The sequence below is a fragment of the Botryllus schlosseri genome, chromosome 10 (genome assembly GCF_051294905.1).
Source record: "Botryllus schlosseri isolate E-star chromosome 10, Bs_hap1, whole genome shotgun sequence".
Classification (NCBI taxonomy): domain Eukaryota; kingdom Metazoa; phylum Chordata; class Ascidiacea; order Stolidobranchia; family Styelidae; genus Botryllus; species Botryllus schlosseri.
Window position 1 is genome coordinate 12,699,388 of NC_137245.1, and position 60,948 is coordinate 12,760,335.

At 39.9% G+C, this 60,948-nt stretch overlaps 2 protein-coding genes across 4 annotated transcripts; one reads left to right on the top strand and one right to left on the bottom strand.

Moving 5' to 3' along the window:
- The first annotated feature begins 26,580 nt into the window (after positions 1-26,580).
- LOC145448216 (UDP-xylose and UDP-N-acetylglucosamine transporter-like) lies at positions 26,581-30,948 on the top strand. The gene is made up of 6 exons (XM_080326575.1): positions 26,581-26,733; positions 26,800-26,913; positions 27,409-27,511; positions 27,571-27,690; positions 28,397-28,564; positions 30,143-30,948. The coding sequence occupies exons 1-6, from the start codon at positions 26,636-26,638 to the stop codon at positions 30,629-30,631; spliced, it is 1,092 nt and encodes a 363-aa protein (XP_080182701.1). The 5' UTR covers positions 26,581-26,635; the 3' UTR covers positions 30,632-30,948.
- Positions 30,949-31,656: 708 nt separating this feature from the next.
- Positions 31,657-59,988, bottom strand: LOC145448208 (phosphatidylinositol 4-phosphate 3-kinase C2 domain-containing subunit alpha-like). 3 transcript variants are annotated; one of them, XM_080326560.1, is made up of 32 exons: positions 59,534-59,985; positions 58,608-59,129; positions 57,588-57,755; positions 55,246-55,310; positions 52,483-52,747; positions 51,663-51,783; positions 49,978-50,089; positions 49,496-49,563; positions 48,860-48,929; positions 48,638-48,788; positions 46,994-47,145; positions 46,446-46,567; positions 46,268-46,390; positions 45,880-46,035; positions 44,956-45,150; positions 44,134-44,262; positions 42,242-42,397; positions 41,992-42,180; positions 40,575-40,712; positions 40,057-40,204; positions 39,900-39,992; positions 39,146-39,275; positions 38,951-39,087; positions 38,454-38,623; positions 37,764-37,920; positions 37,391-37,500; positions 36,459-36,666; positions 35,480-35,604; positions 34,766-34,883; positions 34,533-34,706; positions 32,999-33,124; positions 31,657-32,107 (listed from the first exon to the last, which is right to left on the bottom strand). In XM_080326560.1, exons 1-32 carry the CDS (start codon positions 59,646-59,648, stop codon positions 31,931-31,933), a joined length of 4,890 nt encoding a protein of 1,629 aa, XP_080182686.1. In that variant the 5' UTR covers positions 59,649-59,985; the 3' UTR covers positions 31,657-31,930. The 3 variants fall into 3 exon arrangements, 2 of the variants coding, with proteins under 2 accessions (XP_080182686.1, XP_080182687.1); XM_080326561.1 differs by having other exon boundaries at positions 57,588-57,752; positions 58,614-59,129; positions 59,534-59,984; XR_013917830.1 differs by lacking the exons at positions 31,657-32,107; positions 32,999-33,124; positions 34,533-34,706 and having other exon boundaries at positions 36,466-36,666; positions 59,534-59,988.
- Positions 59,989-60,948: the final 960 nt, after the last annotated feature.

Below are 60,948 nucleotides of genomic sequence, written 5' to 3' on the forward strand. Positions count from 1 at the left end.
ATGGGAAAAAACATTGTATATCAACAATCGTATCACAAAATATGACGTCACCAGCATGAAATTTCGTGAATGAGAGAGCGTTCAATGTACTATTTTTAGGTGGTACACGAACTCCTTTTGTTGACAGAGTTTTGGTTGGTGTATTTTGTAGGGATGGCGTGAACGTGAGGTTCACGTTCGCGTTCTGTGTGTGAACCTCGGAAGTTTAGAGGTTCACGTTCACAAACGAGCCTTGGTAGGTTCTGCACACTGTGAACCTTTTTCCTATATTACAATTTTCACTTCATTATAACATCTTAGTTTGAAATTTATTGCAATTTACCTGCGGGCCACTCTATGCACGGCGCTGGCAGCATAAAAAATCAACACTAAACTAGCATGCACCTTGACAATCTCAAAAATGCTACCTGCTTTGTTACAAAAGTTCGAAATATCTAGCTTTCTGTTTGAGAATATTTATTGACTGCTGTGAGCTTGACCCGCAATCACACAACATCAAGAGCGAAATAAGCTGCATGTAGGTAGTCAGCGAATGATGCTCATTCAACCAATCAATGAAATTGGTATCATCGTCTGATGTAAAAAAATCTAGCAAGTGTACGGGTTCCATCTCGATTTCATATGTTTATTGTATCATAAAAACCAAATACGTGCGATTGGGGTGTTGGCTACTGTTGTATAACTTGTTAATGGGGTAAAACCCACACTACACTCTATACAATATCAACGTAGCAACACTCAGACGCCGAATACATTGTCCGGTCTGGCCTAAACCGTTATGGTGTAAGCATATATTCCCTTGCAAGTCCTCGTCGAAGTTGTTGGCAAAGCGACGGAAGATATTAATTTTATGGGATTATTATATCATTTGATTGCCCAAGTTGATACATTTGACGTCGTTTAAAAAGTCAGTATGTACTTCAGCTTTGTGGCAATATGTAGCCCCATGTCGTCGCTAGGTATTGTGTACATCACTTTACTGAAATGAACCATAGAGCTCCCAAAGCGTCCAGCAACACATCACTTTACTGAAATGAACCATAGAGCTCCCAAAGCGTCCAGCAACACATCTTATTGTCAAAGGCATAGCATGTGAAACTAAAAGGGAAACGGCAGTTGAACAACTAAACAAATATGGATTCGGAAAGGTTGTCAATCAGACAAGAGTATTTTACAAGAATACTAACTGGTACAATGGCTACACAAACATCTGGATGGAAGATTTCAGTAAAGAAGATATGCCAGAAAGTTTGTTTATTGATGGATTGAGATGCTGGATCCAGACTGCTGCAGATGCATATCAAAAGCGATGCTACAACTGCAAGAGGATGGGTCATATGGTCAGAGATTGCCAATCCGAAAAATTGAAATGCGCGAAATGTAGTCGGCTCGGCCATAGTACAGATGAATGCAAAGCAAAACGTAGCAAAAGACAAAGCGAACACGAGGCTGAAATCGAAAATGCTGAGGGAGTCAATGATCAAACCGCAGATAAAATCATAATGAGAGAAAACTCAAACGAACCCCATACTGACGAGAGAATAGCCGACGAAGCGAAGGAATCGAAGAAAATAACAACAGAGAAACCAGCTGACCTGAATACGAGTCAGAATGAGGACACGAACAGAAATCAAACAGCGTCGAATAGCCCAGTGATGACGAAATCTTACAAGTCACCGGACGCTGCTTTCGAGAATGAAGACACAACACAAGAACATTCCGTGCAACCTCAGGCCAACGAGGAAAAACGCGAATCAGGCAAATCAAATGAAACGCACACGGTCCAAAAGCTACTCATTAAAAAACAGCCTAATGCCAACAAAGGACCAAAATCGAGCGCCAGCTGTGATAGGGCGACGAAACCACGAAGCGGAAACAGAGTAACGACAAGAAACGACACAAGCAACCAAGCGACAATAATAAAACCGAATATAAATGGGATTAAAAAAGACAACAAACAAAAGAAGACAATCAAAAACCCGCAAGACTCCCAAAACAGAATCAATGGCGAACCTATTGAAGCTAGCATCCATTAACGTAAATGGACTATCAAATAGACTACCGGATTTGGAACAATATATACGGACATCGAATTTGGATATATTATTGATTCAGGAAACGCATAGGATCGATAATGTGGATATACGTAACTGGGCAGCTGATATCGGATTTATTATCTACTTCAACACAAAGAACGAAGTGAGACAATATTCTGGTACCGCAATAATGATAAAGGAACATCACGCAGGTAAAATTTTACGCCAATATAGCATGATCGAAAACCGTGCCCAATGCCTCTGCATTCAAATTGACACTTGTCCTATTGCTATAATCAATATTTACGCCCCATCTGGACAATCCGCAGATGCCAGAAAGTTACGTGACGATTTTTTAATCAAACTAGAGTCAGCAATCCATGACATTGAAGTCCCGATTATTATGGGTGGTGATTTCAACCTAATTATTGACAAAAAAGACACTCGAAATAAACAGAACCTCCATTTTAGAAGCGCCGAGAGACATTTTGAAAAGCTAACTAACGACGCGGAACTGATTGACGTGTTTAGAAGTAAACATCCTAGTGCCGAGGTATTCACCTACGTCACTGGAAAAAACGCGAGGAGAATAGATCGATTCTACGCAACTCATGAACTCATGGACCATGTCCAGAATACAGGACATGAAAATAACCTCGTTGCTGACCACATTAGTCCGACAATATTACTTGCAATAGAGTCAAGCACTGTATGGGGACGTAAAAAATGGAAGTGTAATAATGATCTCTTGCGAGATGACGTGTACCGAGATATAATATCTAATCTTATAAGCATAGAGGAAAATAACATCCAACACTGCCACGGAATTCAACAATGGTGGGACAGACTAAAAGATAGAATTGCCAACGTAAGTAAGAGATATGAAATCGACAAATATAAATCCTCAGACCCCCAGATCACGTATCAGAGGGTAAGAGGAAAATTGCGCATGTTAACCAAACTTGACCAATGCAAAGGGGAACCTAGCACGATGAGACAATTTTGGCAACAGTTGAAGATCAGACGACGCAAGGCAGAGCTCAAAGAGCTCCAGCTCAGAGATGGAACGGTAACGAATGACCGTAATATTATCGCTAACCAGATTGAACAATTTTACACAAAATTGTGGACCAGACACGATGGTATTATTCCGTCAGATCAAGACGAATATCTATCATCGTACCACCACGAAGGCATGCACGAGAGAGACAATGAACAAATATCGGTAATACAATCTAGCGAAATATTACAAATACTGAAAACAATGAACAGCGAAAGGTCACCGGGCTTCGACGGCCTAACTGTGGAATTCTACCTCGCTATGTGGCAAAGCATTGGTACGAGATTAACAGAAATCATAAACAACGCCCTAATATTCGGAAACATACCGCGTAGCTGGAAACGCGCTAAAATTATCTTGATTCACAAGGGAAAAGATAAAAAGAATTTAGCGAACTGGCGACCCATTTCGCTGCTAAACACGGACTACAAAGTAATGGCGAAAATTCTCAACAACAGACTGGTTGAGGATATTTCGAGCCACATCAACAAGACACAGAAAGCGGGAATTCCCGGGAGACAAATGGACACAATACATCACAACGTGAGTGCAATTGTTAATTATCACCAAGAAAAACCCTTGGAAGGCTACATAATGACTGTAGACGCAAGGAAGGCCTTTGATAAGGTCGACCACCAAATGCTTTTCAAAGTGCTTGATAAATTGCCCGTCTCGGGAGAAACGCGTAACGTGATCAAAGCCCTATATGATAATCCAATTGCGACCCTAGAAGTTAACGGCCTCGAAACAGCCAATGTATATTGTACAAGGGGCATTAGACAAGGATGTCCTTTGAGTATGACACTATACGCGATTAGCGGGGACCCGCTAGCCAATAAATTATGTACAAATGAAAACATCAAAGGTATCCGAATCGGCGGAATCGAGCATAAATTGGACCAGTTTGCAGATGATGTCACACTGTATCTAAGAACAACTGACTCTATTACCACAGTCCTTAACGAATATCAAAGTTTGCATAGAGTGACAGGGCAAGATATCAACACAGACAAGACGGAAATCCTACCACTGAACGAGAAATCGTTCAACAGACTACAAAAGACTTCGCATGCACATATGCTAAAGCCAGTAATTAAGATACTGGGCTTATACCACGGTGAAAGCGAACTGCAAATGAACTTTGACAGACTCTGGCATGGAGTTGAAAAGAGCGTAAGGCATATTAAATCAAAAAGGCTTTCCTGGATTGGTAAAATAACGGCCATTAGGGCATACATAATTAGCAAAATAACGTATACATATGCTAACAAGCAGATTCCAGACGACAAGCTCAAGCAATTTGAACGCCTTGTCTTCGGCCTACTGTGGAGCCCTGAAAAACTCGAGCAAAAAGGCAGAATGAAACTGATCAAACCCAAGCCAGAAGGAGGGATAGACATGCCAGATATTGAATCCGCCACACATGCAAAGAGAGCAAAAAGGCTACAACAACTAAGCCGACTTGAGAGCCCGATCGATATCTGGCACGCTGAAGCAATATACAATTTGACAACGAAGGTGAGAGATATAAATTGCAATTTATACAACAACCTCTACCCTCACAGAAATACCTTGACGAGGGAATGGAGGAAGGAAAAGGAAATTTTTGACGTAATCAAAAGCCAATCACAAGAGGTACAAGAACTAAGCCAGAAAGAAATGTACCAGATCCTTGTTAAAAAGAAGACACAACAAGCAGGAAACCGAATGTCGGACTGGAAACAGATATGGCTATACCAACCCAATATCAAAGATCACATTGACAACAAGCAACGCGAGATCTCGTATCGCATCAACACTGAGAGCTACTTTACAGGCTCCAGAAAAACCAACGCGGGATGGATACGAAGAAAAGACGCCTACTTGAAAAACAAATGCAAATTCTGCCAACATGCAGAAGATACTATGCGCCATACCTTCGCCGAATGTGCAACTTACAAAAAACTGTTCTCTCTTGTAATACAGGATCTCGAGAACGACCTGCAAACGACTATCGACGCTACACCCGACGAGATAATGCGCAACGTATACGACGGACCGCAAGCTCCGATCATAATAAAAGCCTTTATGAACGTGAAAACCCTTGTGTGGGAATGGAAAAATGCACTCGACATCCAAAATGAATACGCCCAAAATATTGACCAACGCATCAATGATATAAGAAGTAAAATATACCGAAAAATTTAAGTGAGCCCAATGAACGCACCGATAAAACGAGATAAATTGTATCGTATTTATAGACCCAGAAAACCCGACCAATCCACCCACAACATATCCCAACCACTCTAAACTCCCATCCAATCCCACTCTACCCCACCCCCCTAAACCCTTCCCCAGCCCATCTAACCCCCCCCCCCCCACCTCCCAAACCCCACCACCACTCCGCACCGAATACCTAGCACCCAACCCAATCCACAAACGCAAACGAGCGCCAGATACCGGCGGCTCCTACTACGATCATGACTACAAATTTACATCGACTACAGCGAGATGAGATGAACCGAGCGGCTACGACCTCGACTACAAATCCAAATTCGGCGACGGCTGAGACGAGATGACCCGATGAAAGGGAAAGATTTTCTTTATGAAATTATTGATATTTTATGTACATACTTGAATAAAAATCACTCAAAAGGAATTAGCAATATGACGTCACGTGACGTGATGCGGTTCACGTTCGCGTTCACACAGAACCTTTCAAAAAGGTTCACGTTCACACGAACCTGAACCTTTCAGAGGTTCACACCATCCCTAGTATTTTGATAAAAGTCGACTCCAAGGCACACAGATGGAATTGTGAACGGCCTCGCCCAACGATTCGAAATCGGTCGTCTCGATAATTATTCGTAAATGTATAAGCAAATTCCCTATGAAGCGTATGCTCGCTACTCCCGCTTTTTACTGGATGATAATCGCTATGCAAGCGCACCTACGCTTTATCATACCATTTCCAATAGTGAATAACGCCAACATCTATAGCTAATATAAACCTACCGCGAATTCTACTATTATCGTGTCACGAATTAATAAGGCAGAGCTACACTATATCATTTATCACCTATTTTAAAATTCGCTATGCTATTGCGTTGAAGCTAAATCTACCATTTCAGATCATGAATAACGCCGACATCACATCTATACTCGACGCGAGCATTCAAGCCTAGATCGATGCACATGCACAACCAGACATGGGGTGATTACTTCATGAATGTAATCGATTGCGATTACGATTACTTCTGAATCACGGGATTACGATTACGATTACAGCAAAATCCGGAAGTAGTCGATTACGATAACGATTATATTGGATAGTAATCACGATTACTCACGATTACATATATTAAGCTTGTTAGAACTGATCTTGGAAGATATATTGAAGACAATATAAGGTTGCGATGAAAACGCCCAATGAGATGACAATTTTCCTTATAAATGATACGTCATTTGGTTGTTACGTCGTAATGTACCCATTGCCCAACTTTTTTTTTTTCCTTGACAATTGAAAATATAAGTTAAATATAGCTCTTTCGACGAAATGGCCTTCCGTCCACTGTCATGAACAGGCGAAAAATATTTTTAACCAGGACTACATCGTTATGCAGAATTTTTCGGTCGGCGGTCATCATCATCGGAACACCCATTCCGTATCAATTATATATATCTACTTGTTATAACTATCGAGCCAACGACGATTTTGAAGGTTCCAGCCACTCCACATCGTATATGTTGACTATATTAGGTGAAAATCGTCCGTAGGCTCATACTACATGATTTTCAAAAGTATTTACACAATTATCGTGTCATAATACATCGTTTGACAAAAAGCATAACTTTTTTAAAGGCATTTGTTTAAAACACCGTTTGTTTTAAATGCAACCCTAATAGTACTACTAACCAATGTGCCCCATTTAAAGGTTGCACAGTGCACACCCCTGCAGTAAAGCATTCTAGCGATCCCCGACAGCGTTTTCCAGGGAGAAACCACTGTCGGACAAATCTCATCATAAATTTAAACCAATTTTTAGAATACAAAGGTCCACATATTTGCATGAGCAAGTCAGTCTTCACTATTAACGACTTTTCTGCGTGTTGTTATTAGTGGTATTCATGGTGTTCATGGTCATTTAGACCAGGGCAATATTCTTCATTCTGCGTGTGTCGCTGTTTGGCCAGTATCCAATAGTGACCGTGGATATGCACAAACAAAGCACAGGAAATATCGCGAAGCACGATTTTTTTGTCGCGACCCAAAATTATACGCCTTGCGACTCATACTTTAAGAACCCTGGCATCTAGCTAGAGTCAGAGCAAAAAATATAAACTTCCACATAGAAATTTTCTGTTACATCAAGCTTTGGGCATACTTTCAAAATCTTTTCCTACTACTATGCCTAAAAAGTGTAAAATTCAAGTTTTCGCTACTGTTACTGAATCGGTATAACGTGGGAGAATCTTATCGCACATAATAGAAACCATTATAGTACACTCTAAAGCGAAAGCATTGCCCAACTTTATAAGGGGAGATTAATATCACCTAACGATTTTCATTCTTGCCAGGCTCTTAACTACCGCACTCCAATCTCTCCAATGGGGTGGGGAGCGAACTCGAAAGGGACTCAAAAGTATTTTGTTAATCAACATAAAGTATTTTCGATCCCCCCCCCCCCCACCTAAGAAAAAAAGCATGCATAATTTATAGGAATAGGCATTTCGGTCCCGATCATTACCGCGCCACGAGACACCAAAATACACATGCAATTTCGGCCGATATGGGACTCCACTAAGTGTACCACCAAAGAAAGAACCTGACCGAAACATTGCGTATGTGCCCATCGTCAATAGCAGCGCCGGGTGGACGTGACGTATGGTCATGTCCTTCCAATCTGATACCTACAATACAAATGCCACCCGAGGCACCAACGGGGGAATGAAGACATGACAATTTGTGTGTGCGTCTCACGAAAGTTTTTCTTTTAGTCTGCTACGTTTGGGCAACTATACAATATCTTTTAATGATATAACGGGCGGGATGTCACGAATTACCAACACAATAAAGTAACAACACACCAGAAGTTATAATTATGAATTACGTGACCCCAGCTCTACCGGTAAGTCTGACCATCGGGGCTGTGAGAGGATTAAAAATAAATTGTACCATTATGCAACTACCAATATTATTGACGAAATTCAGTCATCAACATGAAAACAGACCACCCTATGGGGATGTAGGACTAACATATGGAGTGTGGGACGAATAGCTGTTTGGTCCTGATTCTAGCCACAACCCACGCTAACATGATGTAAAAGTGTATTGCTATGGCAGCAGGTCCAAATTTTGAGTAAAGAATTGCAAAATAACAACTGGCGCCGTTTCAAGTAGAGTCATATGAGAATACGATAAAGTGATGTAAAATTCTGTCTTCCACTTAATACGGATAGGCTATCGTTTGCTGCTGTTACGGCAAACGGCAAAGAACGGATCGGTTATGATATATATCAGCAGTTGATTTTAATGCTTCAGTTCAGCTTATCAGAGATGAGCATGGATTAGGATTAGGTTTTGAAAAAACAGGATTTGTGAAATTTTGTCGGATTTGGATTGGATTTGGATTAGACATTTTTTTCAGAACGGAATAGGATTTGGATTGGATTTACCTATTTTCTGGGAGATTGAAATGTCGTGTGGCGAATGGCGACAAACTTTATTCAGATCAGTTATTAATGTAATTATGGTTACTAAGTTATCTTGAATCAAGTGAATCGTTGGTTGTGAAAGAAAATTTTCGAATCCCTCCACTGCATAAATTAGTATTTTTTCTGAATTTCCAGTTGGAATCGGATTAGGATTGGACATGAACTTGAATATGAAAAAGTTATGGATTAGGATTTGGATTTGGATTTGAAGGTTCGGATTTGGATTGGATTAGGACATAGAAATTTCAAGTCCGCTCATCCCAGCAGCTTATCAATAAAATTTCATCACTTCAAAACACCACAAGACTGCGATTCTATGAAAAGATAGGAAAGTGTCGAAACGACTTGGTGACGTTTTTGAGGTCAGACACACACCCTTCGTTGTGGAAATCGTAATGTTATGTTTCATTTGACGAGTACAAAATTTCAAATCTTTTTCCGGTGTAGGCCTACGTACCTATGCCTACTGTTCACCAAGCAGCAACGGTCAATTGCATTTAACTACGCATAACCAACCATCAATACAGGCTTTACTATTTGCAACTGGCAGAGTGGTGATTATTATCCTGCTGCGAGATAGTGACGTTCCGAGGGTATTGATTACCAGATATAGAGTAGCCTATACCGGTTGTTCTTACAATCACACTACAATGTTCATCGAATATCTATTTACTATGTGTGGATATAGTATACCTCTTACGCAATCATTAGCAAACTAATACTTCTGACGTAATAATGAGCAGTGGCGTTTCAAAATCAGACGTTTTGCTATAGGGTTACCATCGACATGGACCAAAAAATAAGGACAGTCGAAAAATTAGAATATCATCAAAAAAGCGTTTTTGTACATACTTTACATTTATACGAACCGTGGCATGTCACATTCCATACTTTTTGCCAGAAACCATCAGCTCCAGCAACTCCTTGTTATTAAATAATGCTTCATGGATCTCACGACAGCAAAGGTCTAGATTTATCTTTACTTGTAACTGGAATTCGACTGCCATTTCACAAAGTCTGTCCCTTTCCTTGGTCCACCTCGCCGTTTTGAATTCGAAGCACCTTTTTGCGGGCCGCTCAGAATAGCGCCGCGGGCCGCACTTTGCCCAGGTCTAATCTAATCGTATAGGCCTATAGCAAGAATGCGTTATGATAGCGGCGGTATTGAGTGGCTCGCCTCGCGACAACTGTTTTCTGATTATATCGGCGACGTCTCAGACGAGGTCGCGTGGATTCGCCTAATTACTAGGACGTTTGCGTATTTTGTACGAGGTGGCCGCCACCTCGTAAATATAGTGACGAGGTGGTACGCGTAACCTCACAAGTTGGCGCCTATGCTGCTCTTCACTGCTAAAATGGCGTCCGCTGCGACAGCTTGGTAGGCTACAGCTGAAACTGCTATACCACTCACTCCCCTAGCTATCTCACCACTTAGAAGTCTAATCCTGTGATATGTACGCCACGGGAGATCCGTTCATTTATGATGTCATAAAATCGCGATGCAAAAGCATAACTTTAGAATATTATGCAAAACAGATATCAGAGGAAAGCGATCGAAGTTCTGTAGTTGTTGAAAACAAGACAAAATAAGGACGCAAGTCGAAAATAAGGACATTTCTTAGAATTAAGGACAGTTAAGTTTTCTAAGACCTGGCCATTCAAAATAAGGACAAATCTTAGAAATAAGGACGGTATGGCAACCCGGCTATCACTAACCTTTTCCTTGTTCACGAATGTTCAGTTTATGTCATAATCCTTGTACCAATAAAAAGTAATCGTTCTTTCACACAGAAATCGATTGGATATGTGAAGTAGTCGATTACTTCGGAATTTTTTCTAATGTAATCGATTGCGATTACGATTGCTTGAAAAGGCTGTGATCGTCGTAATCGATTGCAGTTACTAATCGCGATTACCCCATGTCCGTGCACAGCTACTCTATATCTTGCCTACATTAAAGAATTGCTTGCGCTGAGGTATAACGTATCATTTCAAATAGCTAATAACGTAATAATCTAAGCTGCGATGGCGGGGCTATAATGTTAGGAGGGATCATAGCCGAAGCCACTCTTCTAACTGTAGCATGGATTGCGCATGTAAATGTATATGCATATGCAAATTCCCTGTAAGCTCTCCACTTCCGCCTTTTACTCGATGACCATAGTACTTACATGATATTGGATAGTGCATATACACTATGGCATATAAAACTTGGGCACTTTCGGATAGTACATATGCCCCGTAGGATAGAACTTAGACACTATTTAGATCAGTGATTCCCAACCGCGGCTCCGAGGGCCGCATGCGGCCCCCAGCTAGCCTTCTTGCGGCCCGTCAAATATATTGAGAAATCGATTTATGAAAAAAAATTATATTTATGAAATACTCTTGTTTGACTTAGAGTCTGAAGTTTTCAATTAGGATTGCAGGAAAGTTGTGAGTAGACTGATAAGATTACGTCACTGCTGTTTCAATGCAATGTGCCCTAACTTTCCAGTTGAACGAGCAGTACCTATAGATATAGGTATAGATATAGGTATTGACAGTACCGTAACTGCCGCACCCCAAGTTCCCCAATGGGTGGGGGAAGCGAGCTCGAAGAGGGCCAAAAATTATTTAGTGAATTAGCATAAATTATAGAGTATTTTATGAAATTTTATGCGACTTTTTCAAAAGTTTTTTCGCGCTGGCCGCGATTTCAAGTTTCTAACTACCTTTATTATTGGGCACTCTTCCGCCAAGATTAAATACGCAAGATTTATAGAAGTGGGCATATCGGCGTTGGCCATTACCGCGCCCCGATGCAGGAATACATATAAAGTTTTAGGCCATGTAACATGCGACTCCAAGAAGTGTGCCAGAACGATCGGCAGCGAGAAAGCCTTGGCCGAAAAGGACTGCCCTTAGGCTGAGCGAAAACTTCGTTATATATATACAAAATACATATAGGTATAATGACTGACGCCGAATGTTCCTGTCTTGACAATCTGAAACTCACGACACAAATAGGCCACCAGAATTATATGAAGAAGATGAATTATATGCCAGTGAAGAACTACCAATTTGAAATAGTTTGCATCTTTTGGGCGATTCTATATTTTTGACATAGCAGATTGAAGGTCAAGAAATAAGATTATGTAAAGAAGTCGTACTAACGGTTCCGCCCGTCCGAAGATATTTAATTATTATTTACGGGCCCTACAACTTCCAAGGCACCTCACTCATCCCTACCGGTAAATCTGATTACGTGAGCGGAGACGACAAGTAATTGATAGCAATATATATGTAATTCCCGATCTTATTGACCTATTTTATTTTGAATCATCGAAAATTTTCGCGCTTCACGCTGGCTCACTAAACAGTGATCCTGATTTCGTGGCAGAAGCGAACAACGGGATGGGGGGGGGTCGGTTTATCACCCTATTGGGTCCAAGAGCAACGTTTTGGGGGGCCTGACGAAGTGCTGTTACGGCCCTGGGTAGTGATAAGTAATTTATGGATAGATGTGCAACAAGTGACTCACGATTGAATACGCCGAGATGCGTACTGCTTAGCCGGCAAAAAGCAGCATAATTGGTAGTCCTATTGCTCGCGACCCAAGCGTCGGAATAAGTTGATATGTCGGTGTTTATCGAAAGCAAGTGTCGCACTCTTTCCAAAAATATGAATAGAAATCGCTCCGGGGCAATAAAACTAGTCCGAAATAGCCATCAGAGGTTGATTGTTCTGAATAACGGGAACGCGGCAACACAATGGCCAATGGCGTCAAGCGAATTATTGGAACAATGGCAATTTTCATATTTTTGTGACTATTTTGGGTTCCTTTCATTGCCCTGGTATTCGTGCGGCCCCGACCGTACTCTGAAATTCTAAATTTGGCCCTGCCACCGAAAAAGGTTGGGAACCACTGATTTAGATCGATGTTCGCCTGCGAATTCCCTATAGTGGATGAGCATTACTCATGTCATATACCCGATGACATGAATTGCAAGTTGTAGCGAGCATCTGACTATACTACTTCCGGCGTTATAGCGATTTTACAAGTCCCATCGAGGCTTTATCATACCATTTCTAATAGTGAATAATGCTAACATCTATAGCATTTGTCGGGAACCTATGGCTCGCGAGCCATATATGGCTCTTTTGGGTGTAAGATATGGCTCTTTGCCAAATATTTATTTTTGTATTGGATTGATCAATATTGCACTGACTTGTTGGTAAATTTTCATCACGGCCAAAATACTTATTCTCGTGGCAGTATAAACATGTCTTGAGAGGTAAAGGCAATGTCGTCTTCAGGTTTGGGGGCTCAGAGCCCCTCTTTTTAAAATCTTCAAATTTAAGTTACTTGTCACGCCGGCGGCCCATATCACTCGCGAATTTTATACACCCGACTCGAAATCTTCAATTATGCGATACGTTGATTTATCAAAGAGCATAGGAGACCCGGCACCGCCCATTTCAAAACGCAGATTTCAAATACGCATTGTCTTCCTGATCTACGTCGCGAAATGAACTGTGGTGAATGTGACAATTACAAACTCGAATTACATACAATGTCATAGCTATCCACGTTCTTGATCGGTAAGTAGAGCTCTGTGTAGTACCGGCGATAAAATGTAGGCGTGTAGCGCAACGTTATGTTACCGCCGAGAAGTCGATAAGTATTTAGATTTTCGTAATCAGTGTGACACTCACATTCGATTATTATCAGTTATAATAAATTCTAAGCTACTTATGAATTGCGTTATCAAGGGTGAGGCTTGGTCCGTCTGTTCTATACCTCTCGTTTCGACATTTATTTCCGAACAATAAATACCAGATTTTACAGAGAAAATATGGCGTACACGAGGAATCCCATGTAGTGGGTTCGAATGAGTGCTACCATGACGTCATGAATTTTCAATTGTGACGTAACAGTTGATTGGCATATATGGCTCTTTGGGAGTTGAGATGGAAAAAATAGGGCCAATATGGCCCTTCGGACAAAAAAGGTTCCCGACCACTGATCTATAGCGAATATAAACCTACCGCGATTTCTATGCTTATAATGTTGCGAATTAATTAGGCAGAGCTACTCTATATCATTAATCACCTATTAATCATAATCGCCATGCTACTGCGCTAAGGTTTTAGCTAAATCTTACCATTTCAGATCATGAATAACACCGAGATCACATCTATACCGAAACTAGCATTCAAGACTAGATTGAAGCACACTGCACAATGTACAGCTACGCTATATCATGCCTATATTGCAGAGTCGCTAGTGTGCTGAAGCGATCTGTTCAAGTCAGCGGTGGTGAGCATAATACGCTTTATAAGTGTACTGCCCAGCGTCCATCAGACGAATACCGATGATCAAAACAGTACGAATTTCGAGCGTATCAATAAACCAGATTGAGATTGAGTATCAATAAATAAAACAGACACGGTGCGATGAGAGAGCTAAAAGTAGCTATTAATAATATATAACAATACCATATCAGTAAATGCTTTCACAATCGAAGATGGTAAATGCCGTAAAATAAGCGTCTGCGGGCCGTGTGTTGAAAACCCCTGTCGTAGCATTTGAAATAGTGAATAAGAATGTGATCGCATAGCTAAGAACGTAATAATGTAAGCTGCGATTGCTGGGGCTAGGAACGATTGACGCCGAAGTCGGTTAACTGTAGCCTAGATTGCGCAAATGTGCATGTAAATGTATATGTGAATTCGCTATTCAACGTATGCTCTCTACTTCCGCATTTTATTCGATAGTAATTATATGCTATTGGATAGTGCATATACACTATATCAGGGGACGGCAAACCCCGGCACGCGTGAGATGATTTTTCATGGCCCGCCAAATCATTTGACGAACACGACATCTTATAACCAACCATGTTTGTTGCAAAACACGTCACATAAGTTTTCAAAATGGAAAGAGCTATAATTATTTGATAAATCAACAAAGTCTTTTGGGTAAGATATTAGTTATCTTGAACATTTTAACGCGCTCCGCGCGATTTACCATGACGTAATTACTTGATTTTGAGAAACCCACAAAAGTATATATACGGCAACCTAAAATCGTATGAAACCGTTTGGATGCTTTAGTTTAGGAGAGTGTACTGTGCAGCCTGTGGGACCGCGAACATTTTATATAAACCAGCATTTTGGCGCTGGGCATTTTCTCCATAGGATACCCAGCACGTTTCGGGCAAAATGCGACTGCTGCGTGCGCTGTATGTGTTGCCAAACTGATTGGCGGCGAAAAAACTTCAAAATATAATAACCACTACAAGTTGGCCAAAACGTTCGACATTGATATGTCAACTGTACATAAGCCGAAATCAGGGATATATATGGAGTTCTATAATTCCCTGGCTGAAATGACCGGCGCGAATAGTCCAGCGCCCACAGCTTGAGCCGCACGTCTCAAATGAGATTCACACAAATAATGAGCCCCGTGTCGATATGCGAATTTGAGATTGTGTTCGTCTGACGAAAGGATATATTGCTTTAGGTTCGTTTCATACATGTAAGCGATTCTAATATAACTGGAGCAACGACAATCATTACCGGTATACAGCAATCTTTGGAGCTTTGCAGACAAATCAAGTGTCAGACCAACTAATGACATCAAACCGACTTGCATGATATAGGGGCTGGGAATTTTTTTAATCATCAGGACATCTCATCATAACATCTTTGATGGGCCTGTCACATATTGGCTATGGTCAGGACCGTAACTGGCGCACCCCAAACCCCCAATTATGGGGGGGGGGCGAGCTCGAAGGGGGTCGGAAATTATTTCTTGAATTAGCATAAATTATAGAGTATTTTTTTTTAATTGAGGCAAATTTAAAAAAATTCGCGCTAGGCGCGATTCAACGTTTCCAAATATCTTGGTTGTTGGGTACTCTTCCACCAAGAATAAATACGAATGATTTATAGAAATGGGCGTGTCGGCGTCACCCTACCGCGCCACGACGTACCAATCAAGGCATAAATAAAGTTTTGGACCATGTAGCATGTGACTCCAAGAAGTGTGCCAGAACGATCGGCAGTGATTAAACCTTGGCCGAATAGGACTGCCCTTATGCTGACCGAAAACTTCGATATATATATTAGGGTTACCATACGTCATACCAACGGGCCCGATTGAAGATTAATTATTATTTACGGGCTCTACAGTTTCTAAAACTCACTCACTAAACTCTACCGGTAAATCTGATTACGTGAGCAGAGAGGATATAAAATTGATAGCACTTCCCGATCATATTTACCCAATTAATCAAATAGCATTGAAACTTTTCGCGCTCGGTGCGTTTAGGCGAAGCAAGCCGACTGACTAAACAGTACAACAAATCTCGGTGAGAAGTCACGTGGAAAACAAACAACGGCTTTTTCATCTCGAGCCCCCCTTGGCCGGGATTCGAACCAAAATTCCTCCTTTGGAGAAAAAAGGTCATTTTTACCGCGCAAACACCCAAACACCTGTTGACTGAACAATATAACGGGCGGTACCGAGTGTGTCTTTCTAGCAAGGCTGTAACAAAACTTTTTAGACCTCCAAAAACAATGGTCTTGGTCCCAATCCAACATATTCTGGAAGGCTTGACTCAACAGACCCCCACACTTCCATTTGTGTTTTCGGCTTACAATATGCACCAATCGCTAATATAACTGCTGTGAAAAAACAGTATGCATCAATTTACTGGTCTCGTGATTTTTTCTCAAGTTTGCGTACGCATTTGGCCAATAATATTGGTACTTTCATGTATAGCAGGGTTGACCAGACTCGAGTCCGACTCGAGTCACCATTTTCTGATGTCTCGACTTGACTCAAGTCATTTTCTCAAAATACGGAAACGACTCGACTCGAGACAATCTGTCTATTGACTCGACTTGGACTCAGATCATTGTGCATGACTCGAACCAAGACATCTGACTCGAGACTATAAGACGACCAAGACCGGCATTTCATTGTAATTTCGAAGAACAGTAAAGTGACCACCCTATTGGAATTTCGTCTATTGGTCCTGGTAGTTGAAAATGCGACAAGAAACTGCGCAAAGTGAGGAAAATAAGTATATTATGAATTCAAATCTTTCAATATCACCAAACAGAGTTATAAAAAGTGTGTTTAACAAGACTTCAACTGGAAACTGAGCAGTCAACACAATGACTTGGACTCGTACTCGAGTCATAATACCACGACTCGGACTCGACCCTCTGCTCGGTGACTTGGACTCGGACTTGACTCAATGGTGAATTGAAGATGACTCGACTTGACTCGAGTCAAAACTATGAAAGTGATATTGACTTGACTCGGAGCCTATAGGGACTTGCATGGTTACAGCCCAGATATATAACATACACGCGATCAGAATTCCTGCTAGAGCTTTGAAATTTAAGACACCCATTCCGTTTCGGCAACATTGCACCAAGTTTAACATGTGTTTCTCGATCGGGTAACTGTTCACTAAAATAAAGCAAGGCTAGCGATCTCTTAGACTTGAATCGATGACGTTGGAATATTTTGTCACTGTCTGAAAATGTTGACTTGAAAATATAAGATAAATACTTTCAATAGAGGCCTTGTTGTGATAGATTCGGCACGACATTTTCTCGCTTAGAATATATTTGATTGAGAGGCCGTCGCTGGCCTGCAAAATTGTCTTGCGAACTGCAGCACATCTGAATTAGTTTAAAAAAACAAGGGGGAATTTGTATGTGAAAAAGATATTTCAAATAGCATTTGAACATATACTTCCAGCAAAAAAACAGCCATAAGGAGCATACGTTCGGATATAACTGGTTGACTGCATGCCAGTTCGGACATGAGCAATTTGGGAAATCCGTTACAATTCTAAAGTGGAATTACTCCCTAAAAATTGCAAAACTCCCCCTGAGGGGGAATTCCCCCCCGGTTGGGAACCACTGTATTAGGACGATGCACCAAGACAAAGGTGACAATTCACTTGAAACATAATGCCAAGCCCGTATTTAACAAGCCACATCCTTTGTCTTTCGCAAGCAAATCGCAGTTCAAACCGAATTGAATAGATTAGTCAATCAAGGTATCCTCAAACCAATCAATTACAGTGATTGGGCAGCACCAATTGTTGCGGTCACTAAGTTTAATGGATCAGTACGCATTTGTGGTGACTTCAAGCATTGAATCAATAAATTCAGATAGCTCAACATCCCCTGCCCTCCTTGGCCCCGTGGATATACTCAGCTATCGCAGCTATCACTACTGTGGATATACTCAGCTATCACATCTATCGCAGCTATCACCAAAAATCGGAGACATACAGGTCATTTAAAGCCGGTCACGTATCGTTTAGGGCGCAGCTATCAGCTCCAGAGCACGTCCCGGTTGAAATAGTGCGCAGCTATCAGCTCATGAGCATGTCCGGGTTGAAATAGTGCGCAGCTATCAGCCCAGGAGCACGTCCGGGTTCAAATAGTGCGCAGCTATCAGCTACGGAGCACGTCTGGGTTCAAATATTGCGCAGCTATCAGTTACGGAGCACGCCCGGATGCGAATAGTGCGCAGCTATCAGCTCAGGAGCACGTTCGGGTTGAAATTTTGCGCAGCTATCAGCCCAGGAGCACATCCGGGTTCGAATAGTGCGCAGCTATCAGCTCCGGAGCACGCCCGGATGCAAATAGTGCGCAGCTATCAGCTCAGGAGCACGTCCGGGTTGAAATAGTGCGCAGCTATCAGCCCAGGAGCATGTCCGGGTTGAAATAGTGCGCAGCTAGCAGCTCCGAAGCACGTCTGGGTTCAAATATTGCGCAGCTATCAGCTCCGGAGCACGCCCGGATGCGAATAGTGCGCAGCTATCAGCTCCGGAGCACGTCCGGGTTGAAATAGTGCGCAGCTATCAGCTCCGGAGCACGTCCGGGTTGAAATATTGCGCAGCTATCAGCTCCGGAGCACGTCCAGGTTCAAATAGTGCGCAGCTATCAGCTCAGGAGCACGACTGGGTTCAAATAGTGCACAGCTATCAGCTCCGGTGCACGTCTGGGTTCAAATATTGCGCAGCTATCAGCTCCGGAGCACGTCCGGATGCAAATAGTACGCAACTATCTGCTCAGGAGCACGTCCGGGTTGAAATAGTGCGCAGCTATCAGTCCAGGAGCACGTCCGGGTTCAAATAGTGCGCAGCTATCAGCTCCGGAGCACGTCTGGGTTCAAATATTGCGCAGCTATCAGCTCCGGAGCACGCCCGGATGCAAATAGTGCGCAGCTATCAGCTCAGGAGCACGTCCGGGTTGAAATAGTGCGCAGCTATCAGCTCCGGAGCACGTCCGGGTTGAAATATTGCGCAGCTATCAGCTCCGGAGCACGTCCAGGTTCAAATAGTGCGCAACTATCAGCTCAGGAGCACGTCTGGGTTCAAATAGTGCGCAGCTATCAGCTCCGGTGCACGTCTGGGTTCAAATATTGCGCAGCTATCAGCTCCGGAGCACGTCCGGATGCAAATAGTACGCAACTATCTGCTCAGGAGCACGTCCGGGTTGAAATAGTGCGCAGCTATCAGCTCCGGAGCACGTCTGGGTTCAAATAGTGCGCAGCTATCAGCTCAGGAGCAAGTCCTGATGCAAATAGTGCGCAGCTATCAGCTCAGGAGCACGTCTGGGTTGAAATAGTGCGCAGCTATCAGCTCAGGAGCAAGTCCGGGTGCAGCTATCAGCTCAGGGGCACGTCCAGGTTGAAATAGTTGCAATACACATCGCGTTATTGAAAGGACTATCGTGTGCATAACATATTCTATGCTTCAATCACCTGAAAAAAATTAAAAAATCACTCAATTACGGTTGGGGCAAGTGAGTCTATTCGGAGGGTATAATTAAGTGCGTAACGAGTCTACTGGAGTCATCGTGCCTCTATATCTGTGGGCATTAGGATTACTTAACGTTGTTTACAACTCATTCGTGACGAATTGTCGAGCGCAATCTAAAAAGGCACAAGTTGAAGACAGTTGGTTTGATTTTAATCAACTAAAAAGTCCCTTGTTTTGGCGTTGGGTGTAATACAATTTGTATAACCATGAATTACTTTGATTATAATCGAGTTGTTGATGTCGCGATTGTTCGTGTTTTCGTTAAGAGTTGATTTCAAAAATGGGTATGATGAGAATATCGGATTGTGAATCAATGTCATCGTAAATAACTTAATTGCCTCACGATATCTTACATTAAAGTATACGGATTTGTCTGTGAGAAATTAATTCTCGGTTATTTTTCGGATATTCAAATCTCGTACACTCAATGCTAATCTCAAGTCGCAAGCATTGATTTGTAGTTGTTGTGTCGTGAAAACTATCAACCGCTTTTACAGTAGAATAATTAAATATGAAGAATACAACTGATATTGATTGTTGGATGTGGTGGTTGTCCAAGTGTCGTTTGTCTACTTTCCGATACATACTCTTGTGCTATGTGAGTTATAACGGATTTACTTGACAGTGTTTTCATAATTGACTCTTTCGAGTGTTGTAAGATGTTGAGATGTCGGGACAAATAGAGTTTGCATTTCCAGTTTCGTAAAAAATAACTAGTTCGTTAATAAAGTTGTAGGATCTCATGAGTTGTTATTATTCAGATCAATATGTGAATATTACAAGCGAGTAACACTATTCATGGGTTCACCAGGATGAATTAATAAAGTTTACAAGTTGTAGTAATATAATCAAGTAAGTGAAAATTAGGTTTAACACATGTGAATGTTTTTGTGCTTGACTCTCTTGTGTGTTCCAACACGGTAAAATTTCGGGGTGCGGTAATGATAGCATTTTCAGAAACTCAGTTGTAACAAAAATAATTATATACCAATGATAGAGTTGTAAGTTTCAACTTTTGTTTCAAATCAACGAGCGAATATTCCGACAACAAAGCGATCAACATTCTTAATATTATTGATATAAGACAGAACCATGTTTACAGACTTTAAATAATAATGTCTTGATGTCAGGCTGATAAATTTACGCATTCGGGTACGATTCAACTTGAATTGTGTAGTGAGTTTCATTTCGAGTTGGTAAATTAGCACAGAAGTCTCGTGATTCTTATCGCACAACTAAAGGCGATCGCTAGTCCAAGGTGTGAAAACGAATCGCCGTCTACGACGGTTCTGTGACGGACTAGTTACCAAAATATTACCTTGTGAGCGATCGGTATCTCAGTAACACCAAATCACGAGGGATCGCTATGCCTGAAGCATTATCCTGTGAGCGGTCGCAGGATTTTAAAATTATTTCACACCTTTTTGAATAAGCGTTAACTTCGCAAAGGATTACGGTTAGAGTAGAAATAAGTGACAATTTGTTGGTATTCAAGTCCCGCCGGTGGCGGTTCTGTTATTCGTCACTTATTGTACTTATCATACAATTAGAGTTACAACATAAAGCATCAAGTTGTTGTTTTCGAATCTTGATGTCGAGGTGATAAACTTACGCATTCAATTACGATTCAACTTCGGTCGTGTATTGAGCGATAGATCGATATGCCTGAGGCGGTATCTTGGTGGCGATCGCGATTTGTAATCTATTTCACACTTATTTGAAATGTTAGTTTGTGAGGGCGGTTATTGTTGGTATTCGAATCGCCGTCTACGCCGGCTCTGTGACAAACTAATTACCAAAATATTACTTGCGCGTTATTCCTACCTCTGTAACACCAAACCACGAGAGATTTAGCAAACTATTTCACACCTATTTGAATAAACGTTAGCATGCGATCGCAGCCATAAGAATAACGATATATTGGTGTCACAATCACCGTAAACGTTGGCAATAACTCGAATCGGTCATATATAATAATTTTGTATATTCATAATAACTAAGGATCGATCACGTGATCAATATACTTAATATTCAACGGCATACGAAGTACGGCATGTCAACGCACCAATAAGAACACATGGCGAATTACCAACACAGCCTATAGCAATGAGGGCGAATCACCAGAGTTCCCCAGGCAGGTCACGAGCGCGCCCATAAGAAACAATGGCACCGGTTGAGCGGTAGGGGGGTCTGAAAGTACGAATCACCACCACGAGTTTTCAATACGAATCACCGCAACATGGGGGGTCTAAAAGTACCACCACCACAAGTTTTCAATACGAATCACTGCCGCACCCATAACAGCCCATGCATAAAACATTAGTTCGCGAGCGATCATCTACTCACATATGCTTCACATACCTTCATTTTGATAGTAACATCGAGCATGGGATCCATCATTACCCGAATTATTATTTGAACTGCTCTGCGAGGCTGTTTAATGTTGACAGGTCTACTGACTGTGACGGCTCCCAAGTTCAAGTACTATGAGAAATATATTTCAGTTTGCTCAAACCATACAGTACTCATCGATTTTGAAAAAGGGGTTGGTAGCTTTTGCAATTTATTTTTAGAGGTTCATCAACAGAAGGGTTTGGTAACACTGGTTCAATATAGTTGATGCCTACTTTGACTAGTAGATAAAAATATAACGAAAAATCAGCTATCAAAAGACACATGAAATTTATAAACACTTTTGTTTTGAAGACATACTACTGAGCCATCCATATCTAGCGTGACCCAGTTTCCAACTACATAATTGGCAGATTTTACAGGGCATGATTGACATCTTTACCTTGACAGGATTCAGTAGCAATCTTGGCAAGTCGTAGAATAACCTTCTGCTCCCAACAGGTTTGACTAACTGCTGCAACTGAGCTGCTTTAAGCTTGTTTGATGTATTCGCCTTCATCCGATGCAGCAGACCCTAAAATAGGACATATTGCAAATAGTGGAGAGATGGCAGACGATGATAATCTCTCAGTACCCGACTCAAATCATTACAATTAATACTCGTTTCGAATTTGAGTAGGCTACTCGAATCATTGTGTCCATGCAGCCCTAATTGTTATTTATAGCCACATATTTTATTTCATTGTTAATCTTTGTCATCACATGTAACATGTTCTTAATAAAATGATGCCTCTTGCCCTCGCTTTCACCAGGTTGGTTAAATCCTATCAAAAAGGTTGCATATCCGGATCTTATCCCTACATGTATTGCACAGGGCAGGGACGGGCAACAAACGGCCAAAATACAGATTCTGGTCTCATACATGATAATGCGCGGCCCACGGCCACAGTCTGCTGCAATCCCCATTACTTGCTTACTAAATTACTACAGCGAATGTTATTCTTTAAGTTCTTTCTGTTCTTTGATTCTGTGTTTTCTGTTTTCGGAGGCTGACAAACATGTTATTTTGCGTCACAAGGTGCCTTTCCATTTTTTCTTCGGTCGGATGCCTTGACTAGAGCCGGAAAAATAGATCAAAGTGAAATTTGGGCTGATCAGTGTATTAATTAATCGCGGAACGGACACAAATAATAGTGATCGCCTATTAACTAACAAGAAAGAGCAGCCTTCCTATCTTACTAATGGTCCACACGCAGTCTTTACTGGGACGTCCGACATCCAGCCTGAGTTCAAAGAACTTGTTGACATCTTTGATCGACTACGAATGTCTGATTTACTTCAACAGCTTTCGAAGTACATTACGTTAATAAATTCATTGAAAACTGTTTTGGTCTCTATGTTTTGAACTTAATTAATCGTCGTTAAGGTGGATCTGGATAATAGGCTACGTAGGGATGGCGTGAACGTGAGGTTCGCGTTCGCGTTCTGTGTGTGAGCCTCGGAAATTTAGAACGAACCTTGGTAGGTTCTGCACTGTGAACCTTTTTCATATATTACAATATTCACTTCATTATAACATCTTTGGTTGAAACTTATTGCATTTCAACTGCAGGTCATTCTATTCATGGCATATGGTAGCATAACAAAAAACAACACTAAACGAGCATATACACCTTGACAATCTCAAAAATTTTACTTGATTTGTTACAAAAGTTTGCTCGAAATATCCAGCTCACCGTTTGTGAATATTTAGTGACTCTCTGCTGTGAGTTTGACCCGCAATAACACGACACAAATACAAATACACTCCATGTAGTAAGTCAGCAAATGATGCTTATTAAACCAATCAATGAGAATGATATCGTTGTTTGATGTAAAAAAATCGAACAGGCGTACGGGATCAATCTTGATTTCATATTTTTTGTATCATCAAACCCAAATCCGTGCGATTGGGGTGTTGACTGGGCTACTGCTGTATAACTTGTTAGTGCGGTCATTCGGTAGCAAGTATAGAAACCCGTTTTACTCTCTGCTCAATATCAACGTAACAATACTCATACGCCGGATACATTGTCCGGTCTGGCGTATAAGCTTGTGGTGCATCAATATTTTTGAGAACTTAATTCAACGTCGTTCACTGTACAGTGCACAAGTCAGTAACCAATTGAACTGCAAGCTCGAAAGTGACATTGCGCGGCAATTGAAGAATACGAGTGTATCAAACAGACAAGAATGAATACACAAAAGTGATAATTAGAAATTGGAAAGTGCGCATCCAATCACTAATTGCCCTAATATTCAACACCAGGGCAGAGTTCGGACACCGCATTGTCTAGCTCGCATCGCAGCAATCTTAGGCTATGCGAACTATAATAACGATCAGGGCATCTTCGTTCTAGACATCCCTGACGCAACCTATCGCAGTGAATCCCCGGAATCCGAAAACTATTATTTTTGAACAACCCAATGGACAGTGTACAATGTACATAACTTTGCCCCCGGATTCCAGGGATTCACTGATTAAATTGTTGGGCTTCCTAAAAATAGCTGCACTCCAAATTTGGCTCGCGATGTGAACGTGAATGTTTGAAAATTTTTAATCTATTATATAAAAATCATCAATTATTTTGGTAATTTTACTGTCAACCCAATGAAATTGTTGAGTTATCTACAAAAAGGATGCAAAACAAATTTGACGCAATTCCAGCCAGTAGAAGCGAATTGTTATTCGAGTTTTTCTTAATTCTATGATTACCCACCGTCCGGACTATTTTTGCGAATCCAAAATTTTCAACTGCAATAACTGTTTTTATTCGATGGTCCAAACAACATCCCCGCTTTGAATGAAAGATAATTTATTGGAGCTTTTTAGGTGTGTGCTTATTTTTTATTCCATACAATGGCACGGTCCAATGACTTAGTTTACATTGACGAATACTTCCGCGTAGATGGAAACAGAGCATGCATGAGTGAATTGGTATAGTTATGAAATATGAATCGGCTGTGAGTTTGAGCATCATATGAAATAGGCGAACTGTGACATATTTTCGTTTTCACCCATTAGAGTGGCGTTGCTCGCGCAACGGCAGGGATCCAGGGAAGATTATGTTATATAGGGCAGACACGGTTTGGAACGACTTGCTTAGCTATAAATGTCACGGCATTGTGCTGAAATCCTGATGTTCTCCTTGAGTGGTGAGATCTTCTTAAGACGCAGATCTTACACAAGACATACGAATGTATTTAAGACGTTGTTCGTCATTGCTTTCGTGACGTTACCACATGCTTACGCAACAGACCAAACAATAGACCCTACTGGAATCTGGGTACGTTTTGCCTGATATCAAGTGAGCAGCGATGATTCTCATCATCGGTTTATTAGCAATTTTATCAGTTCAATACACCACAAAAATGCGATACAATGAAAAGACAGGAAGATGTCGAAGCGACAAGGAGAAGTCTATGGAATCTGACACCCACCTTGGCCTAGGCAATGTAAAGAGGAGGCATGCACACTGAATGAAAGTAAAGAAGATAGTATAGAAAAGAATGCGACAAGAAATAGGGCGGCATGTCATGGGAAGCGAGATCGATAGGTCAGTCGTGGTCCGGTAATCTTGAGGATGGGCTGTATTTATTTTGTAGTAATTGCTTGTATTTCGACTTGAATGTGGACATGCTCGTCGACTGTCGGATGGCCGGCGGGATACTGTTCCACACATCAGGACCGGCATATTTGATGGAGCGATGATCTTTTCGGTCGATCATATGATATTTGGACGACGTGGACGCGCGTGTGTTGTACTTGTGCGCTTTTGATTCAGAGGTAAAGAAGTCATTGAAATATTCGGGGCAACGACCGCAGTGAAACTGATACATAAACTTGGCGATTGCTAGTTTCCGCATATCTTCTATGTTTAGGACGCCGAATCTCTTCAGTAGCGACTTATTGGATGGGCAGCCAGGACCCTTTGGGGCCCTTGCTATGATTCGGAGTACTTTATGCTGTAGTTTCTGCAGTGGCTTGAGTGCAGTTTTACTGGCAGCCTCCAACTTGAAGTAATTCAATAAAAAATAATAAAAATATAAAACAGAGTTTGAGCACAGAACACCGATTCCATACAGGAGTCAATAGCCTAGTCCAAATCCAAATCGCAGTAGATGAACTATAATGTGCTATATAGTTTGAATATATGAGAATCAGCTAAAAGTAATGTGTAGGCTAATAATGTGTTTGGAATTGCTACACCGTGTTCATATATTTAAATAATTTATTCTCGCCCGATCCGAGATGAATGAATATTTATAATTAGATTCAATGAAGACTGAAGTGAGTAATTCAAATTATCCATAAATTTCTAATCCAGTACCGGTATGAGTCTGCAAAACTTGTACACTGTACAGTAGCCTATTCCAGTATTCTACTACTTGAACACTCCAGTAGGTGGTAGGAGAGGAGGTGGTTTCAATATGACCCTAATCATGCCACCTGTATTTGCTTATATTTTTACTATTATATTTGTATTTACAGCTATAGTCAGCAAAATATAGTTTTTGAGCCTTTCATAGTCATGTTTTGCAATGACAAGTGGTAAACACGCTACAGCTGCTGTCCATTATTATTTTATATACCTCCTCACTTCGTGGTAATGGATAACAGAAGAGTCTCCTTGAACATCATTCTTGCAATTGCAACCCTGTTTTCTTCATGCTGTATCAATGTATTCTTCTTAGAACACTTGACAAAGTAAGTATTGAATGGAAAACATACTGAGAAAAGTAACGTATAAAAACGATCACTTGAATATTGCAGGAAATCGTCTGATAGCGGGAGTGTGCTGCTATTTCTTCAGTTCCTATTTATTGCCTGCGAGGGATTCATTTCGAATAGAAAATTTGGCCGGGAGAAAAGGCATGTGCCGTTGAGGTGAACAAATCTCCCCAGAATTTCACTGTGTACATTTTGCATTACATAATTAGCCTATGCAACTTTCAGGAAATTCATCACAAATTTTTTCAAATTTTTAAAGATCTAAAACTTCCGACGTAGAAAAGTGTACAAGTTGTTTCTGACTTCTTCTTTAGAATCACCCCTTAACTGACCCGTGTCTGTAAATCTACTTTCAATTGTATGTTTTTTAGACTTTGCAGACTAGCATTTTATTCGGAGGATGGTGAACGGGCTGACTATAAACTTGGGGCCAATAAAGATGAAAATGGCATCTGCTTCAGCAGCCCATGGGGCTACTAGGGCATTTCCTTCCTTTGTCACTAAGTTTTATGGAGTAGTGTTATTTTTAGAAATCTGCATGAAGTTTTCCTGCCAAACTGATCGCATTTTCAGGATTTATATGATTTTGTCATTGGTGTTGTTGCTAAATACGATAGAATCATGTTAAATGCCGGAATTCTGCTTATCCAGGAATTATGCTGTGCTCGTGTCCCTCTTCTTCATATCAAGTGCTACAAACAATATGGCCCTGCAGTTTGATGTTCCAATGCCTCTACATATGATATTCAAATCGGTAAGCTCTCGAATGGATTTCTAATTTAGGATAACCTAATTGTTATTTTGCTTTTAAAGGGCTCTCTGGTGGCGAATATGCTGCTTGGTGCCTATTTGTTGAAAAGATGCTACAGCGTTCAAAAGTATATATCAGTTGCGTTGGTGACTCTCGGAATACTTATATGCACATTTTCTACGGTAATAATATCAATTGCAGTTTTCAAAATTGAGAGCTTCGGGTTAAATATATTCAAGTAATGAATATATTATTAAAATGTAGGCCTATAATATGAGTATGCTATCTTCAAGTTTAGTAACTGCCAGTCACTTATCAAAAGTAGCCGAAAGATGAACCTTATTTCGTCATGTCTTGGATCCTTTATGATACCTGTAATGTAGACTATCTTTTGAGCTCAAGTTAATTAGGGCTTGAGCTACAAATTGCTGAACGTAGTCAATGTTCAGTTGTTCACCTCCATTTGTGACCACATTGAAACACTTCGAAATTCTGATTACTTTTACTTTATCTATTTGTGGTATATTTAGTTGAGTAGAAAGTAGTAAATTATGTTAATGTAAATTCATATAACGGCTGCAATTATCACTATTGAATCAATTTTACGCAAGTTCTTCTCAATGGCCATGATAAATTTATTGAATTGTTGGCCATTAGGCAATGAAATGTGTGGGAATATATCATTGCACTCCTTTTCGACTTGTACTAACCTAGCTACAGCTATGGCATGCCTTTGGTTTGTTTATATTGAGTAGATATTCATTGCTGTACCTGTAAAGTCTTGAACAATCTCTGGGATTTGAGACTGCTATATCACCCTTTCATTATTTTTGAATATGTCAAACAATTTGCGTTGCACATGCGAAGCTTACTCATTTTTATATGCAGGGGCACGAGACAAGTCAGCACAACTTTGGTGGATACGAGATAAGCCGTATGTCCATTGGAGTGGTATTGTTACTGGTATCTCTCTTCGTCTCTGCGAGAACTGGGATCTATCAAGAAAGCATGGTGTTGCAACACGGGAAGCATTCCAAAGAAGCATTATTTTATAATGTAAGACTTTATTTTGTCGGCTATGATGCCGTTTGTCTATTCGGTGATGTGTTTTCGGTATTTAGCCTTTAGCTTGATTAATTTTTTAATGTCTGTTCCCAAAATGCTATCATACATGTAGTGTGATTTGCTGATTGGTCTTTCAATATACAGTTTGTTAACAATTTTATCAGATCAATGCACCACAAGATGGCAATACAATGAAAAAATAAGTTGTCGTAACGACTGTGAGTAGTCTTTGGAATCAGACACCCACATGGGCCTATACTACGATAATTATGGTTTGGCGAGTGTATGAATAAGTTGCCAAAGTTGGGCCTGTGACATGTCCTATCATTTCCATTTGGTGAAAACTTATAATTTCTAGTATCAATCATTCGTCCCCAAACTCGCAATTGCATATCGTGCCACTATGGTGCTATTTCTATACTGGATACAATGGTCGTGTGCATGATGATACAAGAGCAGTTGCTTGATGGTTTCTTCAATTTCAATTCAAGAAAGTGATGATAATCCATTCAATTTTACTTTTTGCTTGACGAAATGATAAAGCTAGGCAGGAATAGACGGAAAACTGATCGAGCAAACAGCTTTTCATCGTTAAAGTAACTCGAAAACTAATACAAGCGAAGTACCCTACTTTAGTTGTTGGCAGTAGGGGTGGGCTCAATGATTCGAGTATTTATTTTAATGATTCGAGTCGAGTAGTAAAATACGATTTTTCCGAGGACTGAAATTATAAGCTCCTCGCACAGAAAGTTAATTCATCAACGAGAATTAGAGTTTCGATACTAATTTTCACTGTGGAAGCCTTGAAACCTTGAATGGCCGTATCGTAGTATACGAAACATAACGCACAAAACTACGAACGTTGCTGGAAACAGCACACTACTTAAGTCATGATCATCCCACAACATTGTCACCTAGCGCAATGAAATTCATATGGTCGAAAAATACGAAAGTATCTTTAATGTGATGGATAACAGGCATTACATTCTTGGTGGTCGCATAAAAGGTACATATTTGAACTTTGACATCTTCCATTCCATTATGACCTCATACTCAACTACTCAAATTGAAGCATATTACGTGATTCAGAATCGAATCACTCGAGTACTCGATTTTGCCCAGCCCTAATAGGCAGTAGCCTATAACCAATTAGATACCAAGAATCACCTAAGGCAATTTCACTTTATGAACTCATCCTGTGGAACGCCGAATTGCTGATTGATACTCGAAGGCTAATTTTCATACATGATCATTCGTACGTTGATCAGGCCTGAGGCCACCGTAAGCAAGTGGTGTTTTCCATGTTACCTCAGAGCTCGGACCTACGTGTTTTTATCACAATTTTATCTGTGTCAGGATTTCATTCAGTTATATTGGAGGAATAAAATAAAAATTTTCTACCATAGAGAAAAGTTTGTAAGGCTGACGTTTTCAAAAAGAATACAGTAGGTTGCAATTGGTAGCCTGAAATATCATGTCACTTCATTGTGATTACCCATTGAAGCAGCTAGAACTGTTCTGCCCCTTTTCGATCATATTTAGCTGACAAATACCATGTTTCTTTTCCAGCACGCACTTCCGCTGCCATTATTTTCACTTCTCTACCCGAGCATTATGAATAGCCTTCAAGTCTTCAACGATTCCGAACCGCAGTCGGTGATCTGCGTTACCAACCTGATATCTGCAGCTAGCAACACATTTGGGTCGGAGCAGTACACTTTTGAAGTTCCCATACTGTGGCAATACGTTTTCGCCAACGTAATCACCCAGTACTTTTGCATCAGATCTGTTTTCTACCTTATCTCCGAGTGCACCTCTCTCACCGTAACTTTGATATTAACCCTGCGCAAGTTTGCATCGCTGGTGCTATCGGTGCTGTATTTTCAAAATGATTTTACCGTAAATCACTGGGTGGGCACCGCTTTTGTTTTCGCCGGGTCGTTGCTGTATTCTGAAGTGTTCTGCGTTGTTGGCAAGGGGCGAAGTAAAAAGACTCGTGTCAACGGCACCAGAGATGGTTCCACCTTAATTACAGATCATGGCAAGAAAATAGATTAAAACGCACCTGAAATCACTGCGATTTATGTACAGTATTGCTGTGGACTCGAGGGGAAATGAACGCAAAGGTGTGAAAATTGCTTCAATTACTCTGTGCAAAAGGCATTCACCCCCTAACAGTTCGTTGCACCATCAGTATCGCGACCTGTTTGTTTAATTGACAGCAATTTTCTATATTATCTTTGAATATTTATTGTAATTTTGCCCAGAATTTTTGTTTCATCATTGGTTAGAACATCTACTGGAATGTCTAATAACTGCCCAGTTCTATTTTATTTATTCATTAAATATATGTCGTTGTTGAAATATTCAATTTATTCACTGTCTGTTTACGAGGGTGCATGGTCGGCGGTTGAAAAAGAATGACTAGCTTATGACATCCTAATTTTTTCAATCACAGAATCTCTGTGTGTATGCAGGGTTGTAACCAACTCACAAGTGAATCTAACTTTATTAATTTTGACTCGAGTCATTTTCAATTCACCACCGAGTCAGGGTCACTGAGTAGACGGTCAAGTCCTAGTCATAGTGTTGACTCGGTTTCGAGTCATTGCGTTCTCTGTTCAGTTTGCTTCAACCCACTTTTGTCAACTCAGTTCGAGTGATAATATTGTAATTTTCCTCATTTCAACAGTTTCTGACCCTGTTTTCCGAGTATCAGGACTGATAGACGAAATAATGTGGTGACTTTACTATTCTTTGTAGTTACAACGAAATGTCTGTGTTGGTCGTCCTAGTCTCAAGTCATGCACTCAAGTACAAGTGGAAAAAATTGTGACTCGTGTCATTACAACCCTGTGTGTATGCTATACTGTTACTAAACATAACTGCCAGGAACATATTCAAAGCTTTGCTACTTCTGATTTTCCTGATAATGTGTATATATTCCTAGTGTTCATATTTTACTAATACTTCGCTCTACTACGCAGACTTCGTTGAATTCCTGATAATTGACCTCTGATATTTTCAACTGTCTTCAAATACATGTATATCGAACATGCTCTCTGTTAATTAGTTGGGTTGACTGCATGGAAAGTAACAATTTATTGAAACAATATTGCGATTATCAAGCCTTGCAGTGTCAGCACGGCCAAACAGTCTTTATAGTGCAGGCGAAATTAAACAGCAAATCATCGCAGATAAGCCACTACACTCGCAAAATAGATAAACGACGGTTGTTCACTTGAAGTATAATACTTGCTACCAGTGCAGTGTGAATTGATCTTAATATTGCACGAAGTGGAATCAAAAAAGAAAATGAATAGGTTCAATAGGTTCCGCAGTACAGAGTTGCCCTTGCTACAGAATTCTGGATGTCAGCGCGTACCACGCGGTGTTGTCTTTGTGCAAGTCCATTTTGCCGAGCTCCAGCGTTACGCTGCCCAGAAAGTCGTTTTCGTTTAACTGTTCGTAATTCCACACCGAGACGTACAAGCTCCTTGTCGCCAGGACGGAGAGTTCGATTTCATATATGAGCTGAAACGTGGAACAGGACGTGTTATGTAGGGTTGCCATATTCTGAGGCCCGGAAAGAAGGACAATTTTCACAGGCAGGAAAAGTTACAATAGCAGACGAGAAAACGGTTTATTTTCAAATTTATACAGTTAATAATGTCATTTTTCCAAGTCGACTCCCGAAATACCAGTCTCTCGTGTATTCGGCCCACATTTGTGGTCTTTCTTGGTGTTTTAAGCTGTGGTCTTATTTGGTGCTTTAAGCTGAAAAGGAAGACATTTGGGCGAAGGCAGGACATTTCTTACAAAAAGAGGAGGTATGTCTAGTGTTATGTGCATCTGAATAGCGAGTGTGTACGTTTCGTGAGTAAGAATTTATCAACAATAGCGACAATGTTATTGCTTGAAATATCAACATTTTTATTCGTATCCAGTAGAAAATTTCATCACAATGGTGAGAAAACATGAAGTTTAGAAATTATAAAATTGTATGGAGTAACATCAGTAGCACTCTAGATTGCGCTATTTGAGCAGCACAACTTCCCGTGTTAATTTTTGATGAGACAGAACGTAGCTGAGAGAGAGAGAGAGAGACAGCGGCTATTATTACAAATTGTAGTCTAAAAATAACAGCATTTGCAGTGCTGCTGACCGTGGGATACGGAAGGGATATCGCCAAGAAAATATTTCCGTGGGATATGGAAGGGTTTTCGCCAAGAAAATATCTCAACTCATCTCCAGGCTACAATTCCCTGCACTGGCGGTGTGCGTACCACACATTTCATATTCAAAGTAGCTATGAGCTACTCATGAAGGAGTGTAAAATTTTGCAAGATTATACTTGCTCACCATCTACGATTACTTTGACTGCGGTACAATAAGTCAATGTACAATAATAAGATAATATTATACCATTTCATTGAAGGTGGGATGTAACGTCTTCCTGGCGATTTTTGTCTTTCTTTTTGTAGAGCGATTGTTGTCCGGGAGCAATTTCGTTTTCACGTACGGGTCGGGATCGTTCCCATCAGGGGATTCCTAAAATGATACGCATTGTAGAAAATGCTGGCGATTAGCCCAGATGAGATATTTGGACTGTGAAATAACGCACTGATGACTCGCGACGCAATTCTTAACAGGTTACAATGCTTGAATGCAGTAAGCTGTTATGTTACAGGACCACAAAAAGCACTATGACATTAAATTCATTTCTAAGCTATGCCTATTGTTGTACGCCAAGATTCGGTCAGTAACAGAGTTCTTCTATTTTGTTCTTCTATAACAGTGGTTCTCAACCGGGGGTCCGCGAAGCCTCGAAATAGTTGATAAGCTAATTTGTATATTTTTAACTCTGAAAATCACGAGGCAGTTTCGCTTCATTAATAGTTAACTCCAGAGCTCACATATACACAAGGGCAGTCTGAGATAAAATATCCTACTGTGCAGACTCCTTTTTAATTGCTAAATTGCCTACGGATGCAAACTCTGTTTAGAAATGTTTTGCTGGGGATTGTGAGAAAAAGTTGGATGAGTAAGGTCAATCACGGTGACTTCGAAATGTTAACGAAAATCCATTTTCTTCTGTTATATATAAAAGCATTTTTCCATAATAACTTCAAGAGAAGCTGCTAGATCAGTGGTTCTCAATAGTCATATCCATCCATGCCGTCAAGCTATTCGTTGGGATTGCCAGCATTCTGGTTGCATTTTGTGACAAGACGAGAAACGGGGCGCAAATATTGTCATTATCATAAAGGGGTGGGTGTCGAAAAAAGTTTGAAAACCGCTGTGCTAGATAGAAGTGACCAGGCTTGACGTTACATGTTCAGTTCATGTTCATTAATTAAATTGTTTGTGAATTATGGTGCCGTATTTGTTGCGATCAGACCCAAATGTGTCGTCGGAAGCGTTAGGCGTTATTATTACATTCGACACCAACTATATTTGCGGAAATGTATTTTCGGCACATGTTAATATCCTATCGAAGACGCGGATTTTCAAGACACGACCACGTATTTCGCTTTGAAGTAATAGAAGTCAGCTCAATTTTTATACATGGATAGTATGATCTTACTTTCAAGATAAGTCATTTTGATTCTGTTTATCACTAAGCCTACCGTTTTTATTTGCACAAGACAGGTGACCAGACGAGTGCACGATAATTGAGATAAATTTGAACTAAAACTTTGTGGGGTCCGTGACGGTCCGAAAGGGGTCCGCGAAGACAAAAAGGCTGAGAACCACTGTTCTATAAGGTTTCAAAGTGGTACAGTACCCGAAATCCTGGTTTTCAGAAACAAATGAACAATATATTCGTATTGGAACAAACCGGAATATTTCTGGCTACTTACGTCGGGGGCAATCGTCCGCACTAGTATAGAATTCGAAAGAGCTTTCTATATCAACAGCTGTGATAACTCCAAACATTGAACTTGAAGATACTCACCAAATTTCGACAGTGCATAACCATAATATAGAGGGCGTTGTTTTTATGATGGACCGACAGCTTGATCTCGCCTTTGACCACCCCGGAAACGGTCCTGGGCTGCGCAGTGGTCACGACCCGCCCGCCTTGCTCGTCTCTCAACATGGGATGGAAAAACGTGTAAATGAGATCACTCTGCAAAAAATTTAAAAATAAATCGCAAAATTCAAATATATTTGATTGTTTTTGCTCACCCGTGAAACGTCGAGGTGGTCGCGCAACAGCGAACGCAGATACGCGTTGAGTTGAACCTTGCGCCGCTCGGCTACTTGCTTGATTTGAGACCGTCCGACTAGGACTTTACTTGGGAAACTGAAAATTGGGAACGAGATAGCAGCGAAACTCGTCCAAATTATGGTGAAAACAAATAGTAATGATTTCAGGTTAAATAATACCAAAAATTAAAATATGTTTTGTCCAAGTTTCGAGCCCCAAAGCCTTGACAAGTACTAAATATTTCAGGGAAAAAACACTTGTCGTCAAATAGTAGCAGATTTGGTCAGTGAATATATAATTATATATATATGAATATAGCAAAAAAAATAGCTTGATATTGTTGATTTATTCACTAAAAGCTTATCGACTTAATCATGATCAAACCTCAAAAAGCGCTACAAAGTAGCCATGGTCCAGAAAGAGGAAATTATTTTGTACGTGTAACCGGGAACAATCTCATTGTGGCAGCAAAAAGGATACATGCTTGCACTTTTAAAGTAATTGTTAGTGTTTTGACACCATGATAGGGTACAAAAATACTCGATTGGGAATCAAATCAAATCAACTAGCCACTCGATTTTGCCCATCACTACTCATAGCCCTAGTGGCATACGTCCAGTATTCATAGTAGCTCAGTATGGCACAGGACCTAGTCATAGTCTAGTACAGTTTGCAGAATAAAAGAACCCCACCTTGGTATTTTATGAGAGGGAAAATTGAGACACAGTTTATGGTGCAGCTCGGCAAATTCGCCGTAAGTCCGGTACACGTAGCTCTCGGCGGATCTCATGTCGCGTTTCAACCTTATGCAGAAGACCTGACGAAAAAAGATACTTGTGAAGCTTGTAGACGCAAAAATTGAGTCGTGATAAAAAAGAATCAAATGCATGCCATCAGTGTTTGTGGGGAGTTGAAATGGAAAATCGGCAAGAATCGGTGAATTTCCGCCGCAAAACACAAATCATGTCGATGACAGAACAACACACTTTGCGATGTCACAATCGAGGGTGTTAACACACATGATCTATCACCAGAAATAATCAGCATGATTTTCATTAGCAAATGATTAGTTTCAGACAAAATCAAAAATGGCTAGGAGATGATAGCAAACCGATCCCGCCTGGCAGCATGCGCTGTTTCGTGGCAATGATTTTGACGCAAGCATGAGTACGCTTAGCGCTACTTCGGGATTAGTGTCGTTTGGAGATAGAATTTCAAACTATCTCTCATCATAGCTTAGGTGAATTTGACTCGATAATTACAGAAGTGCATCTGGCAGCTATATCTGTCCAATTCGGAAGTCAGACTTGGATATCAAGCTACATATTCTAGTTCGGATTTGAATATCCACTAGTCTAGTAACTGCAATCGCAAAACTTCGATGGCTAGCACATTGGTATAAATTATTGCTATTTTGCTAAGTTCGTGGTCGTACTGAAGCATACTGTCTAACATTCCGACAAAATCACATAAGACTGCCCCAGTAGCTATAAATTACAAATACCACACCATAATTCTCACTCTTACATCTCAAAACCAAATCTCGAATCACCAGGTTACAGGATGAGTTAGCGTGACGCATGCCGGCAAGCTCGTGTTAGATTCATCCCAAATCACACACCAGGCAAACGGCTGTCGTCAGGGCGGGCCCCCCTCGAACACAGAACATACGTAATACTTCTCTGGATTGTATCTCTTGCTGTAACCGACGACGACCGCCTCGGCCAGGAGGCCGTCCTGGTCAGCCGTGTGGGTCTTGGACGAGAAGGACAGAGTGTTCTTGTCCCCGTTTTCGTTGCCGTGGAAACGCAACTGGGCCAGGTTGTGGATGAAGAAGTTGATGCGGGTGAACGATGAAGACAGGCTGGCCTCGATCAACCTGTGACGTCACAATCACTTGCAAATCACACAATCACAGACGAATCCGGCGCGCGTCATATCTTGTTGTAACTGGCCAAATGCTAAATTGAATTTCAGATCTACCGTTGAGATTGGCATGGACATTGCACATGGATCACAACATCTTGGCCAGATTTGGAACTATAGTATCAACTGTGAACTCTAAATTGAAGCGAAATGCTGGTAATTTAATTCTTATCTAATTTGTGAAATGTTTCTATGCTACAATTTTAATTCTAATCTAATTTATGGTTTTCCTGAGTATGCTACAGCACAACTGTATACCACGAAACAAGCCAAGCTTGGTGATATGGAATGAGTTCCTAATTAGGAAGGCAGGAAGGAAGGAATTCAATTCAATCCAATTCCGTAATTCTAACCCAATTTGGAACAGTTGAAAATTTTCAGTTGGTCAACTGTGGTTGGAACATATGTGCTATTTGCATCATTTCACAATTCCATGCAGCTTTTGGAGATTTGTAACAGATTCCACATTTGGATTCAGTGCTCACATACCAAACTATATCTGGATTTGAAATTAACCAGTCCGGTTAACGCAACAGACTATCCCGAAGTAGGATCTGATTCGGGAGATTTGAAATAGACCTGACACGTAAATTTTCAGTTGAAAGAAGAACAAAACAATACGTGGGGAAGTCAGCCATATCAAGCCGGAGGTTTAATAACAAAAAATTATAGATTACCTGGTGAACATGGTGGTTGCCTCCGCGTCTGTTGCCGCGGGTTTCAAGGCGTCGTAAACATATTTCAGGTCTGAGGTACTTTGCAATTCAGGAATTCCAGAGTGTATCATCTGCAAAGCAGGGGTGTTGAGTGCGGGTACTAAAGTAGAAGTAATCCCGAAAATTTCTACTACAAATAGTTTACGAGGCATCCAAAAACTGCATAGTAGAAATTGAAGGTTGGCAATGCATTCCAGAAAGTAGATTTGCTAGGGGGGTCGCAACTTTTAGTGGTTGACCGTACGTAGTTCCGAAATTTCAAGATCTACCTTCGACGTACATTTTAAATACACAGCTAGACTGGCGTTCCACTGAAGGAATTCGAGTCCCTTACCAGCGACAACAGGTTGATGAACATATGGCAGTTCCTCCTGATGATATTGAACGCACGGCAGCAGATATCTACGAAGTCGTGGAAACGCGACGACTGTCGGTCGCCCCCGTTGATGACGTACGCCATGTCGGAGGTCAGCACAAACGGTGCGCGATCTCTGCAAAATATTTCGACGATATCAGACATAGTTCGAATACGACCAATTTGAATTTGACCTAATCCTTTTTAGGACGCAAGTTTCGAACTTTTGGAAAACTAGAAATGCTGCATATCGTCAATTGCAATTAGGATTCTGCATCTATCTTTTCTCAAGATTAGGACTTTTGAACTGTTCCGGTACTAGATTCCAGTTTTTTGAAAACCAGATATGCTTCATGTTGTCAGTTTGAACTGGAAGTAAGCCTTACTCTTTTCTCAAGAGCACACTTTTGGTTAATCCGCTCAGTACTAAGTTTGCAGTTTTTTCAGATCTAGACATACAATTTCAATGAGGATTCTGTCTCAATCTTTTCTCAAGGTTAGGAGTTTTAGATGATTCCGCTCACTGTTATGTGTGTAGCTTTTAAGAGACTGGAGGTGCTGCATTCCGTCTATTTTAATTAGGATTCGGACACAACGTTTTCTCAAGATTAGGACTAGGGAGTTTTCCCATCAGTACCATAAAAACTTCATAAAGTCCTCGAGACCTACCTTTTTATGTTCCCAAACATCTGAGCGTGGCCCAGAAACCTGGCGAAATCGATATGAAAGAGATGCCCAGACTTTCGCAGCATGATGTTATCGTTGTGTCTGTCGCAGATCCCCAGCACGTACGTAGCGACGCAGTATCCCGCACACGATAACGTAAAATTCTCTTCCGCCTGAATAAAGTTACTCGATACTAAACATACCCGCAAGACCAGGGGTGTGGAAGTATGACTGGGAAAAAATGACGTCCCATGTCGGAGAAAGACTACACGACTATACGTTGTGAAATCGCAACAGACCACCAAGTTGTCAAATTCTTGACGAAAAATTCCTAGCTATCCGAGCTACTCTGTGACTTGAGTTGATCTGTATCATAAGCTGATAGGGTCAACATCGGTTGATGACGGTTTTGGGGTAAAAAAATATTTTAAATCACAGACCAAGAAGCAGAGAGCACTCAGTCCAAGTTCAGACAGCCGCTGCAGAGAAGACAAACTCACTTTTTCATATGCGCTTCCGGTGGGATTATGTTTCTGAAGCCATTCCGCGATAGGCCTGTCTTTGAAGGCACCTGTGAGTCCATAGCTGGATTGGATCTCACGCAACGTGATCGAATCCGAGACAAGCTCAATAAAACCTACATCGATACACATAAATATCCCAAACGCAGCAACCGAGAACGATTTGAAACCAACCTCGGTCTTTTCCAGTAGAGAGACAGGCGAAAGTCACCATTTTCAGATCTAAACCGTCCGAGAGCCATAACTTGTCCATGATATTGACCAGCTGCATTGTCAGCACGTCCTGTCTCAGGTCGTCGCCCACCTGGCAAATTGACATCAATTGTTGTAGACAAAGTATTTCTTTATACAGTTGTAGCAAGCTATTCGAATGAAGCCGCCATAGACTGCTGTGCCAATGAAGCGGAATAGTTGGATAAAACCAGGGGCCAACATAATTGGATTTTATAGGTAGGTTTATCATGTTTTGAGTTCCGCAAAGGAGGACACTTTTCACAGGCTGCAAAAGTTACTATAGCGGACGAGAAAATCGAAGATTTTTATATGTGTAGAACTAATTTCGTTGGGTTGACTAAAAACTCCCGAAATACCCGCTTTACCTTATATTAGGTGAGTTGACTGAATAAAAGGGCAGATTTCCTGAAATTCGTGGTCTTGTTGGGCATTTTAGGCTAAGAGGACAAATTGCCAGTGGAACAAATGGCCAAATAGGAGGACATTTCTTAAAAAAGGAGGAAATATGGTAACTATATTATAGGTCTGTGGAAACGATTTCACCAACAGTGGAAGTGCCAGCCGGCAAACCGCAAATTACATTAGATTGTTGTCTCAAATCGAGATCAATATAACACAGTGATATGAACTGATTAAACTGTAACATTTGGTAGAAAATAGTCGCCGGTAAAGTCACAGTGGTAAACCAACTCACCTTGAACATCAAGTTGAAATGGCGCGGAATCTTCTCTACATTGGTAAATGCCAACCGCAACGGGATCGCATTCGAGTTGAAATACGACGAGCTCTGTAAAGCACAAAACTCGAATGTCAAGAAAAGGCAGAGATTACACCGAGAAAAACCTACGTACCGACACGTTTATCCCATTGGCCACGAGAGCAGGGTTGGTGGGCAGTCGGAAAGATTGATTCTTGACCTTGGCGTCTACTTTTTCCAGTTCGGAGTGCAGCGCGTAATTTCGATTGCTTTCCTTCGCATATTTTACAGCTTCCGCCGCTCTGAATACGCGGAAACAACTACCGTAAGCAATCGCTTGCCATAGAATATATAGCATTCTACTTATTTGAATATATACCTAATGCGGACTACATGTAAACGCAACATAGTATTCGAATAAACTCTTGGAGGTACAGAATTTCAATATACAATTGAATAATACATTCATATTAAGATACACTTGTCAGGAGTTGTAGTCAGCAGCAACCAGTAGAGAATTGAGAAGAACTTTGTATATCAACAACAACATGGTGCGTAGCTCTTCAACAAATTTTATGAATCCAAAGATGTCACAGTTTTTTTGTAGAAACGATGATAACAAATGAAGACAAGATGCCGAGAAAATGGGGAAATTTTTGCAGACTTCATTACCTGTTAATGAACTTAACGAGGTACGCCTCTTTTCGAAACTCCTTCAAAAGTTTTGCGCCGCCTGCGATTTCAACGGCAGACAGCATAAGTCGGTAACGTTCCGCTACGTAGGGCGTCTCCAAATGTTCTGACAGCAACCTACGAAAAAAGACAAGAAAAAATCAGTTCAAAGCAATGAGCTATGCGAACGGCTGGATAGTTCCAGCCAGAAATGCATTACTTTCCGAATTCATTACTTGAGGATGCCAAACCCCTGGATATCACATGAGAGGATAGCCGAGGCCTCGATAAGGAGTGGAGTAGCTTAAGACAAATCATATTATCACACAATTCCAGGCGTTAATTTCGACCCTACCAGCTACTTCCTTAAATGTGGTTTATCTATGTCACTAATTTCGACCCTACCAGCTACTTCTTTAAATGTGGTTTATCTATGTCACTATTAGCTATTTCTCATGTGTCCATAATTGTCAATGTGGCCATTCGTGGGTCAAAATTGTGTCATTGGGGCCCTAATTCCAGAGCAGTGACTGCAGAGAAATGAATTTGGCTCAAAGTCATGAACAGGACCAAATATATTTTAGAGATGTTTAGGGATAAAACAGATGAAAAGTATATTTGATGTCGATGAAGTTAACAATCTGCATGTGACACATCTCTAAATTCTTTTACTGTCCATATTATTTGAAGAAATTCAGTTTCAAACTCACATTGTGGGGTTTAAATTTACGGAAAATTCACATTATTTAGCAGTAGTTCTCAACCAGCGTGCCGATTGAACTGCTCAGGGGTGACGCACTCACAAAAAGAAAAATCTACCGCAATACCCTTCTAATACATTATTATAGATTACAGAGGCACAAAATGAAGTCTGCATCAATGACAGTGTTAAAAGAACAGACCAGTCCGGGTCCCGAGTCCGGGTCATAGTGTTTTGACTCGAGTTTTAGTCCAAGTCATTAGGTTCCCTGTTCAGTTTTCAGTTCAATTCGGTTCAGCTGACTTTTTTCAACTCTGCTCGAGTGATATAGAATGGCTCGCATTCATAATATATTAATTTTACTCTGTCTTCAGTTTCTGGCCCTATTTCCAAGTATCGGGACTGATAGGCGAAATACCAATTATATGGTAACTTTACCATTCTTCGAAGTTACAATGAAATGTCTGTCTTTGCTCTTGTAGTCTCGAGTCGTATGACTTGGTTCGAGTCATGCAAAATGACTCGAGTACAAGTCAAGTCAATACAAAAATTGACTCAAGTCGAGTCATTTTACGCATTTGAAAAAAATGACTCGAGTCATCAAAAAATCGTGACTCGAGTCGAGTCATGACACTTCAGGAGTTAGTAAAGAGACTCTTGGTAGGTACAACTGTATATAATTGACTAAGATAATCATATTTAAATACATATACCCACCAAAAGAGCTTGTGAGCGATCCGCACGCTTCCAAGCGCCGAACGAATCAAAAACCGCGACAAGGTCCCGTCGTGAAACGTCTCGTACTTCAAAGCCTGTGTCAGCTGCACCAGGTAGTCGTGTGCCTCGTCTTCGGTGGCACGCCGCATACACCGGACCGCAAATCGCCTTACGTGCGCGTCTGGAAACCTGTACAAAATTGGGGACGTCATCAATACAACACGCCACCGAAACAAGGAAGTATCCATACGATATCGAAAGCAATTCGAAGGCTTCGATCGGTTCTATACTCGGCCATATCGTCAGCAATCGATAAATCGCGTCCAGGTTTCGGGGAGACCAGGCCGGCACGCTGCGTAGTATCCGTGCCAGGAATCCGCGGCAGCAAACATACTCTTTTATGTATCTGCAATAAGAGATAACAGGTATGTCACTATGATTTTTCGGAAGCCATAAAGATAAATCAACAACGCCGAAAACACATTCGGATACACTTTCCGCCAAGAATCGCAAGGAGATTGCAGATGACTTCCTATTTGTGACGAATGATGACAGGACAATACAGCAAACGAATATGCTGTTGAATTGAAAATGATTCAGTTGTCCAACCCCAGTATATATAAACAAAAATATTTTCCTTATAACTGTTGAATGTCCAGTTGCAACTTAGTTCAGTGTATGCCATTTATCGTTTATAGATTTAGCATTGCTCTTATTAAGCCTTTATAGATCAAAGATTGTTGTTGCCATTGTTACCACACAGATTTCATGATCCTTGATTTTGATTGCTATGTCATACTTTGCCATATTGGTTTCACTTGCGAATATGTTTGAATCACTTGATTGTCCTGATAAATCTTCATAAGAGGCACCGAAAAAATCTTTGAGTTATAATAAATGAATGATGCGATGTGAATGTATCATTTTATCCAGTTTTCAGAATTTAAATTCCAAATTTAGGGCGGAGTACATATTGAGGAGCGAATACGGTAGGCCTACGTAGCGTAATGGCAACGCACTGTTGGCATACTAGGAATTTCAAAATGCATTTTGCAGATCCACCGAGGCACTGACATGTTAATTCTCAGTCAATGCCATTAAGGACTGATGTATAGTCAACAGCGGAATTCTGATATAGATCTACAAGCTATTGAAAATTCTGGGTCAAATGACATCAAATACTTCAGATAGTGCTTACAGCTACGACAAATGAGAATATAAGGCTAGAGTGCGTCAACTTTGGTAATGGATTGAACAAATATATGATGGAATTCATTAACAAATACGCACTCACCACAACCACAACGTAAGCCTATTTTATGCAGCCAAATCGAACTCTCGCTATGTTTTGATCAATCATCATTTTCATACGAACAATATTGTTCAGGATGAATTTGTAAGAAAGGGTCAGCTTCAAGATCTCAAGTTTTTCAACAATAGTTTGACTACACTGAAGAGGCAAATGACTATTTGAAGTTGATTAATTCTTCATATGTTGACGAAGCAAAGTTCGTGCAGTAGAAAAACTTCTAATTCCATGATTTTATAATAAATAATTAAAGAGTTGGTCACCGTAAATACTATTTTATTCAAATCCAAATTTTTCTACTGCAATAACTTTGCTTCTAGAGGTTGGAATTGAGCCAAATTTGGTGTGCATCATCTCTGCTGACAGCCTAACAATTTTATGAGGTTGACAGTAAAATTGTGAAATTTTGTTTTGTTGTTGTTTAATGATAAATTCAAAACTTTCTGCTGCAAGAATCTCGCTTCTACTGGCTGGAACTGAGCCAAAGTTGGTGTGCAGCGTTTATTAACCAACCGAACAATTTTATCAAGTAGCCAGTGAAATACGAAGAAAAAGTTTTTTTTTGAACAGCCATACTGGACAGGCATATTAATCATTATATTCTAACATTAGCACACATTTAAAAAAAGGTTTACTGGCACACAATATGCAACAGCATGGAAAGCATACTCCGATTTCACAACCGATAATCGGTTTTGTCTCCCTATGACTTACTTGGCTTTATCTATATCTAAGAAAAATGAACTGGACTTAATAGTTGTGTGCGAGTTATTACATTCAATACAATACTCTGAGTACCATCCAATACGAAACATCAAATAGCGATAACTGACCTGTGCTTCCATAAAAGCTCCTTTTCATGATCTGCTAATTTTGTCATTGGGTTTTTGTTCATGATAAGAGACAAGTCTTGCTGCGTGCCTTCGTCCAAAGACGCGAGGGAAACACTGTTGGGTATGGTCCTGGAAATAGCACATGGTATAGATGTAGAATTAATAAAAGATAACATTACCTCTCGATGTAATCACTTTACATAACTATTGTGGGCTGCGAGTCAAATCATTCAAGGAATGGGGGCTCAAATTGAAAGCTTGCAGCATAGATGCTTACCGAATTAACTACATCAGCAGGTTACGAAATGTGGTGAATTCTAGAAGTTTGATATAGTTTAGCAGTCATTGACGGCAGCTTTTGAATAGTTTAACGGCCGGCTGCTTAATAAGCAGGATTATTGTAAAGTATTGTGCATGTAGCGTGAAAATGACAGCGTATTATCAAGTGCTTCAAGTAAAAAGCACGTAAACCATTGTATTGTGCTGAAGGGTAGTCGTATCAATAATATCAGGTATTTTTCCAGTTAAGAGCACATAAGTGCAAATCCAGTGGCCTGTGACGATTTGGGTGTAACATATTTTATGACCGGAACTTGAATCTAGAACTCAAAAATTGCTCAAAGTCCATATATGCGACTATTACACGAATGAGTGAATTTCAAAAAACGTATAAACCATAAATGCAAGGCCAGCAGACTGTGACCTTTTATAGGTGATGGTATTTTATGAGCACAATTTGAAGAAAGAAAACCATAACCACGTCTACTGCATTGACGAAGGGTATGAAAAATTGTAGCTCGTCAAATATAAAACGATACTCACTTTGGAAGTTGGAAATTGACAGAATACGGGGGGAACAAGAAACTTTTGTTATTTTGAGTCGAAATGAGCTGGACGCATATCACGGCGCTTTCAGGGTTGCCGATGTTAGACGAGCAATGCGCGCTAGCTTTCAGTTGAGCCGTCATGTTCTGCGCCGACCACATTCCGTAAAGAGCGCTGCCCTGATGCAGGATTCTGCAAATAGACGCATTTGAAATAATCGGTTAAAATTCAAAACGTTCCACCAGTGACATTGTTTTGATTAGAGCCAGAACGATATCTGTCTCCTTGGAAATATTGGTGGTGATCAACTCTTGATATTTATCATCTAACCAAATGAAGTCATCACAACTACACTCTGTTACAAGTGACAGGGTCTGATGGAAATTTGTGATATCGGTAACATCAGATCAAAGCTATGATACTATGTAAGATAACCACAAGCGTAATCTTAGAAAAAAAGGACAATCACAACTGCATGAGATATAGTAAAAAGGTTCATCACATTCCTGATGAATCTCGTTAACTACATGGGAATTTGGGAAAGAGGGTAAATAATTAATGTCCGATGTCACTTTCTACACCAGAGTGCCACTGTAGTCTGTGGGGATGCAAATTTATACTTGAAACGTTGGTATCCATGGATTAACCGGTTGTAGAGGAAAAAACCATAACATAACGTAGCCTACCAGACACAACATTATAATATTTGTGATAAACGGCAGAAATTCAAAACTGAAACAATCTTTGGAATGATTTACAGCTACGGTAATGAGGTAAAACGTATTTTACATTAGAGTATCCTCAGTAAATGTAATATGCATAAAATCTGTCTGCAAAAGCTCCTCAATTACAAGTGAAAACTTCAGAGATATTTCTCGTATAGCGATGACATAATCCGACCGACTACATGAAAATACGTACCCGTTATGATCGAAAAGCGCAACGTTAGTCCACGCCAACTCCTTAGCGACGTTCTTTTCAGGTTTACTTGTGTCCCTGCCGACCGGATACCCGTGCAAAGTGAGACACAGCTTGGTTTCCCGCGGCAACTCACAAACTTTGATCGGAAAAGTCAACCTGAATATGGACATTTAATATATTAATCATTTCTAAAGCAGTTTAGGATATATTGTGGTAAATGGACGGCTGTTGTGATTGATAATTAATTCAGCAGTCTAATCAGCTTTGAAGAGTGGGGTCGTGTGACTTGGTCTTACACAAAAATATGCAATATAATGTCATTAAAGTGTTACGGTATGCTTATTATTTTCGAGAAAACAACCAAAATCGCGACAAAATTAAAGCATACCAGCCATCCCAAGTGACACGGTATTTCCAAGAATGCACCGCTTTGACCGTCTTGGTTTTGATAGCACCGGTGAGTTCTTGATTCCCGTAGATCAGTTGACAAGACACATAAAATTCATCGTACCTGCATAAAGTATAAGGTCAATGGCGGAAGATGATAAGAGCACGTTTTCACATACATAGAACTCCACAGTTGCGCCAATCGATGAACGGACACCACGTTCAGAGTCACAAGATCCGAGACATTACATGATATCGTAGTGGGGAGATCGCAAGGTTTGTTACATTCCAGTTCGAGAGCCTGTGCATTGCAAATAATGCAAATAGGTTTGAAAATCATAACACAATATTGAAGATATGATATGGTATCGTTATGAATAAAGTACCAGGATTGCTCATGCGAAGTGCATCTTCAAAATGGCTAAGAAAAGTACAAATAGGTCCAATTTTTGAAGATATATTCAGTTACTGAGACACGACGGCTATTTCGCCCCATTATCATAACCACTTACACTGCAATTAAGTGTATGAATGAATTATTTTTTCCTTAAAAACTGTCAAGTAGAAGTGTAAGTAGTTTAAAAACATACCGTTTCAATGAGTAGTGCAAGTGTACAGAACCTATTTACTGGGGTACTCAAAAAAAGCAGAAGTACTTAGTCTCTGACCACTTCTGCAAATATACACTAGGGCCACAGAAAAAACAGCATATTTGAAATCTCCATACCCTGGCATACATCTCGATAAACTGCAGCAATGATGAAGTCAGCTTGTCGATAGCGGCATCAATACGATCTTGACGAGACATCGTATCACCGGAAGATTCTAGGATGGCGCTGGTCGGCGTTAGTGACACGGAACCGTCAGCATTGAAGACTTCTGTGACAGGGAAATTAATACAGAATATCAATGAATATAATGTCCTTATCAACAAAATTACACAACGGAGGCAAAAATTGTCATGATAAGTAGTTACCAAGCGTCTCTGTGGATAATCAGATAAATGTGCTTAGCCCTTAACGCTACTGCTAAAAGGGTAATACAATTTGTACGTTGAACATCAATTAGGTCCAGAAAAACATATTTTCACCGATATTTTTGCAATATGCACAAAAACCACTCATGACCACTATGTAAATTTTCACAATCAAACTAACTCCATTTTACACTTTTTTAGAAAATCAACTTTATGTCAAGTTATCATTTTGTTTCGGTCATATCTTCGTCAAGATTAACTTCGAGACAATGTGATAAACATAAGCGCGACCCAAGATAAGAAAAAAATTATGATGTTACAGAAACATCATTATCTATAAATTGGAAAAATGGATCTCAAAATTTGAAAATTGGACATAAGTTACTTTGACTCCACTGAGACCATAGGCTACCCACGATGGCTATAACAGTGGCATGTTTCGGGGATCTCATTCAATCTTGTTTAATAAAGCAGTACTGCCACTCCTTATGCAACTACTGATGCCAGGTCATGGCAATAATGTGGAATCAGATTCCAGACCATGCTTACTCAAACCGATATGATGACGGCAATATTAATGACATTGCTAGCAAACAATTTGAAAGGTAACAAATCTAATTCATTGCAAAGGTACTAAAATACGATACAGTGTGTAGGAAGGTAAACAGGCATTAGAACTACTTCATGACTTCATTTCAAGTCAACAAATGATGAACTTTTCGGTTATCTGCCCACACGCATTGAATTGCACATAGAAACTTGCTGACCATTGAATTCAACACACTTCCTGAAATTACAGGTGCTGCCAGAAAGCAACTTTGCCTGTACACCCAATTCAGACAGGAAATGTGACGAGAACCAGCTTAAATCTCCATCGCAGTTACAAATCGAGCATTGCAAATGCATATTACTCACCAGCAGCACAAACTCAGAGTGCCTGGCACCAAATGGACACAGTTAATACTAGAGTATAACAGGTTGAAGGTCTAGGTGGAGTGCCATTAACAGACTCGGCCATATCGTGTTTACTTAATAAGACAATACAGAATAGGTAGCCGACACTGATATAATGATAATAAAAAGTAGGCCTACATAATTATAATGAACAATAGGTTTAAGGTATTGGGATGAGAGGGCTATCATTGTTGCATCTGCTCATGAAAGGTTCAAATTCACATTTTTTAATTTGATTTTTGATTTTAAAAAAGCAAAGTAATCTCATGTTTCATATTGACCTTGTTCTTAGTATTGTAAGAGGATAAAATTAGCGTTTATCAACTGTCATAAAACAGTTGTTGCTAATAAGGTCAAGGATTTTTTAATGCAATTCTATAGGAATAAGAGAATCAATATGGTCACAGCACTGAAAAGTATGAAAAAGTAAGATAAACTAACGGCGCTGATCACCGCAGTCCTTATCGGCGACTATTTTCAATTTCAGCATTGCGTGTGACACATCGTTCAATTCGATCTCGCCCAGAACTTGACTGATGGCTTTAACGGCCTGGTGAACACGCTCGCACTGCTGTGAAGTGGAATATTTCGACTGCAAAAAAAATGATTCAGCATAAAAAATATGCCAACCTCAAACGCCGCAGATCTAAAACCATGTATTACCGTGTCCCTGGTGCTCTGCAGTTTTTCAATTTCAGTGAAATAAGCGTCTTTTGCGATCTGTATTTTTTCCCTGAAAGATCGATAAAACTTATCGTAATGCAGAGGACCGAGACAACCTGTGACATCACAAAATCACCAAGAATGGCACCATACTATTCCTGGCACTATGCGACACCAATTACGTAAAATGATCGCTCAATTATAAGCAAACAACTTCCTCGATGCTTACTCGGCAAAGGTAAAGCTTGCAATTATTTTGACAATTACTCATCAAGACAAGGAGTGATCTGCATTGATCCAGGATTATTTTGCTACAAATTTTGGTATGCCTTGTCACATTCAAAATTGCATTAAAGATGGTGGGATAGTAACGGCCAAATCACAGTATTACGATTATCGAATTACGATCACCCCAATCTAGGTGAGCGAGTTGTGACCAAATGCATTGCCCAAAAGAGGAAAGTAACTGATTCAGTTTGGATGAAGTAAAATTGGGCTAAAATAAAAACTTGGAACAGGGCCTGCCGAAATAGTGTACAGTACACAAATCCAGTAGGCCTACTCTGGAAAATCAGTAATATTTCCAGCACCTGGACTATAGGCCTATAGTGAGATATAATTACTTTATATAATTACCAGGTAATAGGTCTGATCGTTGCAGCCTTCAGATTTTCTCTCAATTTTTCCACATCCATATCGGCACTCTGCACAAAAACAAATATTGCCTGATGAGAAAACATATCTTAGGAACTAAATACTCAGACACTGCTTTAGACCAATGACAAATGGCTAACTGTTTTATTATAATCATAAAGGAGACAAATGATTGTTCATTATTTTTACTATTAATCAGGACAGCTGTCATTATAAATTCCCATGTAATATATAATATAAAGAGAGAGAGAGAGAGAGAGTCTTTTAACTACAGCAGTACACAAGGGTAAACACAGTGGATCAGTGCTCAACGCACCGAATCATGATTTGGTTGAAGTTTTTATGCCAGATGCCTATGCTGCCCATTCCCCAGGTAAATAGAAATAATTAATGTAGATTTCCATCCATTATCAATTAGAGAAAAAGTATTGCATATAACGTCATCGAAAAGCTGTTTCACTCACCGTTCGAATAAGACTCGTGTTCATAGCGTTCCGAAGAACCAATTGCAAGGAGACGTCCTCGTCAAATTTAATGCAGTCTTGAACGTACTCGTAGATGTGCATTGGAGTATCGCTGAAAATGCATCGCCGATCATGAACTTCCTACCATAACAGAACTAAGGAGAGGCCCATGGGTTAGTTTCATTAGTGAAACAACAAAACAAGGATAAAAACACAGAGAAAGGAATCAGAATTTTTATGATTAAAGCATCAAGGGTCCAATATTGTTATGCGAAACCAAAAAAATTGACTTTTAGGACATCACATATATAGCACACTTTGCTATTAACCTACTTTTGAAAATAATTGTTCGAATAGTTATGAGAGGAATCTATAGGTTCAGTACAATACTGCAATTTCGATTTCACAACCATGCTTCAAACAAAGTTTATAGGGTAAAAAGGGCCCACTCTACCAGCGAATTCACACAAATATATGTGGGGTGATTCCTATCTCAAGTCGCTTATTTTATTCGCACTTACCTGATCTAAAGCTACCACTGTAAACTGGTTCAACTTATGGGCAGATAGGTAAAATGGGACATGCGTCAGCGCACAAATTCTAGTTTATAGTCTACAGTAAGGAAATATTTTCAGGAGCATAGAAGGAATAATGTGATGTCTTGCAAGGTGATTGAACCGTATATCAATGGAGCTACTAAGGACTAGTGCTATGGATCCACTATCGAATTCATTGCTAAGATACATACAATAGTAGGATGAACAGAAATTGGAAACTTTGCAAGGTAAACATATACCAATCGTTGGGTCTACCCTTATTATCATTGGATATTGCATAATTTCGTTGCTCAACATAGCAAACGCACCAATAGAAAACTTTACAGACCTTCTTGCATTAACACAGCAAAATGCAGAATGCAGGTAGCTAAAGGATACAAGATTTATCAGAGAGATATTTATCATATAGGGTGAGAAAGGTTGACAACGCACAAAATTCTGATACATTTTTCACATATGAAATAGTATTGGTCAGTTGTAAGTGTTGTAAATTTCTGTGGTGCTGCTATGATTAACTGGCCATATATTTGCTTGTTTTAGGGTTTGGCATTTAATTGAATGTTCCTTGAAAGCTTGTTGAGAAATATCAATTTGTTGATGATAGCGAACAACGGATGCGATACTAATTAAGTGGGGAAAACATATCTCAAATAATATGTGACTAATACTATGAATGCTTCAACCTTAGCACAGTAGTGTAAATATAGCAACCTATGTCCATTACAAGAATAGCATGGGATACAAAAGAGCAAATATTTGCATCGCCGACTAGATAAGGCTATGCATTAGCATCACAGTGGATCTGCCAATTTGCGAATCTCATTGGTTTGTAAGTCGCTGTGTGTCACATTCAACATTGACAGATTAACGAATGAGGTCATGTTTGTCAGTATTAATAAGATCATTTAAACTAATGCATCCGGCAGACGCTGACATAGTTTTGGCACGACTAAATTTGTACCATTTCCATCGATACCGGAAATGCATTTCCCAGTACTATTGCGACGCAGTAACAAATCACAGCCCACACACTGAAAAACGATTAGGCCTAACCGCTTCAGATACAAGTGGCCTACAAAATACTCATTCGTGAAACAGAACAGTCGCGGAAATGACCAAAATTCTTACCTCAACAAAAACTCCTGTCTGTCTTTAACTCGGAATCGATAATCGGACGTTGTTATTTGACTTATGTCCTCATGAGCAATGCATAACGCCTGGCTAACGACGTGCTCAACGGACGCATCGACTGAACAAAAAAAAATGACAGTCAAAGTTTGACCAAAACCATTCTGGTTTACATATCACATGGTGCCAGGGTATGGTGTAGCAAACAAGAGGTTGGAACTCGGAAAAATATTCAGTGAGTAGCGACAAAATGGAGTCAAATGCTCTGCTGTGAGATCACAATGATGGCACTATGAAAAATTTTACAGCCTCTTCAAAATATAAAATGTCGATTGGAGACAGGGACAAGTCAAACAATCGTACGATTATTGAGCCAAGGAAGTTGAATATCTAGGATTCCTAGGAATACTATGTGAAAAGACACCCATATTTATTACTGTCAGTTGGGCACACTATCCAAAAACAAAGTTGCATTCTCAACCAAAAAAATCTAGCAACACCTGTAATTCCAGGTCTCGTAACAGTGAGTCTGTGGTATGAGACATGTGTCACATTGAGTCACAAAACGTGACAAAAAAGGGCTGTTATCTCGAAAACACAATTTTGTAATCTTTTTGGTGAATGAAAAATTTAAAGAAAAGATAATTAACCGTTCTCCGTATAAGATACAAGTATTATACATAATCAATTACTGTGCTATTGTTCAAGCAAGATATAGATACTGGGGACTCCTGGTAAAATAAAACAAAATCTCTCATGTATAGAGCATAGACGCAGTAGCTCTTTTAACGATACCCAAAGTAAGATAGACTCTACTCACTGTTACAAGTGAACACGACAGGCTCATCCGTCTCCTCTGTCGTGATCGAGACCTTCACGGTGTTGACGTCTTTTTCTTGGGCTTGAGCGGACTGCCACTTTGGCATCATTGGGCTGATCAGATAGCCCGGGTTGGAGAGCGTGTCGTTACAAGGAAAAGTAGCATGGATTTGTACCACAGAGTCGATAAATTGTTCTTTCGACGTGCTTGCGAAAGCGCAGGGCCGGGTACTGCTCACCGGACAATCTCCGTTTTCTTCCGGTGTCTGCGAGGGAAAACGGTAGTAGCTGTGAATCTGCCGATGGGAGCTTTATCAACCAGGGCTGGCCTGATTGTATTGATGTATAGTATGTTAAACACAGTTTGGTTTTAGTTCAAGGTCACAGTCTCAATTCAATTCAGTGGCTCCCTATCACGGATAGTCTGTGTCACCCAAATTCCATTACAGTATGGGGTTGGCCGTAAAGACAAGATTAGGAATGGGAAATTTGATTGGTGAACCTTGAATTGGTTCCAAATTGTAACAGAAGGGGAACCGGGGAGTAACTGTTAAAGAAAGTATTGAAGCAAGATACAATACTGAATTAGCCCAGTTAAGGTACAAGCTATGTCACATTTTAACATGTCAATCATGCTCCAGTAAAGACACAAAGACATCACATTAGCAGTGTCAGCCAGTCATTGAATGAAAAGTAAAAAGACATATTGATAGGACACATTGGTCACATTCAGAATTTTTTTTCATGGCCAGCTGGCTTGAATAGAACCATAAGTCTCAGACATAAAAACCCTCTATTCCTAACAGAATAAACTACTTACAACTATCACGAGAGGAGATACTTGAGACATTGTGTCCTCAATCCAACTAGCCAGCCTAACACATGCCTACCGACTGTACACACTTTCCATACAGGCCTACACTTACAAATTTCTTAAATGCCCTCTAAAAAATAAGACTGAAATTAGTTGATCTTTGATTCTTAAGTAATTTCCCTAGCAGTTCCAATAGCTACACTTTTGTCCTCTCAAAGGAACTGCTCTTACATCTTGCTCTTACATCACACAGCAAAACAAGCCTCTACCCAAAACTGAACTAACACTGTAATACAGAGTACACAAGAACTGTCATACCTCCAACAGTAACTCACTAAAAAGACTTACTCAGTCCAGCAACATTAGCTGTACAAAAGCATCTGGTCGATGGGAACATTGCTAGGTGAAGTGAAATGACAAGATAATATAATTGGTACCTCGATTAGCAATGGACTTTACAAACAAGCCATATGTCATTGGAAATCTTGAGAGGTAACTAAAATCAATCATCTGTTCCGAAGAGATTATAAATCCACTCAAACCGAATGAGATTAGGGGGCATGTAAATCAGGACAACTAGCAATCATAGTTAACCTGCGAGAATACCAGTGATGATAGAGGATAAAAGAATCGGATGCAAATGCATCATGGATTGGACTGTTCAACTAAATATAATTTTAAATTTGACTGCGCTAATACCATAGTCTTTTTAATATCAAACAAAAAGGGAAAATATAATTTAGTAGGGAAAAAATTATTGTAAAAACACTGGTCGGGTCAATCAATGACCCATTCATAGTAGGCTTGGATGTAGCAGTTATAAAAGGTAATATTTTTAGCAGAGAATTTTAGATACAAGTTTTCCCAAATTTTGTTTAAAAAATAAATCCAGTTTCACTATTCACTGCTATTACGCAGTGCATTGAGAGGCCCTTGTCCCACGGCTAGTTATATAAAGTGACAGGGTGACCTGTCCAGGCTGAGGGGTCGGGACTGGCACTGGATTTGCTCGCCAGTGCTGGGTTCCTGGCGGTTCGCAAGAATTTGAACAGGGGATCTCTGGTTGACGAGACCGGAGTTGCAATCGCTGAGCTGCGATAGCGGTGTAGATTTTTCAAATATCACTGGCAACAAAAATGCGACCACAGACCCAGGCTCTACTCTTACCATAACATGGCCAAGTGTCATTCAACAATCTACAGTAAAGTATGAAGGTGACCTTTAAAAAAATTTTGATGAGAGCTCATTAAGATTTATGATTGAAACTTACCAACCAAACTTACTAACTAGATAGTCTATCTTTTGGTAGTTGAACAAATAACATTCTTTTGTATAGCAATTTATATTGCATACGGAAAAGTCACAGGACATTGCTTGTGAATGGGTTAAACAATCCAAATCCAATGACGTTTAAGGTGGGGTCATTAGGCAAGAACCATTGGCAAAGGATATGCCCATTAATTCAATATTACTGAGATTGACCATTATTACCTCTGATGCTAAGAGTTGAAGTTTTGATAATGAATGCAATTTGACTCGCTAATAACTTGAATAAACATTGAAATCCTGCATTACAATTTCATGTGACACCAGACTTGGTTTCTAAATCGTTTCTGGTACAGCATCAAAAATCTGGAGCATATTAAATCATGATCATCAAAGCGGAATGTTGGAAACAAAATAATAGGTAGGCCTACTTATATAATATCCAGCCAGCTATTCATGTGGATGAAATCATGCCTTTTGATGTGAGCAAAATATTATGACTCATAGCTGTGACCTCATTTCACATTGAAAACACTTATCATTTGAGAGCATGGTTGCACAATGGCTGACAAATACATTTACAGAATTCTGATAAATACAACAAAAATGTAAAATATTCATTTATCATTAAATTACATATTGTTTTACGCAACTTGCAATTGATACCTTGGCATAATTACTAACCTTGGATTCGACAGCAACATGCTGGGACACATCTTTGGCATGGCCCGGCTTCACCTCTTTAGGACCTGTTGAATTTGAGAGCATTTACTAACAGATCCAACCAGAAATATTACAAATCTGTTTTCAAGTACAGGACGCTGATAATTGGGTGAATTAGGCAAATTTATCGTAACAATTGTATGGTGCTCAAAACTCAATCATACAGGCATACACATATCATTAAAATCCTATCTCAACCTCTATGATTTTGTACAAGCAACAATATCTCTGAAGAATAATTCTATTTGCTATTTCATGACACAATACACAAAATTAATACGCATGACATTTTATGACCTGTCTATACACATCCCAATAGCAATATAATCTATTACCATAACATCACAAACAAGCAAGTCCATTAAATTGAATTTAGTTAATAATTGTTTCAGTGCAAAGTAATACTATTCCAACTATTGATTCCACGAATATGCTGATTCTTGAATGATGCTTTCCCAAATGTTATGCACAGATCTTATTTCAAGCCTGCTCAGGAAAATGGAATTTGATTCATTCTATAATGGCGGGGTAGATAGCGTAGTGGTGCCGATAAGCGCCTACCGCTCAGGCGGCGTGGGCTCAATTCCGCGTTGGAGGTTATTCTGGTCTCATCTTCCCCACGTCGCTGTTGTTTTGCACTGCTGCCCACCACAACTACTATTATGACCAGTTACACAATGGAAAGACAATTTTTTTATGATTTCCTTGTGGAATAGAGATTAATTCGAAAATCCAATTTTTTATCAATCATACTGTTCCATACGGTAGTACATTTTGCAATAATTTTTTTTGTGTTAACGGAATTCTACATGGATTTTCCAGTCCGCTCCCCCCCCCCCCCCAAATTTTGTTTCGTCCGTAACTTTTGTTTCTTCGAGATTAGAGCAAAAATGTTGATTTTTTTCAATTCCTTTGCCTCCAAATTATATAATTAGACATTTAAATTAATTCTTCACCATCATTACAGCAAAACATATGAATTTTAAAGATTTTTGCATGCAGCGCCACCTAGTGACATGAGAATTTTGAATCTCATTATCTTTTGATCCGCTGGAAATTTTTCAATCTAATTTTTTTAATGTACTAGTACCCAGAATTAAAATAAGAACAACATTTGTAAATATTGGACAATTCTGCGGGTATGCATTACATCCCTTGTTAAGTTATAATGGAATTAGCCAAAAAGGAACTGTAAATTCGGGCACTAGGCTGAGGTGGATGCCAGTTTAAGAGACCGCAACTGCAATTGGTCGTTCGATATCCTCCTCCTCTCCTCTCCTCTACCCCTAAGGCTAAGTGGTGATTTCATGGGGTAAGGCCTTACTACCTATTCGATAAAGTGGTTTGGACATAAGCGGACGTGTTTGGAAATTATTTTTGTCAACAATGCCGGGGCTTTTTCTTTGGGGTCTTCTGTCTTCACATGCACGGGCTGAACCATTTGAACAGTGAGCATCATTGATACTTGGTAGCCTAATATTGCACACACCAATTAATAAAAACAAAGTTGAGCGGCAGCAGGTCTAATTTTCTGCTCAAGGATGTCATGCAGAGTTACGAAGCCTCGCTTCTTACTGATTCTAATTACTATATTTTATATTTATTATGTAGTGATATCTTCTGTATTTATGAGTAGGAGGGATCAAAGCCTGGGGCACTGAAAAATAAATTGCACACACAAATAGTACAGATACCAACAGATAATTCCAGGATTGTGATTCATATCAAATGGCACAATTGTCCGCCTCGAAATATTTGCTTGTAACGATAGGCCTACTCTAGTTTCGTTTCCAGTGAAACAACTGTACTGTTATTAATTATATGTACGTTGGATCAAAATGTGAATGTTGCAATCTTTGCTAATGACATTACTATTGAATCATAGTGCTAGTGCATATCCAACAGGATTACTATTGAATAATCTCAAAAGGGATTCACGCTAAGGCCATCACATCGCAAATTACTTATGTATAGTCCTAGGGCCAATTGAGCATCAAACATTATTAACCTATGTGATTTCACTTTGTAATGTCATCAGAATGCCAATCCGGATGATAAGACTTACAAAGGACTCACATATTTAATGTAAATCATGTAAAAACTGACTCTGACAATTTACTAAAACATAGCTGATATACATGGTACACTCAAGCAAAATATCAAAGCATCAGTCTAACAAGTTTAGCTTAGAAGGCAAGCACTTCGATAGGCGGACATCATGCATTACATCACACTGTAGTATGTAGTGTTACTATAGCAACAATGATTTTTTGATATACTCAAAATGTGGATAGGTGGTCTACCTGAATGGATCAAAAGAGGGTCCCATTCATGTAAGTCTAAAGACGGAGTCACAACGCGAATAGGAGAGATCTCAGCCGGGAATGATTCGCCTTTAACCTCCGAACTTTCATTAAGCCATCTGTTGAAAACATCGTTCACCTCGTCCGCTTTTGATCTTGTACTATCTCCTGCAACAAGTTAATGTCAATGTAACATCATTAGGCTACACATTATGCACATTTATGCGGAACTATGCTCCACAAACTGAATACTCACAAGTCACAACCCAGCATTTTGTTAGGAAGTAATATTGCACAATATGATATAGTAACTCAATTTCAACATTACGACTCTTACTAGAAATTAACTATTTTCTTGTAAACTAGGCCGGAGGTCAGTAGGCTAGATTTTAAACTTGGTTATTTTCATTTTCAATGCCCAATATCGTTTTATATTTTCGGAGTCAGTCTGATGAATGTAACTTTGCAATATGAAATGAAGTTTATTAATGTACGAACTGATGCTTATAAATATGTTAAAAGTGGAAGATTTCTTGACCAAATATTTGCAGACTGCTGAAGTAGAAAACATACATTTTCATGTGATTTGATAACTGTCAAAGAAACACTTCTTATATGTAGAAAAAGAAAAATCTGGTGCACTTATTTTTCAACATCACACCATTCACAATAAATCTTTGAATATGAGGATGATTCAAATGACCCAAATCTAATATCAGCGTTACTAATTATTGACATTCTAAATTTCTACTGATTTTATATCCTCAAATACCTATTATCCCTATGCAATTTGTACTTTGACAAATTCGGTTTGGGCCAAGGATTATTGGGCAGACTTCGGAAATAAGTTGAGCAATACGCGTTGACATTTTGCATCCTACAACTTTTAAAAAGAATTACACCAGTATCAAGACCATCACAAATTGATCGAAGTAATTCACTTCATGTTTGCAAACATCCGGAACACATATAAACTCCTCCAATGAATGTACGGAGGTATCCAGCCATGGATTTACATACCTTGACGTCCTTGATACATGGAGACACTGGTGTGAGTGGTGTCGAGCGACTTTGGAAAATTTTGTTCTATTGGAGATGCTTTACTCATACCAGGTGGTGTACTTGCTTTGATAGGTCTGGAACTGTGGGACAGCGAATACTTCTGCATCTGCTGTCCCATTAGAAAGTTATCACCGAATGGATTAACAGTGGGATGTCTCATGGTTTGTGTTTGCGTAGAATAAGGGTCACGCAAAAAGTTATTTCCGCTACCAGTTCGTCTCATCGAGTTGATGGGCAGTTGAGAGGGTTTCATAGAGAGTGAATTGGAGCGGGGCTGCTGTTGCCAGACCACTGGCTGTTGCGGCAGACCAAGTGCTGGAAATGTCGGGGAAATAGTCCTTCCTTGACCAGCAGATCCATTGCTGAATGCGGTATGTTTCAGGGGTGGTTGAAAAAGCGACCATTGGTTTTGTGACGGTTCTGGGGGGCTTTCAAGAAACGAAATTAGATCGGCGCCAAGGCTTTGGACAGCGTTTCCACCTTCGAAATGATAAAACAAGAATTGAATTATTGCACTCAACACACAAATGCTTGCAAGATTCACAACCTAATTATAGCTTATGCACAGTTTAACATTTAAATTTAGTATCAAACATACATCATCATATAAGTCCCGTATGTTGAAATGTGTACATAATACCTATAGTAGGTTACGAATGCTGAGTTTGCTAGCTATAGGTTGTATAATAACGGAAAAAAGGTGTGGATAAGGAAATAGACACGAATTTCACATATGAAATGATATTACAACACTTGCTTCTGAATTGCATTCGACATTTGGACATGTTGAGTTCTCTATAGCCTATGTAGTTACGTTACCTTCAAGTCTTTGGGAAAAGTTGGAATCTTTGTAAAAGAATACTATGAAGTCTACGCAAATTCACCTGCGCCGCCGCTGGAATTACTACCAGCACTTTGCGAGGATGCTGTGGAAGATCTGTTCCGTTTCATTTTTTCCAGCTCTAACGCTTCCATAGATAATGCAGTTTCGGGATCCATTATCAACACTGATCTTGCTATTATGACATTTTACAGAAACGGTGAAAAAAAATCTAGTAAACTGTTGATATATGAATGAAGGATGTAAACTGCACTAAAAAGATCAAAAATTGAATCATTAGTCTCATACACCTTCCGTCCTTCACAAATATATACTATATGGTGAAGCGATAAAACAGTCATAGTACGAGAATGGCAAGCCAGATATAGTACTTCTTATCATTATCGAGGTAAAATGAGCTGCTCAACTATTCTAGTCACTGAATGAGCTGCATACCTTCAATAATCATAACATCGATACACCTGTAACTACAAATGATAAGGATCCGTCCACAGATCACACTCGCAATGACATTATCGATTCGGCAGCTTGTTTGTTTTCCCGTCGATAGTTTTCATTTACATTCTTTGCTGAACAGCGTCATCAAGCGAACGGAGTCCTACGAGTATGCACTGTGCATTGTGCATGTGCAATTGTGAATTGTGCAAGTATAAATTGTGCTAGAGCAAGTGTGAATGTTCATGTGTGCATCGTGCAATTATAGAGACCATCCTACAGTCTCAATAGTTCAGTGGTTCTCAACCGAGGGTCCGCGAAGCAATTTCAGGGGTCTGCGAAAATTCTAATTTCGCAAAATGATTGATAACATAATTTTTTTAAACAGGGGAAATCACGGGGCCATTTCATTTCATAACTGTTAAAACCTCAGGACTCACGTCAACAGAATGGCCATATGGGATGAAATATTATACTGTGAAAATTCAATCCAATAGCCTACTGAAGTACTGATTCAGGCACATTGCTATTTAGAGATGTTTATTGGGGTTTGTGGAAAAAATAAGAAGTTGAAGTCAATCAGGCTGACTTCGAAATGTTTGCAAAACATTTTGAATTTTAGGTTGTCAGTCTCAGCAAATTAGTGAACAGTCGTTTGAAAAGGAATTCCTGAATTTCTTACATATACACGAACATATCATTTACATATAACCACTATCCAAGAATAACTTCCAGATTAGGGTTAAAACCATACGTCCTCCTTTAGGAAAATTTGTCCCCCTTTTTGGGGTTTTTGAAAATGTTCTTCGAGGACGCTTAAGAGACCTCCTTTGTGAGATTTTGTCCTTTAATTTGATAGTTTTGGTTAAACATAGGGCAAAATTCGACTGATATACAGTAAAACAGCACTAAACTTTCGGGAGCTGAGCCGGAAAGTTGACCTTTTTTTTAGTCAACCGACTACGAAGTGGAAAAAATTTACCATTTTTCAAGATTTTCCTCCGGTATTCCAAGTTTGAAAAT

Excerpts from the sequence above, each read along its gene's own strand:
- LOC145448208 (XM_080326560.1), bottom strand. The coding sequence starts at position 59,648 with ATGGATCCCGAAACTGCATTATCTATGGAAGCGTTAGAGCTGGAAAAA. Across the intron at positions 45,151-45,879 it reads GCGCTTTTCGATCATAACGG|AATCCTGCATCAGGGCAGCG; the intron begins GTACGTATTTTC and ends GTCTATTTGCAG. Across the intron at positions 42,398-44,133 it reads GAGCTTTTATGGAAGCACAG|ATACATAAAAGAGTATGTTT; the intron begins GTCAGTTATCGC and ends CTCTTATTGCAG.
- LOC145448216 (XM_080326575.1), top strand. The coding sequence starts at position 26,636 with ATGGATAACAGAAGAGTCTCCTTGAACATCATTCTTGCAATTGCAACC. Across the intron at positions 26,734-26,799 it reads TTCTTAGAACACTTGACAAA|GAAATCGTCTGATAGCGGGA; the intron begins GTAAGTATTGAA and ends TGAATATTGCAG. Across the intron at positions 26,914-27,408 it reads AAAAGGCATGTGCCGTTGAG|GAATTATGCTGTGCTCGTGT; the intron begins GTGAACAAATCT and ends CTGCTTATCCAG.